The sequence below is a fragment of the Hemiscyllium ocellatum genome, chromosome 26 (assembly GCF_020745735.1).
Source record: "Hemiscyllium ocellatum isolate sHemOce1 chromosome 26, sHemOce1.pat.X.cur, whole genome shotgun sequence".
NCBI lineage: Eukaryota > Metazoa > Chordata > Chondrichthyes > Orectolobiformes > Hemiscylliidae > Hemiscyllium > Hemiscyllium ocellatum.
This window is the reverse complement of record NC_083426.1, coordinates 48,386,902-48,458,990: the sequence shown is the minus strand read 5'-3', so window position 1 is coordinate 48,458,990 and position 72,089 is coordinate 48,386,902.

Below are 72,089 nucleotides of genomic sequence, written 5' to 3'. Positions count from 1 at the left end.
TAAACTGGGACTGCCATAGTGTTAAAAGTTTAGATTGAGAAGAATGTGTTAAATGTCTATAAGAAAATTTTCTGATTCAGTATGTGGATATACCTACGAGAGAAATAAGGCAGGGCAGGTGACTGAAGTGTCAGTGGGGGAGCAATTTGGGGCCACCGATCATAGTTCTATTAGTTTTAAAATAGTGATGGAAAAGAATAGACCGGATCTAAACGCTGAAGTTCCAACTGGAGGAAAGCCAATTTTGACGGTATTAGGCAAGAACTTTCAAAAGCTGATTGGAGTCAGATGTTTGCAGGTAAAGGGACAGCTGGAAAATGGGAAACCTTCAAAAATGAGATAACCAAAGTCCAGAGACAGTATGTTCCTGTTAGAGGAAAGGCAAGACTGGTAGGTGTAGGGAATGCTGGATGACTAAAGAAATTGAGTTTTTGGCCAAGGAAAAGGAGGAAGCATATGTCAGGTATAGATAGTACAAATCAAGTGAATCCTTAGAACAGTAAAAAGGCAGTAGGAATATACTTGAGGAAAATCAGGAGGTCAAAAAGGGAACATGAGACAGCTTTAGCAAACAGGGTTAAGGAGTATCCAAAGACATTTCATAAATACGTGAAGGACAAAGGGTAACTTGGGAGAGAATAGAGCCCCTCAAAGGTCAGCAAGGCAGCTTATGCGTGGAACCACAGGACATGGGGGAAGATACTAAACAAGTATTTTGCAACAGTGTTTACCGTGAAGTAGGATATGGAAGATATAAAATGTGGGGAAATAGCTGGTGACGTCTTGGAAAATGTCCATATTACAGAGAAGGTGGTGCTGGATGTCTTAAAACACATAAAGGTGAATAAATCCCCAAGACCTGATCAGCTATACCCTAGAACTCTGTGGGAAGCTTAAAAAGTGATTGCTGAGATACTTGTGTCATTGATAGTCACAGGTGAGGTGCCACAAGACTGGAGATTGGTTAACTAGTGGTGCCACTATTTAAGAAGGATGGTAAGGAAACGCTAGGGAGCTACAGACTGGTGAGCCTAACATCAGCGGTGGCTAAGTTGGAGGGAATCCTGAGGGACAGGATTTACTTGAATTTGGAAAGGCAAGGACTGATTAGGGATAGTCAACATAGTTTTGTACAAGGGAAATCATGTCTCACAAACTTGATTGAGTTTTTCAATGTAGTAATAAAAAGGACTGTGGAGGGCAAAGCGGTGGATGTGATCCATATGGACTTCAGTAAGGCGTTCGTATAGTAGTCTGGTTAGCAAGATTAGAACTCAGAATACAGAAAGAACTCGTCATTTGGATACAACTGGCTCGAAGGTAGGAGACCCAGGGTAGTGGTGGATGGTTGATTTTCTGACTGAAGGCATGTGACCAGTGGTGAGCCACAAGGATTGATGTTGGGTCCACTGCTTTTCATCATTTATATAAATGATTTGCAAATAAACATAGGAGATATAGTTAGTAAGATGGAGATGACGCCAAAATTGGAGGTGTTGTGGACAGCAAAGAAGATTACCTCAGAGTACAACAGGCTCTTGATCAGATAGGCCAATGGGCTGAGGAGTGACAGATAGAATTTAATTTAGATAAATGTGAAGTGTTGCATTTTGGAAAGGCAAGTGAGAACAGGACTTACACACTTAATGGTAAGAGTCTGGAGAGTGTTGCTGAACAAAGACACCTTGGAGTGCAGATTCATAGTTCCTTGAAAGTGGAGTCACAAGTAGATAGTATTATGAAAAAGGTGTTTGGTATGCTTTCCTTTATTGGTCAGAATATTGATTATAGGAGTTGGGAGGTCATGTTGCAGCTGTACAGGACATTGGTTCTTCCCCTTTTGGAATACTGTATGCAAATCTGGTCTCTCTCTATTTTGGAAAGATGTTGTAAAACTTGAATGGGTTCAGAAAAGATTTACAAGGATGTTGCCAGGGTTGGAGGATTTGTGTACAGGAAGAGGCTGAATAAGCTCAGGCTGTTTTCCCTGGAGCGTCGGCAATGGAGGGGTGAATTTATAGAGTTTCATAAAATCTATAAAAAGGGGGCATGGATAGGATAAATACACAAAGGTCTTTTCCCTGGGGTGTGGAGTCCAGGACTAGAAGGCATAGATTTAGGATGAGAGGAGAAAATTTTAAAAGGGACCTGAGGGACAGCTTTTTCACATTGTATAGAATGAGCTGCCAAAAAAGTGGTAGAGACAGTTACAATTACAATATTTAAAAGGCATCAGGATTGGTCCATGAACAGGAAAGGTTTATAGGGATATGAGCCAAATGTTGGCAAATGGGACTAGATTAGGTTAGGTCATCTGGTTGGCATGGATCAGTTGGACCGATGGGTCTGTTTCCATGCTGTATATCTCTATGACTCTATGACAAAGATGACTTCCTTACCCTGTCTCTAGTTACCCTCTTGCTCTTAATGCAATTATAGAATCTCTTAGGATTTGCAAATAAGGTTAAGGATAATTCAATTTCATATCCCCTTCTTGCCTTCCTGATTTCTCTCTTAAGATTGCTCCTACATTCTTTATATTGATAAGGAGATTCAATTGAATTGGGCTACCATGATGCCAAGAGTTCGGAGTAGTCTGGCAGTCATTTCCGAGATGTCTTTGATGTAGGGGAGAGTGGCTAGGGTTTCTGGACACACTTTGTCTGCTTGTTTGCGTTTGTTGCTGAGAAATCAGCAGATGATGTTCATTAGGTATCCGTTCTTTTTTAAATGTGCTATATATGTGATTTTCCTCTGTTCTTCATAGTTCTTCTGTGTAGGGGTGTGTGGTGGCTTATTGAAATAATGTTGTAATGCAGCTTTGAGTGTGCATGTTGGGCTGAATGCTTCTGTAGTTCAGTATTTGGTCTGTATGTGTTGTTTTCCTGTTGATGCTGGTTTGAAGTTCCCAATTGACTGTTCGCGCTCCTGTGACATTTAGGAATGGCAGTTTATTGTTGTTGTTTTCCGCTTCTTTAATGAATTTTATGCCAGTAAGGATATTATTGGTGGTCTTGAAGGTTTCCCCTAATTTGTTTCATTTAGCAAACCCAAAGTTTGGGTTTGATGGTTCACAGAGCTGTTTGTTTGAGTCTCTGCATTACTGCCTCTGCTAAGAACCCTGATATTGGAGATCCCATGGATGTTCTGTTGGTTTTGTTATTGACAGTGAAGTGGGTGGTAAGGCATGGGTCCACTAGCTTCATGACGTTGTCCTTGCTGATGAAGTTGGTGGTGTTTGGTGTATGTGTCTTTGGTTCTTCTAATAGTGTAGTCAGTTCTGGATGTAGGTTTGCTCGCTGAGCTGGAAGGTTTATTTTCAGACATTTCATCACCATACTAGGTAACATCTTCAGTGAGTCTCCAGTATAGTCAGTGTTTCCTTGGCCAGGTTGATGTCGATGGATTTGAACAGGGCTGCTATGTCAAAGGAGAGCATTATTTCATCCTGTTCTATCTTAGTGTCTTTGGTGTTCAAGAATTCATTCCTGAAAATTCATAAACCAGGAGCCCCTCTCAGACCCATTATCTCACTACCTGGAACACCAACATACAGATTAGCCAAGGCGCTACATCAAAGACTAAAACACTTAGTAGAAGACTCACACCACTCCATCCAAGAATTCCTGAACACTATCAAAGACACCAAGATAGAACAAACACAAACCCACCAACACACTGAAACATCAGCTCATGAAATTGAAAGACCCGATACAGACAAGCAAAACTATTGTCATTTACAAAATACCTTGCAAGAACTAAAACAAAATACATTGGATAAACAGGCAGAAAACTAGTCACCAGGTTACATGAACATCAACTAGCCACAAAATAACATGACCCACTCTCTCTAGTATCCTTACATACAGATGAGGAAGAACACCACTTCGACTAGGTCAGCTCATCCATCCTAGGACAAGCCAAACAAAGACACCCACAAGAATTTCCAGAAGCATGGCATTCCAACCAGAACTCTATCAACAAACACATCGACTAAGACCCCATTTACCACCCTCTGAGAAAAAGAACAGGAAATGACATCACCAACCCAAGGAACCCAAACATATAACTAAAAAGTGGTCACTAACATCATGGAGGCTCCATGATGATGTTACCTAATATGGTGACGAAACATCTGAAAATGAACCTTCCAGCTCAGCATGCAAACTTACATCCAGAATGTTTGATCCATATTTGAACCATGTCTATAGTGAGGTTGGGGGCTGAGCAGTCCTTCTTATAGTCACACATTCTGGTACTGACCAGAGAGCATGTACTTATAATGAGATAGGTTCAATTACCAAACTCAGAATGAAGGCACTCCTAAGTAGTTGTAATGACAAAATGATGTAATGTTATACCCCAGTGTGGAAGGAGCAAGACTAGATTTAACTCGAGCACTTCAAAATTTAAATAAAAGGAACTAAGTCATCATGAAAGCTGACCTAACTGATCTGGCATTGCATTGACCTGAATCAATAGAGACACAGAGGCAGACATTTAGGGGATATATCAGAATACTCTGCACAAGCACAATCCCAGCAAATTCTAAAGGGAGGACCCATCATCGATAGTTAACAAAAATGTTAATGGATACCATCAAATGTAAGGAAATAAACATATGAGTGACAGGTGAGATCATGCTGAACTGAATCTTCAACTGCACTTTCCTCCCTTATCACAATAATCCTTGATTCCCTTACTGGTTGAATATCTACCTAAGCCTTCAATATGATGACACAGCTTCGACAGGCCCTCTACAGCAGGTAAATCCCAGATTCACTACACTTTGAGAGATTTTCTTCCTCTTCTATTCTAACTGTGCAACCCCTACTCTAAGATTATGCTCCCCGATTCTTGGCACTCAGAAAAGGGAAAACCATCTTTCGACATTTGTCCGATAAAGCCCCATAAAAATAGTATGTTTCAAAAAAGATTGCCTCCTTTTCTTCTAAAAGCGAGTGAGCACAAGTATAACCTTACTCAATATTTTCTCATCAGAAAATCCCTCCATAACTGGGATTAACTGAGTGATCACTGTCTAGATTACAGGCAATGCCGATATATCTTTCATTAGTTAAGGAGACCAAAGTTGTTTAGTGCTGACCTATAGTTGAACTAGTGCCTTGTATATTAAAAAGATTTACTTATTTACATATTCCCATTGAAATAAAGGCCAACATTTTCCATTTACTGTTCCTATTAGTTGTGGAACTTTTCTGATAGATTTGTGATTCATGCAGGAGGACCCCCAAATAGACTCAGATATTTACAGCAGAGAATGAGGCCATTTGGCCTATCATGTCCATGCTGGTCAACAGAAGTCTGACTACACTAATCCCATTTCCCAACTTTAAGTCGACAGCAATACAAGTGAATATTTAAATGCTGTGCAAATTTAATAAAAAATGTTTTTGACTCAACTACTCATTCAAGCAGTGCATTCCAGCCTTCCCTTGTCCGAGTGAAAGAATTTCTCAATTTTACTCTTCAATTTTTACCTCTCACTTGAATCTATCCACCCTGATCACTGATCTTTCTACTAATGGAAGAAGTGCCTTCCTATACAGTTCCAGCATAACATGCTTACTTCATATTCAATGCCTCATGTATAACATATGCCATTTTAAATCACTTTATCGACCTGCTGTCTTCAGGAATCTGTGGATTTGCACCTGAAGGTCTCTCTGATTTTCAATACTTTGTAGGCTCCTACTATTCATAATTTAATCCATTGCCACATTAGAGCTGCCCAAGTATATTTATCTCATCTTTCTATGTTGAATTCCATTTTCCCACTGCTTTGCCCAGTTGATCAGTTTACTGATATCCTCCTGCAGTTTTTCAATATTTACCACCCTATCAATTTGTTACCTGCTTCATTTAAGTCCAAATCATCAACATACGCCACAAACGATAAGGATCCCAGCACTGAATCCAGCAGAAACCTACTGGAAGTAGGTTTCCTGTCTCATAAATGTCCCTCTGCAATCATCCTGTTCCCTCAGCCAATTTGGGATCTCAAATGCTCCTTTGCCTTGAACTATATGGTCTCTTACTTTCTTGATCAGGCTGCCATTAAGGAACCTTAATAAGTCCTGAAGCAGGGCGATATCGGAAACGTCATTTTCTCCATCTCCTGATGCTACCTGGCTTGCTGTGTTCTTCCAGCCTCCAGATTGTCTACCTTGAATTCCAGCATCTGCATTTTTTTTTGTGTCTATTAAGGAACCTTAACAAAAGTCTTGCTAAATTACATGCAGATTCCATCGAATGCATTGCCCTCAAAAAGTTACTTTCTCAAAAATGCGATTATATTTGTCAAAGAACTCTTCCTTAACAAATCTATGCTCACTACCTCGGAATCTCTCCAAATGTAGACATATTCTGTCCCTCAGAAATTTAGTACCTTCCCCACCACTCAGGTTAGACTGACTGGCCTGTAACATCTTACTATATCCTTTCCACATTTAAAGAAAATTGGGATAACGTCTGCCATTCTCCAGTTCTCTAGCATCTCACTTGTGGCCACAGAGGATTCAAAAATGATTGTTAAATTCCTGTGCTGCAGTTTTGTGCAGTCTTCCTCGATTTAAATAATATTCAATCAGCATGCAAAACCTTATTTTCCCACATTGTACTGTATCTGCCAAGTGTTTTGCCTGTTCACTTACTCTGGGGAAATATGTTGAGCTACAAGGCTGTAGATTGTGGTTGAATATAGGTCTGATGAGCCACAATACTTTATGAATGTCCAGCAATGAATTACAGTATCCGTTTTAAACGTATTCCATGTAGCACATTACAATATCAAACATAATGCAGAGGTGATGGGCTAGTGGACTGGTATCACTGGACTGCTAATGTTCTGGGCACCCAGGTTTCAAACTTGCCACAGTAGGTAGTGGAAACCTGGAATTAAAAGTCCAATGATGACCACGAATCCATTGTCAACGGTCATAAAATCTCATCTGGTTCATTAATGTTCTTTAGGGAAAGGAACTGCCACCTTATTTGGTCTGACCTACATGTTACTCCAGACCCTCAGAATGTGGTTGACTCTTAAACTGCCCTCTGGACAATAAGGGATAGATAATAAATGTTGACTTAGCCAGAAACCCATGGATGAATTTAAAATAAAAACTGGAGGGTATCATTTAGGGCCTCATCTCTACAAGGGCTGTATCAATAAATTTCCTTCAAAACTGATGTGATAATGATCAAATAGTCTGTTTTAAAGACAGCTATTGAAGAGTAAATACGGGTACACAAATTTATTATGCAAAGGAAGAAAAACAATGAAAGCTTTATTTATTCTGTATATATAAAAAAGACAGAACAATTTTAACACAGTAAGCAAAGTTTCAATTTGTTTCACATTTCTATCCTTTTTGCAATTCCACATAAATGTTCCTACCTCAACTCTTTAAATTTTTACTTCAATTATTTTTGAAAGTTTACTTTCTTGTTGTGGTTCTGCTCGCCGAGCTGGAAGTTTTTGCTGCAAACGTTTCGTTCCCTGGCTAGGGAACATCATCAGTGCTGTTGGAGCCTCGTGTGAAGCGCTGCTTTGATGTTTCTTCCGGTATTTATATTGGTTTGTTCTTGCCGCTTCCGGGTGTCAGTTTCAGCTGCAGTGATTTGTATGTGGGGTCCAGGTCGATGTGTCTGTTGATGGATGTTCTTGCCGTTTCCGGGTGTCAGTTTCAGCTGTAGTGGTTTGTATATGGTGTCCAGGTCAATGTGTCTGTTGATGGAGTTTGGGGATGAATGCCATGCTTCTAGGAATTCTCTGGCTGTTCTCTGTCTGGCTTGTCCTATGATAGTGGTGTTTTCCCAGTCAAATTCATGTTGCTGGTTGTCTGAGTGTATGGCTACTAGAGATAGCTGGTCGTGTCGTTTTGTGGCTAGCTGATGTTCATGGATGCGGATTGTTAGCTGTCTTCCTGTTTGTCCTATATAATGTTTTGTGCAGTCCTTGCATACCATGCAAGGACTGCACAAAACACTATATAGGACAAACAGGAAGACAGCTAACAATCCGCATCCATGAACATCAGCTAGCCACAAAACGACACGACCAGCTATCTCTAGTAGCCATACACTCAGACAACCAGCAACATGAATTTGACTGGGAAAACACCACTATCATAGGACAAGCCAGACAGAGAACAGCCAGAGAATTCCTAGAAGCATGGCATTCATCCCCAAACTCCATCAACAGACACATTGACCTGGACACCATATACAAACCACTACAGCTGAAACTGACACCCGGAAACGGCAAGAACATCCATCAACAGACACATCGACCTGGACCCCACATACAAATCACTGCAGCTGAAACTGACACCCGGAAGCGGCAAGAACAAACCAATATAAATACCGGAAGAAACATCAAAGCAGCGCTTCACACGAGGCTCCAACAGCACTGATGATGTTCCCTAGCCAGGGAACGAAACGTTTGCAGCAAAAACTTCCAGCTCGGCGAGCAGAACCACAACAACGGATACCCGAGCTACAAATCTTCAACCAGACTTTAAAGTTTACTTTCTTTGGACAGTAGAGACATTCAGTACTTTTCTGAATCATGACATGAACTTTTCACAATTTAAGTCACTGCCCCAAATAATTTTCTGACCTTTTAAAAGTAAAATCATCTTCATCAAATTGACCAGTCTCTATTTTTAAATCTAAAACCCAAATGATACTATTATTTACATTATACACCTTTTCTAACAGGAAACTGTTTCACTCATTTTGAGAAAGTATCACTGACCTCAATATTTTCAGCATTTTCAGCATAGAGTCGACGTGTTTCATCTCTTTCTGCTTCATCTACAATGAATAAGTAAAAAACATTATTGCTATTTTAACAAAGAACAGGGTCTGCTTATAGTCAAATAAAGTAACACAGTAAATGTAGAAACTTCTGAAAATAACCAACAGCATCTGCATAGACAGAATTAGAATTAACTAGCTAAATTATAACTTCACAAGTACTTCAAAGGTGATGGGGTGTGGTTGGGTGTGGCAATGGCTCAGGAACAAGTTTTTTTTTGATGGAGTGGGTCTTGACCGTGCTGTTGAATGCAGTCATAATATTAGTATCATGCTTCAGGGTTTCCTGAATAATCAAAGAGTGTGGTACTGATGAAGACCTGCACATGATAATGCAACAATTTTGATGTAAAGAGATCCTGTCAAAAGTTGAAATATCCATTTCCATTGAGGTTCTAGAAACTTCAGAAAGCAGAGGAATGGAAGGGAGTAAAGGGGGAGGCTGTCCCAGTTACTGGGTTTCTGACTTTTACATGGAGGTTCTGCTGTGGGCTGAGGACCCCCAAACAGGACGTAAAGACCAGCCTCCGAAGCCAAGCAGGCTTGAATGGAAGTGACTGAGGTGTTCAGAGGGGAAGAGAAGTGAATGGCAGCAAACATTTACATGTGAACCCCATTCTGATTTACCAGCATTCTCTTGTACATCTCTTCTAAATTCAAAATAAGTTGCAGGTCCACTCATCTCTCACATAACACACTATCTTGTATTCATAGGACATACCACTTAGTAGCAGGATTAGGCCACTGAGTGCTCTAAGGTAACTCCACCACCAATTTCACTCTGATGTCTGCCCCACAACAGCGACTCCCTTATCGATCAACTTAGCCTTAATTGACTTAAACTTCGACTGCTTTCTGGCGAAAATAATTTCACATTTAATGGTCTTCTTGAATAATAGAATTTTATACATCTCCAATGTAAAAGTGAGACCTCCTCAAGTCTACTCACTCTTATGAGGGGAGATATTGGGCAGACAATTGGGTATTATAGCTAGACTATTAATCCAGAGACCCAGGTAATATTCCGGGAACCTGGGTTTGAATTCTTCCATGGCAGATGATGTATGAAATTTGAAATTGATAAAAATCTGAAATTAAGAGTTTAATGATGACCATGAAATCACTGTCAATTGTCAGAGAGAAAACCCCATTTCATTCATGAATGCCTTTTAGATGAAAGCGATTGCCATCATCGGATTGCTCTACATAGGACTCCAGACTCTCAGCAATGGAGTTCAATCTTGACTGTCCAATGGGCAATATAGCTAGTGATGCCCACAATCCCATAAACAAAAAAATTCTTTCAGAGACCATCTCTGAGTTCAGGTTTCTGTTCCAGTAAGATTATCTCCCTTTTTTAAAATTCAACAGACACAGACATAATTTGTTCAACCTTTCTTTCATAGGATAAGCCCTACATGCCAGGAATTAATCAAAGTCTTTGAAGTGCTTATAATGTAATTATATCCTTTTTCTCATAAGGAGACCAAAAGTATATATAGTAATCTAGATGTAGTCTCATTGTTGCAATGAGATTTCCAAACTCTTGCATTCCTCTCCCCATGGAAACAAAAACTACATTCCATCTATCCTCCTAATCCCTTGTTACATCTGCATATATAACCTCGTGATTCATGTAAGAGCATATCCAGTACCCTCTGTACCTCTTGAGCCCTGCAATCTTTCCCTGTTTAAATTGCATGCTGTTCATCTATTCTTCCTGGGAAAATGGACAAGTTGTAATTTTTCCACATTATATACCATATATCAAATCTTTACCTACCCATTAACCTATTGTCATGGACAAAAGGAGAATGGGGTTACATTTAAGCTATGATTCTGTAATGAAGACCATGTGATTTGTATATCTTTTTCATTTATTTTAAATTTGGATGTTTTACTTATGAATTAGTCACACACGGGCTGTCCTATCCATCTAAAGAATTTAATAAGTAGCTTGTAAGTATTTCTGCAGTCACGATGATTTCTTTTAAAACGGTTTGATGGAGTTAGCTTTCAGAATTAATGAAAATGCAAAAATTCCCTTCTTTGCCATGTGCAGGACAAATGTCACAAATCATGCAAAGTAGATCTGGACTGTTTGACCTGATATACATCAGCATTTTAGAGATAACACCATGTCAAGGATCCCAGAGTATGAGAACATCCTAAAAGTGGCAAATACTTCTGGCTATGGCAAGTGCAAGAATTGGAGCTGAAAATGTGTTGCTGAAAAAGCGCAGCAGGTCAGGCAGCATCCAGGGAACAGGAGATTCGACGTTTCGGGCATAAGCCCTTCTTCAGGAATGAGGAAAGTGTGTCCAGCAGGCTAAGATAAAAGGTAGGGAGGAGGGACTTGGAGGAGGGGCGATGGAGATGTGATAGGTGGAAGGAGGTCAAGGTGAGGGTGATAGGCCAGAGTGGGGTGGGGGCTTTGCAGGTTAGGAAGACGGTGCTGAGTTCGAGGGATTTGACTGAGACAAGGTGGGCGGAGGGGAAATGAGGAAACTGGAGAAATCTGAGTTCATCCCTTATGGTTGGAGGATTCCTAGGAGGAAGATGAGGCTCTCTTCCTCCAACCGTCGTGTTGTTATGGTCCCACACCAGTTTTGCGCCCACACCTCCTCCCTTACTTCTCTCCAAGGCCCCAAAGGATCCTTCCAAATCCGCCACAAATTCACCTGCACCTCCACACACATCATCTATTACATCCGGTGCACCCGATGTGGCCTCCTCTATATTGGGGAGACAGGCCGCCTACTTGCGGAACGTTTCAGAGAACACCTCTGGGACACCCGGACCAACCAACCCAACCACCCCATGGCTCAACACTTTAACTCCCCCTCCCACTCCACCAAGGACGTGCAGGTCCTTGGACTCCTCCATCACCAGACCATAATAACATTTTCAGCTCTGATCTCCAGCATCTGCAGACCTCACTTTCTCCTTCAAGTGCGAGAATTAGTCTAGCATCAGAGGTGAGGATCACCATAGGGACATGGTAGATAGTTAATGAGGCAAACTTGGAACTACAGCAAAGGAAAATCCACTAGGCCTCACAGAGAGAATTCTTTCATGAATCGCAACAAAATCTATAATTTGTCAATATCTGGTGAGATTTAGCATGGAAGGTCCATGGCAGACAGCCAACTCAGCCTGGAGTCTGACATTCTTTATCAAGGTTGAGCAGCAAATGACCCAGTCTCCCAAAACGTTACTTTAAAGCAATTCAATCAATTCTGATCTTAGTCATGTGAATAAAACAAATGTTTCAGGTGTTAATAACCAATCACTGTAGACTAATTGGAAAGTTGTTGAGTTAACCTTGTAGTTTTACATTAAAATTTCCACTGCAAGATGACAAGTAGTTATAAAAACATTAGTACTCATTTTAGCACAATGGATCTTCATGTTTTTCATTGGAGAGAACTATCTGGAAGTAAATGGCCCATCTTCAGTCCTCTTGTGCCAGCTTTAGCTGGAATAGTTATTGAATGGAGGGTATTAAGAAGCTTCAAGAATTACAGTCATGTGATCAGCCTCAGCTGTTTTATGCGTGCAGCAAGTTTGTCCATTTTTGGAAGACAATGATTTTAAATACAAAAATATAGAATACAGTTTCTTTGGGATTTAATTTCATGCATTCTAACCATGACACTATTTAGCTACTTACACAGATCCTCTATTCTCTTGACAACTTGCTTTCTTGTCTTTCTGCTATCATCAGAAAATGTAACGATATTTGGTCCCCACATCTAATTCATTGGCAGAGATCCTAAGTAATGAAAACTCCAGTGTCTGATTCCTGTAACATTCTACTAGCTACATTTTCCCAACTAGAAAATCAAGAATTATTACAGTGCAGAAGGAGGCCATTTGGTCCATTGTGGCTGCACCATGTCTATTGTCTTGTGTCAATCTCCTACATTTCAACCATGATCTTATTGAATGGTTGAGCAGGCCCGACAGGCCAGATGGCCTACCCATGCTCGTTTTTCCTATATTCATTGGATACTGGCATGGTGGCTCAATAGTGAGCATTTCTCCCCAACAGCACCAGAGACCCAGGTTCAATTCCAGCTGTGGGTGACTGTGTAGAGTTTGCACATTCTTCCTGCGTCGGCACGAGTTTCCGCCAGGGGCTCTGGTTTCATCTCACAGTCCAAAGATGTGCCAGTTGGATTGATTTGCCTTGCCAAATTGCCCAATTGTATCCATCAATGTGCAGGTTAGGTGGCTTCGTATTAAGGTTACTGGGGTCTGGGTGGGAGTGCTTCGGGGGATGGTGCAGACTCGATGGGCCAAATGACTTCTTTAAACACTTTAGGAATCTATATCTTTGTGGATCATTGTTATTCAAAAAAAAATCTGATGCCTTCTTGAATGGCCCCTCAGGTGAACCTATAGTCCATAGCGTAACAGCTAACTGTGTGACAAAATTTATGCCCTCTTGTTCTTATATCTTGTACAAGCAGAAACAGCTTCACCCCATTGACTCTGTCCTATCCACTCCACTCATAATTTTGAAAACCCCAGCCTTCTGCCCTCCAGAAAGAACACTCCTAATTTCTTGAAACTATCCTCATAGCTGAAGTTTCTCATACTTGGAACCATCTCAGCAAATCACTTCTGCACTCTCTCCAATGCATTTGCAATATTCCAGCTGAGGTCAAGTTCAACATTACTTCCTTGCTCTTGTATTCTGTGCCTGTATTGAGAAAACAGAGAACACTATATGCTGTATTTACTGCTCTATCCATATGTCCTCTCATCTTTGGTAATTAGTGCACATTCCCATCCAGCTCTCTCTGCTCCTACATCCTCTTTAGAATTGTATTTCCTATTTTATATTGTCTTTCAGTCTCCTCTGACCAAAGTGCATCACTTTACACTTTTCTGTGTTGAACTTCATCTGCTACTGATACACCCAATTCGCCAAATTATCAATGTATTTTTGGAATTCCACACTATCTTCCTCACAGTTCACAATTCTTCCAAAGTTTAGTGTCAACTACAAACTTAGAAACAGTTTCCTGAACATCAAGCTTAATTTGCGATTTTTGAGACGATTCATAGCTCAGGTTGAGGTTCTGTTTGTAAGTTTGCTCGCTAAGCAGGCAAGTTTGTTTTCAGACGTTTCGTCACCATACTAGGTAACATCATCAGTGAGCCTGGTGAAGCACTGGTGTTATGACCTGCTTTCTATTTATTTGTCTTGGTTTCTTAAGGTGGGTGATATCATTTCTGGTTCTTTCACTCAGAGGACAGTAAATGGGGTCCAAATTGATGTGGGTATTGATGGAGTTCCAGATAGAATGCTACGCCTCTTGGAATTCCCATGCGAGTCTCTGTTTAGCTTGTCCTACGATTGAAGTGTTGACCCAGTCAGAGTGGTGACCTTTTAACCTGTATGTAATGATACTAGTGACAGTGGGTCAGGAATAAAAGCATATCTAGACTAAGATTAGGGCTAATCAAGGACAGTAGTGGGAAGTTGTGAGTGGAATTCGAGAAGGGCGGCACGGTGGCACAGTGGTTAGCACTGCTGCCTCACAGCGCCAGGGACCTGGGTTCAATTCCCGCCTCAGGCGACTGACTGTGTGGAGTTTGCACGTTCTCCCCGTGTCTGCGTGGGTTTCCTCCGGGTGCTCCGGTTTCCTCCCACAGTCCAAAGATGTGCGGGTCAGGTGAATTGGCTATGCTAAATTGCCCGTAGTGTTAGGTAAGGGGTATATGTAGGGGTATGGGTGGGTTGCGCTTCGGCGGGTCGGTGTGGACTTGTTGGGCCGAAGGGCCTGTTTCCACACTGTAAGTAATCTAATCTAATCTAAGATGGGGAAGCGATAAATGAATATTTTTCCGCAGTATTCACACTGGAAAAAGACAATATTGTAGAGATCAATACTGAGATACAGGCTACTAGATTTGACAGAATTGAGGTTCACAAGGAGGAGGTGTTAACAATTCTGGCAAGTGTGAAAATAGATTAGCCCCCCTGTGCTATTTGGGATTTATCCTGGGATTCTCTGGGAGACGAGGGTGGACATTACAGGAGATTTCTCTTGACTTTGAGCTTTATGTTGCCATTGTCTGCAGGAATGGTGCCAGAAGACTGGAGGATAGCAAATGTTGTCCCCTTTTTCAAGGAAGGGAGTAAAGTTAACACTAGTAATTACAGACCAGTGAGCCTTACTTTGGTTTTGGGTAAAGTGTTGGAAAAGGTTATAAGAGATAGGACTTTTAATCATGTAGAAAGGAATACGTTGATTAGGGATAGTCAACACGGTTTTGTGAAGAGTGCCTCGCAAACCTTATTGAGTTCTTTGAAATGACCACCAAACAGGTGGATGGCGGTAAAGCGGTTGATGTGGTGTATGTGGATTTCAATAAGGCATTTTTTAAGGTTCCCCACAGTAGGCTATTGCACAAAATATGAAGGCATGGGATTGAGGTTGATTTAATAGTTTCGATCAAAAATTGGCTGGATGAAAGAAGACAGTGGGAAATGTTCACCCTGGAGTTCCGTTACTAGTGGTGTACCGCAAGGATCTGTTTTGGGGCCACTGCTTTTCGTCATTTTTATAAATGACCTAGATGACAGCACAAAAGAATGGGTTACTAAATTTGCAGATGACACTAAGATTAGTGGACTTGTGGATAGTGCTGAAGGATGTTGCAGGTGACAGAGGGACATAGATAAGCTGCAGAGCTGAGCTGAGAAGTGGAAAATGGAGTTTAATGCAGAAAGATGTAAGGTGATTCATTTTGGAAGGAGCAACAGGAATAAAGAGTATTGGGCTAATGGTAAGATTCTTGACTGTGTAGATGAGCAGAGAGATCTCAGTGTCTATATACATAGATCCCTGAAAGTTGCCAACCAGATTAATAGGGTTATTAAGAAGGCACATAATGTTTTTAGCTTTTATTGGTAGAGGGATTGAGGTTTGGAGCCACGAGGCCATGCTGCAGCTAGTATTGTGTACAGTTCTGGTCACCACATTATAGGAAGAATGTGGAAGCTTTGCAAAGGGCTCAGAGGAGATTTACTAGGATGTATCCTGATATGGAGAGAAAGTCTAATGAGGAAAGGCTCAGGGACTTGTGGCTGGTTTTTATTAGAGAGAAGGTTGAGAGGTGACTATGTTGAGACATATAAGATAATTAGAGGGCTAGATAGGGCAGACAGTGAGAGCCTTTTACCTCAGATGGGGATGGCTAGCACGAAGGGACATAGCTTTAAATTGAGGGGCGATAGAGATAGGACAGATGTCAAAGATAGTTTCTTTCCTCATAGTAGGGGCATGGAATGCACTGTCTGCAACCGTAATAGACTTGCCAACTTTAAGGTCATTTAAATGGTCATAGTGGAATAGTGTAGGATGGATGGGCTTCAGATTGATTCCACACGTCGGCACAACATCGAGGGCTGAAGGGCCTGTATAATGCTGTAACGTTTTATGTTCTATGTCTTTTGGTAGCTGGTTGGCGTAAGTTATCCTGGTGTCTAGTTTTCTGCCTGTTTGTCAGATATAGTGTTTGTTACAGTTCTTGCATGGTATTTTGTAAATGACATACATTTTGCTGGTTGTTTGCATAGGGTCCTTTAGGTTCATTAGCCACTGTTTAAGTGGTAGGTTTGTGGACTACCATGATGCCAAGGGGTCTGAGTAGGTAACTGTACATTATCTTACATCAGACCAGGAGCCCCCCTCAGACCCATAGTCTCACTATCTGGAACACCGGTATACAAACTAGCCAAGGAACTCCACCGAAAACTGAAATACCTAGTAGAAGACTCATGCCATTCCATTCACTCCACCCAAGAATTCCTGACCACCAAAGACATCAAGATAGAAGAGGATGAAATAATAGTCTACTTTCACATGACAGTCCTGTTCACGTTAATTTAACATCAACCTGGCCAAAGAAATACTGACTGCACTACTCAGGAACCAAGAACACAAACACCAGACAGTACCAACTTCACCAGCAAAGACAACATCCTCAAGCTAGTAGACCTGTGCCTCACTACCCACTTCACATTCAATAACAAGACCTACAAAGAAATCAATGGAACACCCATGGGATCACCAATATCAGGGTTCTTAGCAGAAGCAGAAATGCAGAGACTCTAACAAACAGCCCTCCCAACCAACGAACACAAACTTTGGGTCTACCATGTAGATGATACCATCGTCATCACAAAACGGAACAATCAACAATATTCCTACTTACATAAAATTCACAAAGAGGAGGAAAACGACAACAGATTCCCATTCCTCAATGTCACAGCCAAACGAACAGTTAATGCAGAACTTCAAACCAGTGTCTGAGGAAAACAACACACACAGACCAAACACTTAACTACAGAAGCAACCATCCCAACACCCACAAATGGAACTGCAACAAGTCATTATTTAAATGAGCCACAACACATCGTAGCACCCAGGAACTTTAAATAGCAGAAGAAAAATACTTATACAGCGTATTCAGATAGAACTGGTACCCAATAAACACAGTCTGCCATGTTGCGCCGACCTGTGAACTATTCTCAGCTCATTCCCCTACGCTATCCCAAAATCATCCATGTGTTTATCTAAGGATTGTTTAGATCTCCCTAATGTGGCTGAGTTGACTACATTAGCAGGTCGGGCATTCCATGCCCTTATCACTCTCCGCGTAAAGAACTTTCCTCTGACATCTGTCTTAAATCTATTTGTAGTTATGCCCTCTCGTACAAGCTGACATCATCATTCTTGGAAAAAGTATTTCTAATCCTCTGATCATCTTGTATGTCTCTATCAAATCCCCCCTTAGCCTTCTTCTTTCCAAGTTTAAGTCTCTCAGCCTTTCCTCATAAAACCTTCCCTCTAGACCAGGCAACATCCTGGTAAATCTTCTCTGCACCTTTTCCAATGCCTCCACATCCTTCCTGTAATGGGGTGGGGCGACCAGAACTGTACACAATATTCCAAGTTGGCCGCACCAGCGTTTTGTATAGTTGCATCATGATGTTGTGGTTCCGGAAGTCAATTCCTCTACCAATGAAACCTAACACACCGTATGCCTTCTGAACAGCACTATCCACCTGGGTGGCAACTTTCAGAGATCTATGTACATGTACTCCAAGATCCCTCTGCACATTCACACTACCAAGAATCTTTCCATTGACCCAGTACTCTGCCTTCATGTTATTCTTCCAAAAGTGCATCACCTCATCTTTTGCTGCATTGAACTCCATTTGCCATCTCTCAGCCCAATTCTGCAGTTTATCCAAGTCCCCTAGCAATCTGTAACATTCTTCCAAACTGTCCACTACTCTACCGACTTTAGTGTCATCTGCAAATTTACTAATCCACCTACCTATGCCTGCGTCTAAGTCATTTATACAAATGACAAACTGTGCAGAAGCATTGAAGTTAGGAACAAGATCTTCACAAACTCAGTGAAGCACAGGGCTCAGTGTAGGCTTAAAGAACTCTAGAAAACCAAAACTCTGTACTGTAACAGCACCATTCAGTGTGGTTAAAAGACAGCATTAGCAGTAGCATTGAGATCCAAGTGGCAGTGTTGTTAACAAATTAACATTACACATTTAATTACATTATTATCTGCCTGTGGTATAAACTACAGGTGGATGCACTTTACTTATTTGCAAATGTCCTTACCAATATGGCATTCAGAATTATTCACAGCAGGTGTGTGTGTACACAGACACTATTTTGGACTCTTAAGAGTATTCAAGGTACCCAAAATAAAATTGGCACCATGATCTGAATTACATATCATAAATGTACTCTAAAACACTACCTCCATATGACCATACAATAAAATTAAATACTATGTATGGTGGAAACCTGAAATTAAATAACAAACTGAAAAAAACTCATTAGATCTAGCACCTTCTGAAGACAGAAATAGAATTAACATTGTATTGAGTTCTGAAAAAGCTATATTTGACTTAGAAGTTAACTCTGCCTTTCTTTCTACAGGTGCTTACAGACCTGCTGAGTTCTTGCCAGCAATTTTTCATAACTTATTTCTTATAACAGTAGTTACAGTAAAATACTTACATGCTCTCATTTTTTCAGTTGATCTAGAACATGTTTCTTTCACAAGAGAGCATAGATCTCTTGTAGCATTATGTCTAGGAATACAAATTATATTTTGAATTTAATTAAAATATGCCTTTAGCTGTACTATCTCCATGAAAATACATTGCTTACAATCTCAATTTTTTATTAATATTGATTACACAAAAACATTAGGGAAGGCTGCACTACTGTAATTATAATAATAAGCTATAAAATAAAAGTTTTCATAATAAAGAATCATAGTTGATTTTAAACCTGAACTGACAGGATCAAATTAACTGTTCATTTTCCACCTTATCTAACTTTAGCCTCCATTGATGACAATAAAAAATTAAAGGTCACAAGTTGTAATGCACTATATTAGATAAGAATATTTATTCATTTTGTGGGGCGGGGGAGGGGAACACGGTGGCTCAGTGGTTAGCACTACAACCTCACAGCACTAGGGACCTGGGTTCAATTCCAGCACTTGTTGGCCTGTTTCCACACTGTAGGGAATCTACTTCAATTACTTCAGTTCTTTTATAGGCAAGCTAAAATCAACCTTTGCCTCCTGCCTCATGATTCTTTTTTTTCAACTTTCTTCTCTTTAATGAAAACCGCCTCAAGTCCCTCAGCCTTTCCTCATTAGACCTTCCCTCCATACCAGGTAATGTCTGAACTCTTTGCAAAGCTTCCACATCCTTCCTATAATGCAGTCGCACCAGAGTTTTGTACAACTGCAACATGACCTCGTGGTTCTAAATCTCAACCCATCTACCAATAAAAGCTAAAAACATCATGTGCCTTCTTAACAACGCTATCAACCTGGGTGGCAACTTTCAGGAATCTATGTATATGGACACTGTGATCTCTCTGCTCATCTCCACTGTCAAGAATCTTACCATTAGCTCAATACTCTTTATTCCTGTTGCGCCTTCCAAAGTGAATCACCTCACATCTTTCCACATTAAACTCCATTTGCCACCTCTCAGCCCAGCTCTGCAGCTTATCTATGTCCCTCTGTAACTGCAATATTCTTCGGCACCGTTCACAACTCCACCGACCTTAGTGTCACCCGCAAATTCATTAACCCATCCTTCTATGTCCGTATCCAGGTCATTTATAAAAATGACAAACAGCTGTGGCCCCAAAACAGATCCTTGCAGTACACCACTAGTAACTGAACTCCAGGATGAACATTTCCCATCAACAATCACCCTCTGTCTTCTTTCAGCTAGCCAATTTCTGATCCAAACTGTTAAATCACTCTCAATTCCATGCGTCCGTATTTTGTGCAATAACTTACCGTGGGGAACCTTATCAAATGCCTTACTGAAATCCATTTACACCACATCAACCACTTTACCCTCATCCATCTGTTTGGTCACCTTCTCAAAGAACTCAATAAGGTTTGTGAGGCACCCTTCACAAAACCGTGTTGACTATCCCTAATCAATTTATTCCTTTCTAGATGATTATAAATCCTATCTCTTATAATCTTTTTCAATACTTTACCCAAAACCAAAGTAAGGCTCACTGGTCTATAATTACCACTGTTGTCTCTACTCCCCTTCTTGAACATGAGGACATTTGTTATCCTCCAGTCTCTGGCATGATTCCTGTAGACAACGAAAACATAAAGATCAAAGCCAAGGGCAATCTCCTCTGTAATCTCCTCCCTGGCTTCCCAGAGAATCTTAGGATAAATTCCATCTGGTCCAGGGGACTAATCTATTTTCACGCTTTTCAGAATTGCTAACACCTCCTCCTTGGGAACCTCATTCCCGTCCAGTCCAGTAGCCTATATCTCAGTATTCTCCTTGACAACATTGTCTTTTTTCAGTGTGAATACAGACGATAAATATTCACTTAGCACTTCCCCTATCTTCTTAGGCTCCACAACCTCCCGGTACTATCCTTGATTGCCCTTAATCTTATTCTATTCACTCTTTTATTCCTGATATACCTACAGAAAGCATTAGGATTTTCCTTGATTCTATCTGCCAATGACTTCTCATGTTCTCTTCTGTCTCTTCTTGGCTCTCTCTTTAGGTCCTTCCTGCTAGCTTGTAACTCACAAGCTCCATAACTGAGCCTTCACATCTCATCCTAATAGAAGCCTTTTTCTTCCTCTTGACTAGTGATTTAACTTCTTTAGTAAATTACGGCTCTCTCACTCAACCACTTCCTCCCTGCCTGACAGGTACATATTTATCAAGGACACACAGTAGCTGTTCCTTGAATAAGCTCCGCATTTCAATTATGTCTATCCACTGCAATTTCCTTCCCCATCCTATGTATCCTCAATCTTACCTAATTGCATCATAATTGTCATTTCTCCAGCTGTAACATTTGACCTAGATGACTTAGTCAAAGTATGGTCAAATGAAACCTGGGGTTATTAACTAATACGAAATGAATTCATATAAAGTTCAACTATACAATGTGCAGTCACCTTGTATCCAAGTGCTCAAAAGAGGTTCCAAATGGCATCAAAAGTGATCAAGGGGCTTGCTCACTGAGAGAAAAAAAACTAGTTCCAGTGATCAATTGAAAACCGACTTAACTTTCAGAGTCTGAATTTGCAAAAGCCCAGTGATACAAGGTATACAGGCAGTGCGTATATAGAGACAGTGCTCAAATCATTGTAGTGATTTTTCCTTTATTCATTCACAGGATGTGAGCACCTCTACCCGGGCCAGCAATTACTGCCCATCCAAAAAATCAACCACATTGCCCTGGTTCTGGACTCAGATGTAGATTAGATCAATTAGGATGGCAGGTTTCCTTATGTAAATGACATTAGTGAATTGAGCTAAGAAAGTTGGGGGGTTGGGCAAGCATCTCGATGAACAGGACATTTGCCAAGTTTAAGCAAATTTTACAAACTCAGGTAGGTCATTAATGTATGTAGAGGCAATACTATAAGATCCATTTTATATCTTAACATTATTAGGTGAATTTAACCCTGGTTTCCATCCTTACCATCCTACACGTTACCTTTATTTTGCACTGTCACTTTTTATGACTGAGTTTGTTCTTTTAATGCAACACCATTTGAGGGGCATGTTCATTGTCTTTTTTTGGTGCAATAAGCTGCATGAATTAGTTCAATGAAATTGCAAGGGAAATTCACGAGTGTTGAAACGTATACTTGATTTTAATTTGCTCAAGAATATTTACATTAACTTATACATTTGCAATATTCCATGTCACAAAAAAAGATTTCTTGATCTGAACCATAAATATTTTACTTCCTTTTATTGTTCATTAGCATTGGATTCACCCTGTACCCATACACCAGATACTTGCAATTTCCCTGGTCAACCAGATAGACCAACTTCCTGCTCCCACCATCTTTCTCCCCCAAGTTGCAGCAACCCATCCCTGGATTACAGCATCTACACTTTGCCCTTCCTGCCTCCAACCAATACAGTTTGCAGCACCTACTCTCATCTCTGTTCCCACCTCCCTTTGTTCCCTCTCCACCCAATCCAGCAATATCATTCACGCTCAACTGTGTTATACTTCAAACTTTGATAGTTCGTCGGCCCAGGATTTGGTGAGGTCATATCTAAGTCTGGGATTAGAAGGTCTCGAAGTTTTAGAACAGGATATGTAGATCTAAAAATGAGTGATCCGTCAGCCACTCAGGCCCATGAAGGTTATCTTTGACATGTTTAAGGGGTAAGTGAAGATAGGGGTCCTGATAAGCCTAAGGGTCCTGATCTAAGTCAGGAGTAAGAGGGGGAATATAACAGAGTGGACATACAGTAGTAACCAAGTAGGACCAAAGCTTCTTCACAGAGGAGCAAGAGAATTAATATTACTCTTTAGGAGTCAAGGTCAAATGTAATTTACAGATAAAGGGTGTTTACATGATGGAACAATTGAACCAAGGCACACTGACAATTCACCTCCATTTTGAAATCATATATTCAATCTCTAACAGAAAATTGTGTACAATTTGAGTTGGCTTGGCACACTTCAAATTAGGAGATCACGCTGTCATGCTGCACCGGATAAAAATCAAGTCCCACTGTTCTGGGAGTTGTCAAATAAAGTTAATGATATTATTTAAAAAAACACAAAATTCCACAATCTAGCTGTCTTTTAAACTCAGGTTGAAGTACAGACAAAGATTCCATACTTAACAAGTACTATTTATTATAAGTAAATAAAATTTAATTACAGGAAAACAATTATGAACAGTCCACCTAGAATTCTGCTAATTAAAACTCAAATTCCCCTCCACAGACACACACAGACGTCAGCAAAACTCCATCCCAGTAATGAAGAAAGGTTCTAAGAGAGGGATAAACCAACTATGGCTCACCACGGAAGTTAAAAAGAATGTTAAGTTGAAAGAAAAAGCACACAAGGAGGCCAAAGTCAGTGATAGCCCCAAAGACTGGGATAAATTTAGAATTTTGCAAAAGAGGACTAAAACGAAAAGAGAAAATAAATTGAGGGCAAACTAGCAAGGAAGATAAAAACTGACAATAGGAGATTCTTGAAAACATAAAAGACAGAAGTCAAAACATAGGTCCCTTAGAAAAAGAATCTAGGGAGATGGCTATGGGGATAGCTTGCTTCACTTTTAACAATGGAAGGTACTTACTTCAAAAATCCCGTTAATACTAAAGAATATGGGGAAGGAATTAAATAGCATCATTAAAGAAGTAGTATTAGATAAACTAATGGTGTTAAAGGCCCTGAATACCTGCATCCCAGGATCACAAAAGATAACTAGAGATATTGGATGCATTGGATATAATTTTTCACAAGTCCTTGGATCCCCTGGTGAAGTACCAGAGGACTGGAAACTGTCCACTTCACACCCCTATTCAAAAAGGAAGGGAGGCAGAAAATGGTCGATAAGACTACAGGCTGATAAGCCTATCATTTATTGTTGTGAAAGTATTGAATCAAATATTAAGGCAGTAACAGCAGGACATTTGGAAAATCATAATCTAATCAAGCAGAGTCAGCCTGGTTTCATGAAGAGAAAAATATGCCTAACTAATTTATTAGACAAAGTCAGAAGTCACACGACACCAGGTTATAGTCCAACAGGTTTATCTGAAAACACCTGACAATAGGTACCTTGTGCTTTCAAATAAACCTGTTGGACAATAACCTGGTGTTGTACGACTTTTGACTTTGTCCACCCCAGTCCAACACCAGTACCTCCATATCATAATTTGAGATTTTCAAGGACATCTCAACCAGAGTGGATAGAAGGGAACTAATAGATGTGTTGTAATTGAACTTCCAGAAGGCATTAGACAACTCACCAAAGCTTAAGTCATGCAATAAGAGCCCACGGTGTTGGAGGTACTATTCTGGCATAGATAGAGAACTGGCTAACAGGCAGGAAACAGCAATAAGGATAAAGGGCTTTTTTTCAGGTTGCAACATCTTGCATTTATCTGAATTAAACTCCATCTGCCATTCTTTGGCTCACTAGTCCAACTGATTAAGATTCCATTGTACTCTTAGATAACCTACTTCACTGTCCATATTATAACACCGATTTTGGTGTCATCTGCCAACTTAACCATGCCTCCTATATTCTCAGTCAAATCATTTACATCAAATGACAAACAATAGTGAATCCAACACTGATCCTTGCGGCATATCACTGGTTATAGACCTCTAGTCTGAACAAGTCTACCCACCACCCTTTGTCTCCCACTACAAAGCCAATTTTATATCCAATTGGCAAACTCTCCCTGGATTCCATGTGATCTAACCTCATTAACCAATCTACCATGTGGAACCTTGTCAAAGGGCTTGCTAAAGTCCATGCAGACAATGTCTACTGTTCTGCCTTCATCTATCTTCTTGGTCATCTCTTCAAAAGACTCAATCGAGTTTGTGAGACATGACTTCCTATGCAGAAAGCCAGGCTGACTATCCCTAATCAGTCCTTGTCTTTCCAAATGCATGTAGATCCTGTCTCTCACAATCTCCTCAGGCAACTTACCTGCCCCTGATGTCAGACTTACCGGTCAGTAGTTCCTTGGCCTTCCTTTGCAGCGTTTCTTAATTAATGACACATTAGCCATCCTTTAGTCTTCCAGCACCTCATTCGTGTGTGTCGATGATACAAGTATCGCTGCTAGGGGCCCCTTTTCTTCACTAGCTTCCCACAATGTCCTGAGATACACTTAATCTGGTCCCAGGGGTTTATCTACGTTCATGAGCTCTAAGGCCTCTAGCATCTTTTCTGATGTTGACTCTTAATTCCATGAATTTCTTTGCTTCCATTGTCTTTCTCCACAATAAATACTGACGTGAAATATTCTTTTAGGATCTCACTCATCTCCTGTGGTTCCACATGTAGATGGTCTAGTTGATCTTAAGGGGCCCTATTCTCTACCTAGCTACTCTTTTGGCCTTAATATACTTGTAGAATCTCTTTGTATTTTCCTTAACCTTATCTGCCAAACCTTTCTCACATTCCTTTTTGGTCCTCCTGATTTCCTACTTAAGTGTACCCCTACACTCCCTTACACATTTCGAAGCATTCATTTGATCCAGCTGTTTATATGTGACATATGCCTCCTTCTTTTGAGTATAGCTGCAATATTCCCGACTCCTGCCAGCCCTGCCCTTCACAATAATAAAAACATGCTGTCCCTAAACTTTCATTACCAGCGAACAGCTCCCCCAGTCAACTTTTGAAAGTTCCTGTCAATACCATCAAAGTTAACCCTGCCCCAATTTAGAACTTTAATTTGTGGACCAGGCCTATCCTTTTGCATAACTATTTTGTAACTAATAGAATTATGGTCACTGGTCCCAAAGTGCTCCCCTTCTAACATCTCAGTCACTTGCCCTGCCTTACTTCCCAAGAGATGTTGAGTTTTGCCCCTTCTCTAGCATGGCCATCTACATATTGATTGAGACATTTAACAAATTCCTTCCCATCTAAGCCCTTAACACAGTGGCAGTCCCAGTCAATATTCAGAAAGTTAAAATCCCATACTATTACAGTCCTATTATTCTTATAGCTATTTGCTAGCTCCCTTCATATTTGCTCTTTAATTTCCCACTGACTACTGGGGAACCTATAGTGCAATCCCATCAAAGTTATCACTTCCACCTCATTTCTCAGTTCTGTCTATATCGCTTCACAGCATGATCTCTCGGGAATATGCTAAGAATTTCTCATCAAAAACACCACTCTCACTCCTCTTTTGCTTCCATTTCAATCCTTCCTGTAGCATCTGTATCCTGGAACACTGAGCTGCCAGTCCTATCCCTCTCTTAGCCTTGTTTCTGTATTAGCTATAATATCACAGTCCCATGTTTCCATCCATGCCCTGAGTTCATCTGCCTTCCCCATCAGTCCTCTTGCATTGAAATAAATATATTTTATTTCATCAGTCTTCCCTCATTCCCTGCCGTGCTCTTGCCTACCTTGTCTATTTAACTTGCTCTCTTTAACTTCTGCACCAGACTCAATCTTCTTTTTTGTCTCGTGACTGATCAGGTTCCCAATGCCCTGCCAGACGAGGTTAGAATAGCTCTAGAATAACCCTTTAGAATAGCTCTAGCAAATCTCTCCATGAGGATATTGAACACAATCCATTTCTCTTGTAGAGGTCAGTTCAGCACCAAACAGGTCCCAATGACTCAAAAATCTGAATACCTGATCACTTCACCAGCTCCTCAGCCTTGCATTTATCTGTCCTTTTTTATTCCTACTGACTAGCATGTGGCTCCAGGAGTAGTCCAGAGATTACTACCCTTTTGAACCTCTGTCTAACTCCCTATAGTTAGTCTGCTGGACATCCTTCCTTTTCTACCTATCTCATTGGTAGCAATGTATTCAATGACCTCCAGCTGCTCAAGCACCCATTGAGAATTTGCTGCACCCACTCAGAGGCCTCCTTAACCTGGCACACAAGTGAGGTGGCAGAAGACTGGAGGGTAAATAATGTGGTACCATTATTTAAGAAAGCAGGTAAGGAAAAGCCAAGGAACTATAGGCTGGTCAGCCTGATGTCAGTGGTGGATTAAGTTAATGGAGGGGATTCTGAGGAACAGGCTCTACATGTACTTGAAAAGGCAAGGACTGATCAGGGTTAGTCAACGTGGCTTTGTACGTGGGAAGTAGTGTCTCACTAACTTCACTGAGGTTTTTTAAAGTGACAAAGATGTTTCAGGAAGGGAGAGTGGTGGATTTTATCTATATGGACTTTAGCAAGGCATTCAACATGGTTCGACATGGTAGACTGGCTAGCAAGATCAGATCACATGGAATCCATGGAGCGCTAGCCATTTGGATATAAAATTGGCTTGAAGATAGGAGACAGGGCAGTGGTGGAGGGCTGCTTTTTGGACCGGAGGCCTGTGACCTGTGATATGCTATAAGGATCACTACTGGATCTCCTGCTCTGTGTAATTTATATAAATGACTTGGATGTGCACATAGGATACCAAAATTGGTGCTGTAGTAAACAGGAAAGAACATTTTCTAAGAGTACAACAGGATCTTAATTAGATGTCACTGGTAGCACCCATTCCTGATGAAGAGCTTTTGCCCGAAACATCAATTTTCCTGCTTCTTGAATGCTGCCTGACTGGCTGTGCTTTTCCAGCACCACTCTAATGTAGACTCTGATTTCCAACATCTGCAGTCCTCACTTTTGCCTAGTTGATTTGAACCTTACTGCAAATCCTCTTGCAAGGATGCCTAAATTGAAGAAGCTCTTCTCCTCTCTCCACAAGAATCTCAGTGAGTCTCTCTCTCACTGCAACTCCTCAGTCATCTCCTCTACCCTGAAGCTCTTCAAACACGTACTGAAACAGACCCACTACCACAGCCACATCTGCTTCCTCAGTGCTTGCCGCCGCAGCCAACTGATCCCACATGGACTCCAGACTACGTTCAAACCAGCACAGTTTGGATCAGAGCAGGATAACCAGTACAGACTACAGATTCAAAACCACCAGCAACGGTTCTCCTTCAGGATCCTCTGCTCCACACTTGCAGTAATGCGCCAGCACCTAGATTATATTACTTACAATGTGGAAACAGGCCCTTTGGCCCAACAAGTCCACACCGACCCTCTGAAGAGCAACCCACCCAGACCCATTCCCATAAATTTACCCCTTCATCTAACACTACAGGCAATTTAGCATAGCCAATTCACCTAACCTGCACATTTTTGGACTGTGGGAGGAAACTGGCACACCCGGAGGAAACTCACGCAGACACGGGGAGAATGTGCAAACTCCACACAGTTGCCTGAGGTGGGAATTGAACCTGGGTCTTGTGTGCTGTGGGGCAGCAGTGCTAACCACTGTGCCACCGTGTCGCCCACCCACACCCCCAGAAAGGGACCAGAACAAAAGAGTATGCCTCCTTAGACCACTCGGCCATCCTGACAAGCGCCTAACCTCTCTACAATCAGCCATGTCTCAGCTGAGGGCCATACTCTCTCAGAACTGCAAAGGACCCCTTTTATACTATATCCTAAGGATAATTCATACTCTCAACAAACAGTATTTCAACACCATCAGTCCTGAAGGGCTTTTGCCCGAAATGTCTATTTTCCTGCTCTTCGGATGCTGCCTGACCAGCTGTGCTTTCCCAGCACCACTCTAGTATAGACTCTTAATTAGATGGGCCAATGGGCCAAGGAGTGGCAGATGCAGTTTAAGTTTGATAAATGTGAGATGTTGCATTTTGGTAAGGCCAATCAGGGCAGGACCTAGAACATAGAACTGTGCAACACAGGAACAGGCCATTTGGCCTGTTGTGCCAAACATGATGCCAAATTAAATTAATTAATTTTGCCTGCCTTTGGTCCATGTCCCTCCATTCCTTATATCTTCATGTGTTTATCTAAAAGTCCTTAATCATCCCTATTGTATCTGCCTCCAGCATCACCCTTAGTAGTTTGTTCTAGAGTCCTACCACTCTCACTGTAAAAAAACTTTCCCCCTAGTTTCAGACATTCCAACTCTAGGAAAAGGATTCTGACTGTCACCCTATCTTCGCATCTCATAATTTTTACAGAATTCTATCAAGTTACCCTTTAGCCTCTGGCACTCCAGAAAAAAACAACCTGGGTTTTTCTAGCCTATCTTCATTGCTGAAACCCTCTCCTCTGCACCCTCTCCAAAGCCTCCACATCCTTCCTATACTGTGGCAACCAGAATTGAATGCAATACTCTAAGTGTTGCTTGAGCAAAGTCTTATAAAGCTGCAACCGGACAACTGATTCTTGTATCCAATTCTCCGCCCAATAAAGGCAAGCATGCCATACGCCTTCTTTACCACCCTATTTACTTGCAGGGCCACTCAAGGAGTTATTGACTTGAACCTCAAGATCCTTCTTGCTGTTCAGGGTTCTGCCATTAACTGTATACTTTTCCTTAAAATTCGATCTCCCGAAGTGCAGCAACTTACACTTACCTGGATTAAAATCCATTTGCTATTTCACCGCCCAAGTTTGCAACTGTCTATATCCCGCTGAATTCTTTGACAACCTTCTCCACTATCCACAACTCAACCGATATCTATATCTTCTGCACTACTGACCCACCCATCTACATTTTCATCCAAGTAATTTATATATAGCACAAACAGTAGAGGTCCCAGTACAGTCATGGACCACCAGCCTGAAAAATACCCTTCCACCACTACCCTCTGCCTTCTATGGGTAAGCCAATTCTGAATCCATGTGACCAAATCACCGTGGATCCCATGCATCTTAACCTTCTGGACGAGCCTACTATGAGTGACCTTTTCAAAAGCCTTCCTAAAATCTATGTAGACAACATCCACTCCTTTACCCTCATGAATTAGCTTTGTCAGCTCCTCAAAAAATTCAAACAAGTTCGTAAGACATGACCTGCCCTGCACAAAGCCATGTTGACTATGCCTAATTAGGCCATCCCTTCCCAAATGCCCGTAAATCCTATCCCTAAGAATTCTCTCCGAACCGCTGATCTGAAACTTACTGGTCCATAGTTTTCTGGATTATCCTAATTGCCTTCCTTGAACAAAGGAACAACATTAGCTTCTTGCCAGTCCTCCAGGACTTCTCCAGTGGCTAGCAAGGATGCAAAGATCTTGGTCAAAGCCCCACCAATTTCCGCTCTTGCCTCTCTCAATAACCTGGGGTACATTCCATTGAGCGCTGGGAACTTATCCATCTTAACCTCTTCAAGAGACCCAATATCACTTCTTTCTTGATCTTAAAAAGCCCGAGCATTTTAGCATGCTCCACACATCTCACTGTCCTCCATATTCTTCTCCAGTGTGAATATTGATGCAAATCATTAATTTAGGATCTCATCCACATCTTCTGACTCCAAGCACAGGTACACTCCTTTATCCTTGAATGGTCCTACTTTCTCCCTAGTTAACCTCTTGTTTTTAACATTTGTATAGAATGCCTTGGGATTCTCTTTAATCCTACTTGCCAAAGTCCTTTCATAGCTCCTGCTTGCTCTCCTAATTCCCTACTTGAGTTCTTTCCTGCTTTCTTCATATTCCTCACGAACCGCGTCTGATTTTAGCTTCCCAAACTTTGCATATGCTTCTTTTCTTTTGACTAAATTCACAACCTCCCTCCAAGAGTCCCTTACCTTCCCACTCTTGTCCTTCCTCCTAACTGGAACATGGCGGTCCTGAACTCTCATCAGCAGATCTTTAAACAATTCCCAAATGTCAAATGTGGGCTTGCCTGATAACAGTTCCTCCCAAGTAACACTTTCTAGCTCCTGTCCAATACTGACGTAATTTGCCCTCCCCCAATTTTTTTTAGATTAGATTAGATTACTTACAGTGTGGAAACAGGCCCAACAAGTCCACACCGACCCACCGAAGCGCAACCCACCCAGACCCATTCCCCTACATTTACCCCTTCACCTAACACTACGGGCAATTTAGCATGGCCAATTCACCTAACCTGCACATTTTTGGACTGTGGGAGGAAACCGGAACACCTGGAGGAAACCCACACAGGGAGAATGTGCAAACTCCACACAGTCAGTCGCCTGAGGCAGGAATTGAACCCTTCCCACAACATCCTGCCTTACCTTTCTTCATAGCCATCTTAAAACTCAACGAGTTTTAAAGTGACTTATATACTTAATGGTAGGGTCCTGGGGACAGTTGCCGAATAAAGAGACTTTGGGTTGCAGGTTCATAGTTCCTTAAAAGTGGAGCACAGGTAGACAGGACAGCGAGGAAGGTGTTTGGTCTAATTGCCTGTTTTGATCAGTTCACTAAGTTGGGATGTCAATGTTGCGGCTGTACAGGACATTGGTGAGGCCACTTTTGGAATACTGCGTTTAATTTTGGTTGCCCTGCTACAGGAAAGGTACTGTTAAGCTTAAAGCGATACAGAAAAGATTCACAAAGATGTTGCTAGGGTTGGAGGGTTTGAGCTGTTGAGAGAGGTTGATTAGGCTGGGGCTATATTCCCTAGAGTGGTAGAGATTGATTGGTGACCTAATACAGGTTTATAAAATCATGAGGGGTATGGATAGGGTGAATATAAAATTCCTCACGGGAATGCAAAACTAGAGGGCATAGACTTAAGTGAGAGTGGAAAAATTTGAAAGGGACCTGAGAGGCATGTTTTTCACATCGAGGGTGGTGCATGTATGGAATAAGTTGTCAGAGGAAGTGGCAGAGACTGGTAGAATTACAACATTTAAAAAGCATCTGAATGGATACATGAATAGGAAGCATTTAAAGGAATATGGGCCAAATGGTGGAAAATGGGACTCGACTTACTTAGGATATCTGACCAGCATGGTCAAGTTGGACCAAAGGTTCTGTTTCTGCGCTGTACAACTCTATGACTCTATGACCAGAGAGGCAACACATCATCCTGAAGTCTCTCTCACAGCCATAGCAACACTTGTCTGTGCCCTGACTAGAATGTCCTCTATCAAAATTGCTCACTTAGATTTTGCTATACCTTGTTTTACAGTTGTGGGCCAAAACAAGGCTGCTGCTGCTATTTTCCCCTGAGAGACTATCTAACCCCCATATAGTATCCAAGACAGCATACTTGTTTGAGAGGGTGATAGAATTCTTTGATTGAGATCTGAAAGCTTCTCACTACCTTGTTCACAGCCCCAAGATTTTTTTCACTTTTCACTTCTTGAGTCAAGCTTGTTGGAGCTGCAGGAAGGATGTATTCCATCACACTCTGAATTGTGCCTTGCAGATGTTGTCAGGCTTTGGAACATCAAGAATGAATTACTCACTGCGGTTTGCGAAGCCTCTGACTTGCTCTTGCAGTTGATTTGTGGAGCAATTCCAGTTGAGTTTCTGACCATTGGTAACTCCCAGGATATTGCTAGTGGGGGATTCAATGATAGTAACACCATTGAATTTCAAAGGTCGGTGAAGTTAGATTGTCTCAGAGATAGTTATTACAATTGCCAGGTATTCGTGTGGCACGAACGTTAGTTGCAATTTTTCAGCCTAAGCTTGGTCACAATCCACACATTGCTGCAGTTGAACATGGACTGTTTCAGTATTAGATGAGTTGCAAATGGTGCTGAACATTATGCAATCATTCTCACTTCTGACCTTATGATAGCAGAAAAGTCATTGATCAAGCAGCTAAACTTGGTTAGGTCCAGGCATTACCCTGAGGAAGTCTTGCAGAGCTGTCCTGAGCTGACAAGACTGACCTCCAAAATCCACAACCATCTTCCTATGTGCCAGGTATGACTCCAATCAAATGGCAAGATTTCCCCTTGATTCCCTTTGATTCCAATTGTTCTCAGACTCCTTGATGTTCTACTTGGTCAAATACAGCATTAATGTCAAGTGCTGTCATTCTCACCTCATCATTGGGATTTGGCTCTTTTGTCTACATTTGAACCAAGGTTTTAATGAGGTCAGGAGCTTGTGGCCCTGGCCAAATCCAACCTGAGCATCAGTGACCAGGTTGTTCTTAAGCATGTGCTGCTTCCTAACTCTGTTGATGATAACCTGATGTGGCAGTAATTGGCCAGATTCGAACATTCTTGCTTTTTGTTTACAGGACATACCTGGGCAATTTTCCACATCGTCACATAGATGCAGTGCTGTAGCTGTACTGAAATAGCTTGATTAGGAAGGCACTACAAGTTCTGGAACACAAGTCTTCTGTACTATTGCTGGAGTGTTGTCAGAGTCAATTGACTTTGCAGTATCCAGTGTCTCTAATCATTTCTTTATATTACAGTGAATTGACTTGACTGAAGACTGGCATCTGTGATGCTGGTAACTACTCAAGGAGGTATAGATAGATCATCCACTCAGCATGCCTGGCTGAAAATTGTTGCAAATGCTTCAGTTCTATCTTTTGCACAGATTATTCTCCCATCATTGAAGATGATAATATACGTTGAGTGTCCTCTCTTCCAGTGTTGTTTAATTGTCCACCACCATGCATGAATGCTTGCGGCAAGACCACAGAAATTAGACCTGTTTGCTTTGGGAAGATTTAGCTCTGTCTGTTACATGCTGCTGATGCTGTTGGGACACAAGCAGTCTTGTCTGGTAGCTTCACCAGGTCAACACCTCACTTTTAGGTGTGCTGGGTACTGCTCTTGGCATGTCCTCTTGCACTCTTCATTGAACCAAGGTTTAGCTACCTAAAAATCAATCACATAGATGTTGGCAGGCAGACAGCCTTTGTCATCAATAACTTGTCAGTAGTCTACAGACCAGTCAGCTACTTGTTGCTAACCAAAGCTCCATTTGTACATAACCCTTCGTACCAACCTATCTGCAAACAACACTTCAATCATTGCTTGAATGAACTGTGATGTAACCATCCTTAAAATGCTAAAAAGAAAGCAGGTTTCCTGTTTCAAAAAACTGCTGGATCCTACACCATTTAAAAAAAATAAATTCAACCTTGTTTCTAATCAACCTGTCCAGAAATGGCATTACATACCTCTATTACAGGTGGAACCTGAACCAGGTCTCCCAGTCCAGGGGTGAGGACATCACCACTGCACCACAAGAAAAGTGCCATAAAAGTGGTTCCCAAAATTTACCCACCTTTTCTCACATGGGAAGGGGCAGCAGGAACCATCTAATCAGGTAGCAAATGAACTAGAACTTTCTTGGTTTTTAAGAACAGCTCTTTGTATTTTTAAGATGGATTGAAATGGGGAGGAAAATAGTTCCTCTGCGTAGTTCCTCTGTGTTGACTCATTGAAATAATGTTCTGATGCGGCGTCATTTGTGGATGTTGGGATGATTGCTTCTGTAGTGCAATATTTGGTTGTTTTCCTGTAGACGCTGGTTTGAAGTTCCCCATTGGTTGTTCGCTCTATTGTGACATCTGGGAATGGCGGTTTGTTATTGCTTTCCTCCTCTTTGGTGAATTTTATGCCAGTAAGGGTATTATTGATGGTCTAGAAGGTTTCCTCTAATTTGTTTAAATGACTGCCAGACTACTCAGACCCCTTGGCATCATGATAGCCCACAAACCCACCAAAACACTGAAGCAGCATCTAATGAACTTGAAAGACTCTATACAAACAACAAGCAAAACTAATGTAATTTACAAAATATCATGCAAGAACTGTAACAAACACTACATTGGGCAAACAGCTAGAAACTAGCCACCAGGATACATTAACATCAACTAGCCACAAAACGACATGATCCTCTCTCACTAGTATCCTTACATACGAATGAGGAAGGACACACTTCGACTGGGACAACACATCCATCCTAGGACAAGCCAAACAAAGACACCCACAAGAATTCCTAAAAGCATAGCATTCCAACTGGACCTTTATCAACAAACACATCGAGTTAGACCCCATCTACCACCCCTGAGAAAAAGAACAGGAAGTGACTTCACCACAGAAAATAAATCACCATAGGAAATGACTTCACCAATCCAAAGAACCCAATCATATAAATAGAAAGCAGGACTTGTCAGTTGTGCTTCACCTGAGGCCCAGTGAATATTTTACCAGTAGGGTGACGAAACGTCTGGAAATAAACCTTCCAGCTCAGCGAGCAAACCTATATCCAGAACCTCAACCTGAGCTACAAATCTTCTCAAAGCTCCAGTTAAATATTAGTAAAACCGAAGGCATCATACCACAAACTCCATACCCTTTCTATTCAATGCTGTCCTCTTCTCCATTCAATTTTCAGTCTAACTACAGTAGTTGCTATTTGACTCCAAAGAAAGTTTTTAATCAGTAAGTCTTTTGATTTTAATCCGTGGCATTATCCTGCCTCTCTTCCTTTAATCAGCTACCTACTACTAAAACCCTCATCCATGTTTTTGTCACTTCAACCTCTGGTCTTGCACCATCTGTGAAATTAAACTCACCCAAAGTTTGCTGTTATGTTTTAGAAAGGGCAAGTAAGATACAAGTTATATGAAGTGCAGGAACCCTGATTTGGAATAGGCGATGGATAAATTACAGTACAGAATTGTGCACTCAGCATAGGCCTGCAAATATATTGAGAATCACCACTAACTACAGAAAACACTCTTGTGTAAGTACAATTTAATATTGCAAATACACTTGCGCTGCACAATCTTTTCAGAGCAATAAAAAAAATATGGTTGGCGCAATTTACTCAAGTAGTGATATTCATCCATATTTAAGTCACAGAGTCATACAGCACTGCAACAGACCTTTCAGTCCAACGAGTCCACGCCGAACATAATCCCAAACTAAACTATTCCCATCTGCATGCGCCTGGCCTATATCCCTCCAAACCTTTCCTATTCATGTACTTACCCTAATGTCTTTTAAACATTGCAATTGCACCCAATCCACCACTTCCTCAGGAAGTTCATTCCACACATGAAGGACCCATTGTGTAAAATGTTTGCCCCTCATGTCTTTTTTAAATCTCTCTCTTCTCACCTTAACATGTGCCCCCTAATCTTGAAATACCACATCTTAGGGAAAAGACAACAGTTAACTCTATCTATATCTCTCATTATTTTATAAACTTCTATCAGGTTGCCTCTCATATGCTCCAGTGAAAAATGTCCCAGCCTATCCAGCCTGTCTTTATAATTCAAACCTTCCATTCTTGGCAACATCCTAGAAAATCTCTTCTGAACGCTCTCCAGCTTAGTATATCCTTCCTATAACTGGGCGAGCACAACTGGACACAGTATTTCAGAAGAGGCCTCACTAGACAATTTCAACATGACTTCCCAATTCCTATGCTCAAAGGACTGAGCAATGAAGACAAGCGTACTAGATGCCTTTTTAACCACCCTGTCTATGTTACAGAAACTTCAATGAATTATGCACCTGAACCCCTAAATTCCTATGTTCCACAAATATTACCAAAGGCCCTACCATTAATTGTATAAGCCCCACCCTGGTTTGTTGTACCAAAATTCAATATCTCGTATATATCCAGATTGAACTCCATTAGGAAAATATACGCACAATGTCAACTTCATGAGATAAATTATTTCTTTGTCATACATTCGAGAATTTTGTGATTTGATTTCAGAATGTAGATTTCAGTAAATCATTATTTAAAGTGAAATGATAGCTGAATTCAAAGTTTGGAACAGAGATTGTTGTGATTGAGTACATACTCATGCTGTTGAGCGCAGACTCATATAAAAATTTTCTTTCGGGGAATACCAAACAAGCTCGAGATTTGTTATCTGACTAAATATGCTCACTTTAATTCCAGGATACCAGTGAAATGCTGTCCATGCTTTGGACATTTTAACAAGCTTATATGTTAAAACACTTTACCCAAATGCTCTTGTTGGTGAGATGTACAAAGGGACACAGAATTCGGTTTGCAGTTCAACCCAATTTCATTAACAAAATATTCCATTCAGCATTTCGCAAATCCCCACAATATGTATTCTCTACCTAAGTCTACCTGACTGATAAAATGATCACAATGATCCAAGTGCTTGAGTTGGGCTGGCAGATTCTGTCCCCTCAGTCATAGGGCTGGCTCTCATCCATGGAGGTGGGTCTTGTGGGCCAAGGTTGATTTTCTCCTGGGTCTTCTTCGGTTACCGCACAGTCTTCTGCATAAATCTTGCTGTGAGTCTTTCACTGAAGGATCGCATATGCCCCTTCACCCCAAATGTTCTGTGGCCTTTGGCTAATAGGGTTCTGAGCAGGATTCAAAGCATTCAATGGGGCTGCGCCAATACCCTTCATTGTTGCAAATCAAGGAGGTATAAAGTTCACATTTGCAGGGACTGGCTAGAAGTCAAAGTGCCTGAAAGTCTAATAAATACTTCTCCAATACACAAACCTTGTACATGTTATAACTAGTTCCCTCTGAATCTTTGTGACCTCTTTGCCCTTGGTTTCCATTGTTCTCTGTAGCTAATAGCTGCTGGTTTCTGTTCAATTTAGTTTGGCCAATTTTCTGTGAGGCACAGTTTAGAATGTCTAATTTTGAGCCCATTTCACTTGACCACAGAAGAGATTACCTTGGAAATAGAGACTTCTCAAAAAGGGCAACAAACCTATTCTTTCAAAAGGAAACACTAATTACATTTAGTTCCAAAATCCAAAAACAGGATAATCAAACTACTCAATCATTGAGGAAAGGTGTTGGTTCTCAAGTTTGAGATCACATAAATCCATACCAGCCTCTGAGAAGAAATCTATGGTAAAGACCGACAACAAACCTTTTAATGTTTAGCAGAAACCATGTATCTCCCAGGTTACAACATCTCTAAGACAAAGACTGAGGCTTGCAATATTAGTTGAAAGATGTAATGCTTACATCACATTATCTTAAGCAGAATACCAAACCCTACCAAAACTACAGGCAATAGATCTGCAGTTAATTGCAATTAACAGCGAAGTGAAGTTAAAGATGTTCAATAGATAAGCATGATGAGATTTGTGCTGCATAAAAGCAAGCAACCTTAAATAGAGGCATCAAAAGACCCAATTCTACAAGAGCTCTGGAAGGCCAAAATCAGAGTATTGGCCAGATTCAGTATAGGTCTTCAGCAGTTATTGATGGCATGTTGAGTATATTCAAGATGAGCTAGAAAATCCAGACATGATATCTGTAAAGGAAAATCACCACAACCAAACATTCTGCAACAATTATAATATAATCACAGATAGTATTAAAAGAATAGTAGAATAAACAGTTGTGATGAATTCCTTAAGTTGTATCTATTTTGGTACTGAGCAAACTCAATCAATACTGGAATATTTACAAAACAGACAGATCAATGAGTTGCTCAGTGGTAACATTCAATTCTGCCTAGCAACAGGGAAGGACCTTTCTGCATTGCTTTCAATAGGTGGCTCAGGACATTTTAGGAATCAAAGAAGATGAGTTCAAAGGTTACAATCAGTGAGGGTGGATGAGAGAGACCGAAGCATGTTAGGATGCTGCAGCTAACTGTATCACTACAAAAGCAGCTAACTAGAACGGAGGACACAGTAAGCAGCCAAGAACTGTGCTGTTAGAACTTAAAAAGCAGTTCTCAAGAGTTAATAAGCAGTAAAATGTTGAAGGCAGAACTCAGTAAACCCAAAGAAGCTCAGAAAATGAGAGGTTGCTGTGTTGGGCAAATGATGGGGTTCTGGAAAAAGCCTGCAACCATTGATACTTGATTAACACCATTAATGAGAGAAATTGAGTGCTACAAAGCTTATTGCAGCTGACTCTCAATACAGCTTAAGGAAAAAAAAATCAAGTGGTGGTTCAGCTTGATGAAGTTATCCATCGTTGAAAGCCTGGAGTTATGTTGTATGTAGGTACTGAAATGCAGTTTCAAAGTCTGAGGAGCATATACAAAGGAAAGGAGAATTATCAGCTAGAACAGAAGTAACAGACTGGTGAGGAAGGAATATGGTTAGCTCAGCAAAAGTGAAAATTGTGACACTTTGAAGATTAAGATTCTTAAGAATACAATTTGATGGTCCACAATTTCATGAACACCTTTGGGGAAATTTCACAGTAATTTGTGACATCTGGCTTGATCACATTTGCTAATCACATGCACCATTGGGTGTTCCATCAAAGTCTTTTACACATATTTACCATATTAATTATGGGTGTTGGAAATAGTGTATTATGAATTGAGGGCAGAATCTTACAGAGGTATTAACAAGATGGGCCGTGGTGAAGTTTGTGGCAAGTACTTGAGAAGTGTAGTGAGATCCAACTTGACGTTGGGAGAATCTCACTCCATACTTTAAGCTTTTCACAAATGGCATAGAAAGTACCTTGCTACACCATGGACTGTTGTCAATTACAGGAATTACTATTTGTTAAGTGCCCAGCTATTTCTATTCAGTTGCCTATTTTAGCAAACATGCCAAGCAAGCTCATGTTATATTTTACAAGTATAGCAAGCCAAATCAAATTAACCTCACTTTAATGAAATTCACAACACAGGGAAATTGAAACATTAAACTCTCAAATTTTCTCAACTGTTTCTCTCAAGACTTTACTAATAACAGATCTTGGATACAAAGTTTATAATGGAACAAAAATTATTTATTTATTATTAAGAACATAGCTTTAACAAAACATAGATAAACTGCAAGGTAATCAAATTAATATCTACATTTTAAAAGAAATCTTCTTTGATCATAAACCTCCCACTCATAAAACAGGCACAGTTAAGAGATAATAATTTTTAAAAATAAAAGAATTGTAATTTGCCGGTTAGATGACCATTTCAAGATGAAGAGCTGAAAATGTGTTGCTGGAAAAGCGCAGCAGGTCAGGCAGCATCCAAGGAACAGGAAATTCGACGTTTCCTGGATGAAGGGCTGATGCCCGAAACGTCAAATTTCCTGTTCCTTGGATGCTGCTTGACCTGCTGCGCTTTTCCAGCAACACATTTTCAGCTCTGATCTCCAGCATCTGCAGACCTCACTTTCTCCTCCATTTCAAGATGAATACTACCAGGCCTTATGAAATCCTTGGATACTGGGCGAGTAGAATTGTGAATCTTGATTGAATTCCAAAGTCATCAGTCACCTTGGAAACAACAGGATGAGTTATATCCCAGACTATTGTGGGGAATGAGGGGAAAAAAAATCAGACAGGCCCTAACCCACGTTTTTAATTCCTCTCTGGCCACAGGGGAGGTGCCAAAGGACTGAATGACAGCTAATATTGTTCCACTTTTCAAGAATGATGGTGGAGATACAGCAGTAAACTACAGACCAGTAAGTATTAAATCAATGGGAGAAAAACTATTAGAGAGAATTCTGAAGAAGAAAATTAATCTCCATTTAGAGAAACAAGCTTTGATCAGTGGTAGTCAGCACAGTTTGTCAGAGGGGGTCGTGCCTGACAAGTCTGCTGAATTTTTCAAGGAGGTAACCAAGTGTGGAGAAGAGGGTAGTGCAATTGACATAATTTATATGGCTTTCAATTAAGTCCCGCTTTGGAGACTGATAAAGAATGCAAAAGCATGTGGGATTCAGGATACCTTGGCAAATTGGATCCAAACTTGGCTAATGGGCAAAAGGCTGTTTATGTAATTGGAGGTCAGTGTCCAGATGATGTGCTACAGGGATTAGAGCTAGGTCCCTTGTTGTTTGCAACATATATGAACAATGGAGATGAGAATGTTGAGGGACTTTGTGCTGGTCACTCAGCCAGTGCAGTAACTTCCCCAAGTTGCTGTACATGCTGAGGCTGAAATTGTATGAATGATGGAAAACTGGCCCTCATTATCAAGGTGGTGCACGTCTCAGTGAGCTCAGCCTTCACTGCCACCTCTGACTCTTACATTCAAGAACCTCTTTTGCTCCTTATATTTCCGTTAAGGTCATTGCCATTGAATGTCCCGCTCCCAGCCACTGGTGTCATGTCGGTCACTTTACCTTACTTCCTAAGAAGCCAAAGGCACATGAAGATAGATCAGGTCCTATGGCTACCCCAGGAGGAGCAGCAGGCTGCCAAGGAGGATGAGGATTACCACACTCAGGCAGAGATCATAGCTCAGGATACTGAAGATGCAGTTGTGCTTAATAGGTCTGGGGAAGTCTTCCAGTACAGTCCACAGTGTGCTGCATTATCCTGGCACACTGTGCTCTACAGAAATGGAGCAGATGACAAGGAAATGCTGAATGATTAAGAAGTGGGAGAACAGGAGCAGTCTTCCAAAGAGGAGCACAAAGACAATGGGGAGGAGGAAACTACCATTATTCATAGCAGAGCTTGGCTATGTCAGATGCCACAAGCTAGACAGAAGCTAATGATACCCACTTCCAATAGATGAGAACTGAGTGCAGCAGACAAGCATATGCCATTGACATAGTGTTAGTATTTGAGTTCGATTGTGGGGCATTTGTTTTGTTCGAATTTCCTTCTTTAATTTGTAAGTAACAACTAATGCATGGAATTGTCTAATTGCTTTCCTGCATGTGATGTTCCCCAAAGAATGACAAAATACAGGCCACTAATCGGCAGTAACTTAGAAAGAATGTTCAGATGAGATATCACTATGAAGAGGTAAACTGAGTGGCTTTTGGTAGATATCCTCCAGATGGAGTTCCTAGATTGGAATGTAGAGGAATGGAGATGGAATTGAATGTGATGAAGGGCTTATGCCCGAAACGTCGCTTCTCCTGCTCCTCAGATGATGCCTGAGCTGCTGTGCTTTTCCAGCACCACACTCTCGATAGAGAATGCTTGATATATATTAGGTTGGTAATACAAAGGAGCACAGGCAGAATACAGAAATTTCAGAGAGATAGAATGAGAAAGGAAATAAAAAGGAAAAATTTAAAAAAGTACTCGCAGAGATTAGCAGCTGACATAGAAAAAGGAGGAATGCATATTGTATAGATTAGGTTCCCTACAGTGTGGAAATAGGCCCTTCGGCCCAACAAATCCACACCAAACCTCTGAAGAGTAATCCACCCAGACCCATTTCCCTCCGACTAATGCACCTAACACTATGGGAAATTCAGCATGGTAAAAACAATGACTGCAGATGCTGGAAACCAAATTCTGGATTAGTGGTGCTGGAAAAACACAGCAGTTCAGGCAGCATCCAAGGAGCAGTAAAAATCAACATTCAGACAAAAACCCTTCACCAGGAACCCAATTCACCTGACTTACACATAGAGATGGGAGGAGGAAACCAGAGCACCCTGAGGAAACCCACGCAGATAGTCACTAGAGGCTGGAATTGAACCTGGGGCGCTGGTGCTATGAGGCAATACTGCTAACCACTGAGCCACCATGCCACCCACTAAAATGTGTCCCTGGATGGGACTATAAGAAAACGTACACATGCAAGCAAAACCTTTGGTTGAGGTAACGGGTACTTTACATATGCCCTTACCAATGATAATTGAGGTTGCCAAAATAGCAGCGAAAGATAAGGCAGCTGGATGAGATACTGGATGAGTTAACAATTAATAAAAAGGAAGTCTTTTGAAGGCTAGCTATAATCCAAGCATATTGAGGAAAATCAGGGTGCAAGTTGTGGAGCTGCTGGCCATAATCTTCCAATTATTTTTCCAATTCTCCATTGATGTTAAATTGGAGTCATCAGATCATAGAGTCCTACAGCATGGAAACAGGACCTTTGGCCCAAACTGGTCCATGCCAACCAAAATGTCCATCTACGCTAACCCTATTTCCCTGCACTTGGCCCATATCCTTCTTAATCTTTCTTATGTATTTATGCAAATACTTTTAAATGTTGTTAATGTACCAGCTCAACAACTTCTACTGACAACTCATTCCACATGAGTATTACCCTCTATGTAAAAACATTGCCCATCACGTTCCCTTTAACTCTTTCCCCTCTAACCTTGAACAGGTCTCCTCTAGTCCTCGATTCCTCAACCTTGGGAAAAAGACCGAGTGCATTCATCCAATTAATGGCTCTCATAATCTTATACACTTCTAAAAGATTTCCCTTCGTCTCCAATGCTCCAAAGAAAAATATCATAGCTTGTCCAACCTCCCTCTGTAACTCAGACCCTTTTGTCCTGGCAACATCCTTGTAAATTTCTTCTGCACTCTTACCGGTTTAATAATATCCTTTCTATAGCAAGGTGACCAAAACTGAACAATACTCCAAGTGAGGCCTCACCAAAGTCCTGTACAACTGCAACATAACTTCCCAACTTCTATACTCAATGCCATGACTGATGAAGGGTAGTGTGTCAAAGGCCTTTGTCACTGCCTGTCTACCTGTGACTCCACTTTCAAAGAATCGTGCACCTGAACTCCAAGATCCCTCTGTTCCACTACACTCCATTTGGTCCTACCATTCACTATGAAACTCCTTCCTGGATTTGACTTTCCAAAATGCAAGACCTCACACTTATCCATATTAAATTCCATATGCCATTTCTCAGCCCACTTCCCCAGCTGATCAAGGTCCTGTTACAATTTCTGATAACCTTCCTCAATGTCCATGATATCGCCTATTTTAGCGTCATCTACAAGCTTACTAATCATGCCTTATACATTCTCATCCAAATCATTGATATACCTAACAAACAGCAATTGGACCAGCACCGATCCGAGTCACAGGCCTCGAGTCCGACAAGCATCCTTCCATTATTACATTTGCCAGCTCCCCCAGATTCCACGTGATCTAACCTTCCAGAGCAGCCTGCCACATGGAACCTTAGCAAAGGCCTTACTGAAATCCATATCGACTCTATGAAGGGCAAGGTTGGCAGGAATAGGGAACCCGTGATGACAAGAGATTTTGAGGCCTCATCAACTTTCCTGGTCACTTCATCAAATAACGAGAACAAATCTGTGAGGCATAATCTCCCATGCACAAAGCAGTGCTGACTGTTCCTAATCAAACCCAGTCTTTCAAAATGTATGTGCATCTTATCTCAGAATTTTCTCAAGTAGCCTATCCACCACAGATGTTAAGCTTACTGGTCTATAATTTCCAGGATTTTCTTAGCAATCCTTCTTAAATAAGGGCACAACATTCACTAACCTCCAGTCTTCCAGGACCTCATCAGTGGTTAACAATGATGCAAAAATATCAGCCAGGGCCCCCGCAATTTCTTCTGTAGCCTCTTGCAGTGTCCCTGAATATATCTGGTCAGGACCAGCACATTTATTCATCTTCATGGATTCTAATACAACCAATACTTATTATGGACTGTCCCCAAGATATCACCATTAACCTCCCCAAGTTCCCAAGTCTTCATGTCTTTCTCCATGGTAAATACAGAGGAGAAATATTCATTGAAGGCCTCACCTATCTCCTGCGGTTCTCCACATATATATCCACTTTGACCTTTGAGGGATCCTATTCTCTCTCTAGCTATTCTTTTTCCTTTAATATATTTAAAGTTATCTCTTTGGATTCACTCTAATCTTCTCACCAAGGCGATCTTGTGCCTCCTTTTGCCCTTCTGATTTCCTCTCCATAACTATTTTAAAAGAGACCTATAGTCACTGGTGCCAAAGTGCTCCCCCACTGTCACCTCAGTCACCTGTCCTGGCCTTTTTCCCAAGAGTAAATAGAGTTTTGTCCCTTCCAGAGTAGGGCCCTCTATATTGTACTGCTTTCCTGAATGACACTATGGCAGTCCCAGTCCTTTAGGAAAATTAAAATTCCCTATAATGACAACCCTATTGCTCCTGCAAGTCTCCCAAACACCCTGCATATTTGTTCCTCTGATTCCCATTTACTAGTTGGGGGCCTAGAGTACAACCCCAATAAGGTCACCATCCCCATCTTATTTCTTAGCTCCACCCACAAAGCCTCACAGGATGATTCTTCAGTTATTTCATCTCTGATTACTGCTGCGATACTCACCTTAATCAAAAATGCAACTCCCCTGTTTCCACCACCTCTGTCCTGCCTAAAGCACCTATATCCGAGCACATTAAGTTGCCAGTCCTGTCCCTCCCTTAGCCATGTTTCTGTAACGGCTATAATATCCCAGTCCCACTACCTATCCACGCCCTGAGTTCATCTGTGTTACTTATCCACCCATTTGCAATGAAACAGATGCAATTTAATCCAACAGGTAGGCCTTGCTCCCCGTCGTGTTCCAACCTGACCATATCTTCACTTTACTATTTCTAATTACTGTAGCTCCTTCCAGCTCCATACTTGCATCCCTCCCGTTGAGGATCCCACCCCCTTGTCATCTAATTTAAACACTCCCTTGTAGCACTAGCAAACTTGGCCACCAAGATATTGGCCCCCTTCCAGTTCAGATGCAACCTGACCCTCTTAAACAGGCCACCTCTGCCCTAGAAAAGGTCTCAATGATCTAAAAATCTGAATCCCTGCCCCCTGCACCAATTGTTTTGTCATGCATTCATGTGCCATATCCTCCTGTTCTTTTTTAAGAAAGACCTCATCCCTATTCTAACTATGTAATTTGTGCCAATGTGCACAATGACTTCCGCTGCTCACCCTCCCCCTTAAGACCGTTCTGCAGCCACAGAACATGGTATCAGGAGATTGAAGAATTTAATACATTATACACTTTTTCAGAAAGAGTTGGGAAAGCTGACAGCTTCAAGCTACAGCAATAACTACAGCTTAGGATTGGTGATGGGAAAACATTTGAATGTAACAAAATTAAGTTGTTTGGACAAATGTGATGTAGTTAAGGATTTTCTGAAAAACTATTTTTAATCAACTTACTAGTGCTTAGAATGAAGTAACAGAGGGTTCATGAAGATACAGTTGTTGATGTAATATTAATAGACTTCCAAAAAGCAAGTAGCTGTATCATGGTAGAAGGAATCTTGCAAAGCCTGAAGAATGTCTTATTCAGTATAAAAAGTGACACGTTTTAATAACAGGTATGAGGGGAGCAATTAAAAAGGCATAATTCTGGACAGGTAGAGATTGACATGAGTGTCAGTCATTGGAGGCCATATCGAAAATGTGAAACCAAACTAACTCATCTCAGGAGAAGGATGGACTGCATTAGGGTAATATCACTTCTGGACTAAACTATACAAATGTTCAAGCAAAGCAGAAAATTCTAGTATATTATGATCACATTTTCCCGAAGGTTTTTTTTTGACAAGATCCCAAAATATTCCCAAAGCCCCAAAAATTTAAAGTTCCACCTTTTGTACAATCTTTCCAGCCATACATTCATCTGGATTAGTGTCCTCCATCCAAAATGATATATCCATTAGAAAGAGGGGTGGCCACAGGGTACTTTGCACTACCTGCCTTCTTCTATTCTGCCTTCTCAACTTTGATGTGACAGCTGCAAGCTCTGGTCTTAATAATCTCATCTTGATTTTGGCATCAAGGGACAGGTTGCTCATAATTGTTGATCCAAGATATTTAAAGCTGGTGACAAACTTCTCAGTGAGATTGTCAATGCTTGTGGGAGTTTGAATATCTACATCCTGGACCTTCTGGACACTGATTGTCAGTGCAAAGTCCTTGCAGACCTGGGAGGTCGCTACCAAATTACTCCACTAACTGAGATGTATTGCAACCCAAATGGGAGCTCATAAAATGTCTTGTATACAAGTTTTCTTCAGGGTCTGCTCTTGCTGGTCATCATTGATCAATTGGTGTTCAAGAAACAATGAAACTATCAAACAGGTAATCTGTCAGTCCACCCTAGTCTTCACTTCCACTTAAGACTGGATCTTCACAAAAGTTAAGAATGCAGTCTAAAATGTTTGAAGCAAAACATATACATGGCAACAGATTAGTTCTGGATTCCTCTTGAAGAGCTGGCATAGGCATGATATGACAAATGCTTTTCTTCTTAGTTACAGAAACTTCAGAGAGGATGACGGCAGAAGAGTTTTGGAGATTGGCAGCCTACTAAATGTTTCTGAATATTCCTGAACTGAGTTCAAATCAACAGGAATGATAATACAGGAAATCACCAATTTCATTGGTTAGAATGATGCCATTAATGGGAACTGTCTACAAAGTGCTGTCATCTGGTGTCACTGTTGGGGGTCTGTGTACAAATTGTTGTCAACTGTTAGAAAGAGGGGTGGCTACAGGGGGCTCCTGCACTACCTGCCTTCCTCTATTCAGCCTGGCAGTCACTCATGCCCTTTCTGCCTATTCAGCCTTCACTTGAGTGTGACCACTTCATAGATATCACGCTCTATGACATACTCATTACTGCTGATGCTCTACGGGATTCACCCCAGCTTTGAAATGTATTTTTTAAAATAGGTTCTTTTTAAACTAGTGAGTAAGAGTTAATTTAGGTGACATATAAGTAACATAAAATAAGCATAACATTTTAAAAAGGGGGAGTAACTAATGGACTTAAAGGAAATCATGGCAGCAGAGCTCACACTGGTCGTATGCTCCTCCTGAATGATGTAGCAAATCATGGAAGCTTTGGCTGTCCCTAATGATCACGTGAGCAGGGTGTGTATCCAACTACAGCTACTGGTTAATCAAATTTCAAAGCTGAAGCTGTGGGTGAATTCTCTGTGGAGTGTCCGCAGTAAAGAGTATGTCATGGGTATCATATTCTGAGAGGTAGTCACACTGCAAATGAAGGCTGGATAGGCAGAAAGGACCTGGGCGACCACCACAGAACAGAGGAATGCTGGTAGTGCAGCAGTCCCCTGTGGCTACCCTCCTTTCTAACAGGTATGTCATTTTAGAAGGAGGATCATTAAACATGGCTTCAGTTTTATGGCATCTACAAGATATTTTCTTCCTGCAATAAACTATATACAGTGCAATAACCTGGGTTTGCATGTGCATTCTCCTGGACTCTTTGTACATAAACCAAACAAATATAAATTCTGATAGTATCACTACAATTGCCATACATAATTAATGTTATTTAACCCAAAATTAAATATTTTTGTATACTTCTGCCTGAGAGTTATTTGAAGTGTTACTCACATTTTAGTCGCTTCTTCATTTTTACTGATCTCTTCTTCTAACTTCATACTGAGGCTCTCATTTTCAAACTGTTTGATGTATTAATTACTTGATTATTATTTAGCAATGTTTATTTGAATATAACCACTTTAAATTATAATTCTAGTGTTCAGATTTTTTTTTAAAGTTACGTTTTACTAAAAGACGGCAAGAAATCAAAGATTACATCTTGCACTCATCAGGACTAAGATGCAAGAAAAAGACTTCAATAAAGGGGCAACAATTTATACGCAAGAAAAAAGGATTCGAGTGTTTGCCATTCTTGATGTAGAGATGCAGTGTAAACAATAAACTATCGATCTTAGTTCTCAGACAATGGAAGTAGACTCTGATTGAACAGGGTGAAGCAGAGATTGGCAGAATTCCATTACTTCCTTTTACTCAAATGAAAAAGATGCAATGTATTGACAAATTCCTTTTGCATGGATTCAGGGTACTGTCTGTTCACATTTGTAGCTTCCGATATGTGCAAATGCATTGGCAACAAGTCCAACTAATAATCTTAAATTTGTATTAATACCACAGGACTTTGGTTAATATACAGAAAAGGAGCTCCTGCAAAACTGGCATCCTTTTTATTGCAAAAATCGATCACGGAGATTGCCAACCTCTGCTACATTAACTTGGCAAAATCCTAACTACAGTAATCAGATTCTACCTCTCTGATCTAAGAACTGACAGTGACAATTAATTGCTCCTGCTACACTTCCACACCAACCAATGGTGGCCCAAACAAACAATCAGTACACTCTTCTCATGCTATATAAATTCCTGTTTTTTTTTAAGTTTGTTTCTTGCATCCTACTTCTGATGAGTGCAAGATGAAGTTTCGACTTCCATCTCTTTTTAATAATATTTAATTTCTACCTTACCAAGCAATAATTTAAAAGGTTAAATGTACCTTTTCATATAGAAAACCTGTACACTTACTGCAGTGTTCGTAACTAGGTCAGCCAGGTGGACTTCATAGAAAATGAGTTCCCTGATTGGAGCTGTTGAACTGGTCAAATCAGGAAGCTAACAGCTGGCTCTGAGGGAGCTAGGTCAGTGTCAAGGTCTCTCTACATGTAAATAAAGGGTGACTTGGTGATGGGCTACTGGCCTGTGTAGAGTTGCCTCAGTGGCAACAAGAGAAAAGTACATTCCTGATCCACCTGAAGATGGAGCAGCGCTCCGAAAGCTTGTGCTTCCAAATACACCTGTTGGACTGTAACTTGGTGTTGAGTGATATTCAATTTTGTACATTCCTGAAGAAATTCATTCATAACAGTCATCTTTCAGTTGGGGTAAGCATTTCTGGCATCATGCTATTATTTGGGAAACTTAACTCTGAATCCTGTGGTAGAAAACTAGGCCCAGTATGTGGAAAAATTGCATTATTTTCTCCAGGCAAATGAAAGACAAAATGTAATTCTGCTGACACTGTGAACCTGCAGCTTTTTCAGTTAGTAGGAGCCTAACTTTCTCTGAGGTGCTAGATACAAATATCTTTCAAGAGTTGACAAATTTAGTTAAGGAACATTACAACCCCAAGCCTCCTCTAATTCTGAGACACTGTCGGTTTTACTCGGCAGTTTGAGAACCGGACATCCATATTGGGATTTTTGACTAGGTTAGATGACTTGCAGAGCATGTGGCTTTGGTTTAACCCTTAATGAGGTGCTGAAAGACCATTTGGTAAGTGGCAATAATGATGAAAGTATGCAAAGGTGCCTACTAATTGAAGCCCTACTGGGCTTCAACAGACACTGCAATTACCATTACCATTGGAAAGTATAGCATGTGGAGGAGAGGAGTTGTGAGGTATTCTAATGGAAGTGGACACCCTTGCCAGTTCACTGTGCCTGGGGAACACCACTTGCACGAAGCCAAATGCATTGCTTCAGTCGGGACATATCCTGAACAGAGGGATTCTACGTCAGCCCACAGCAAAACTTCAAAACAAAGCCACACCACAGCCAAACGTGCCAGCAAGCTATTGTAGTGTTGCCGGTATACAGACTGGAAACAGCAAAGGGTCCCACTGGACCTAAATTGAGTAAGAGAACTCCAGAAGAGTGCATATCCTGGAAAGTCCATCTTCATCTGGTCTGGAACCATTAAATTGCTTAGTGACATCCAAATCAGAACCAATCAAAATAAACATCAGGCTTAATGGTCACCCAGTACTCAAGGAGGTCGAAACCGGTGCAGCCATCACAGTACCAGTCTTCATCAAAATTCGCTCTGGACTTCAACACTTAAAAGTTTGTGCAAGACCTTGGCAAGACTGAGAATCTGTACCAGAAAGCTTTTACAGATTAGAAGTACAACTTACAACTAGCTGCTTGCTGATTCAATTACCACTGATTGTTGTTACAGGCACAGGCCCAAACTTGATGGGGCAATATTGGTTAAGAAAGATTCACCTAAATTGGTTCAACCTTTTTTGACTAGAAAACAGCTTCCTGAGTGAAGTCCTAATTAAATACCTGAACTTTATTTTAGGAAGATCAAGGGACTATTAAAGGAGTCAAGGCCATCTTGCATGTTGACCATGAAGCATTTCCATGATTCTGCAAGGCCTGCCCAGTGTCATTTGTCTTATTGGCAAAAGTAAAGGCAGAAATCAGAAGACTGGAAAGTGAAGGAAACATCAAACCAGTCCAGTTTGAAGAACTGGCATCACCAGCTGTACTGATTGTGAAGCCCAAAGGGACAGTTTGCCTTTGTAGGGAGTTTAGATAAACTGCAAACCACTTATCGCAGCTGGATAAATACCCAATCCCTCTCTTAGAGGATTTATACACAGAGCCTGCATATAAGGAGTTACAGGGTATTCCAATGGAAGTGGACACCCTTTCTGATTTAGAATTCTATTGCTATTCCTTCAATGTACATACACCAGATGTGCTTCTGCAGTTCAAGGTAGCAGCTCACCACCACTATCACCTCTGAAGGGCAATTAGGCCTAGGCAACAAATTCTGGTGTTGCCAGCAATGCTCACACTCCATGAAGGAATAACAATTCTAATAAACTTTACAGAAGCATACTCAAACAAAAACTATACGACATAAGACAGCCAATTACCTTGATCATCAGTAAAGTGATGGAAGGTGTCATCAATAGAGTTATCAAGCAGCACTTGATGAGTTCAAACATGGACAAAAGAGCTAAATTCCAGAGGTGTGGTGAGGGTGACTGCCCTTGACATCAAGGCCACATTTGACTGAATGAGATATCAAGGAGTTCTAACAGAATGGGAGCCAAAGCGAATCAGGAGGAAAATTTTCCAGTAGCCGGAGTCATACATGACACAAAGGATTGTTGTGGTTAGAGGTCAGTCTTCTCAATTCTAGGACATCTCTGCAGCCATTCCTCAGGATCCTGTCCATGGCCCAATCATCCTCAACTACTGCATCAACAACTTTCCCTGCATTACACAGTCAGAAGAGTGGGTGGTCACCGATGGCTGTACAACATTAAACACAGTCATAACTCTTCAAATACTGAAGCAGTCCATGCCCAACTGCAACATGATCTGGACAACATCCAGGTTTGGGCTGACAACTGGCAAGTAACATTTGTGTCACGTAACTGTCAAGCAATGACCATTTCAAACAAGAAAGATTTCCATTATATCACAATCATTGAATCCCACTGTCAAAATCCTGAGGATTACTATTTACCAGATACTGAACTTGATTGGTTGTTTCAATACAATGGCCACAAAAGTAGATCAGAGACTAGGAATCTTGCAGCAAGTAGGTCACCACCTGACTCCCCAAAGCCTATTCCATCTACAAGGCACAAGTCAGCATTTTAAAAAGGAGAAAAGAGGTGGCAGAGGAGAGACATTTAAGGGAGGATTTTCAGAACTAATGGTCTAGTCAATTTATTTTTGGTCATTAATTGGCAGTACATGGATGCTGTTGTGAAGGACAGTATTAATAACTCATCATAAATCCCCCTTGAGAAGATGATGACCATGTTTTAACTGCTTGGTCACATACCAGTTCATTTCAGAAGGTGGGGGATGGGGCAGATAGCTTTCATCAACAGAGCCTGCAGTGTCCCATATCATACTGTGTTTCATAGAACATTTCATGCTGCATAACTTGAATGTGCAAAAACATTTGTCCCTTACTATTACTAGAGGACAAATGCTCAAGATTGAGCATGCTGAGCAAATTAAAGCTTAGTCGTCAAAGCTGATCAGCACTTAGTTGAAAAAAAACTTTAACTGAGGAATTTTTGTTGCCAAATATTAATATTTATTTCTTTATTTTCTTCATGAGATGTGGTTGTCACTGCCAAGGCCAGTCAATGTTGCCCATTCATAACTGTCTTTGAACTAAGTGGCTTCCTCAGCCATCTCAGAGAGCTGTTAAACCCTGTGGCTAAGTTGCAGAACAGAGGCAAGGAATTATGTCAACAGAAGTAACTCACTGACTCCCCGAAGCATGTTCACTAGTTACAGGACCCAAATCATGATGTGATGGAATACCTTCCATTGCTTGGATGACTGCAACTCTAACAACATAAAATGCTCAATACCATCCAGGACAACGCAGCTCAATTGATGAGAATAATTCTAAATATTCACCCCCTCCACTACCAGCAGAGAGTGGCAACAGTGTTTATGATCCATAAGATAGGGGCAGCAGGGAGGCTCAGTAGTTAGCACTGTGCCTCACAGTGCCAGGGACTCAAGTTCAATTCCACTGTCAGACAAATGTCTGTGTTGAGGTTGAACGTTCTCACTGTGTCTGCATGGGTTTCCTCTGGGTGCTCCGGTTTCAGTCCACAGTTAGGTGCATTATCCATGCTAAATTGTCCATAGTATCCAGGAATATCCAGGCTAGGTGGATTAGCCATGGGAAATGCAGGTTTACAGATAGGATGGGGATGGGTATGGGTGGGATGTTTCTTGGAGTGTCAGTGTGGACTCAATGGGCTGAATAGCCTGCTTGCACACTATAGGGCTTCTCTGAAAAGATACATTATAGCAACTCACCAATGCTCCTTCAACAGCATTTTCCAAGCCAGCAACTTCTTTAACAAGATGCATTAAGACATCAGGTGTATGTGAACAACACCATCTGCAAGCTGACTAAGTCACACAGCATCCTGGCATAGAAATATTTCACCATTCCTGCTTCATTGTTGAATCAATACTTTGGAACGCTCTCCCTAACAGAATTAAGGGCTCTGTTCGCCGAGCTGGGAGTTTTTCTTGCAAACGTTTCGTCCCCTTTCTAGGTGACATCTTCAGTGCTTGGGAGCCTCCTGTGAAGCGCTTCTGTGCTGATTCCTCCGGCATTTATACTGGTTTGAATCTGCCGCTTCTGGTTGTCAGTAGCTGTCCGCTGCAGTGGCCGATATATAGGGTCTAGGTCGATGTGTCTGTTGATCGAATTCGTGGATGAGTGCCATGCTTCTAGGAATTCCCTGGCTGTTCTCTGTTTGGCCTGTCCTATAATAGTGGTGTTGTCCCAATCGAATTCATGTTGTTTGTCATCTGAGTGTATGGCTACTAGGGATAGCTGGTCGTGTCGTTTCGTGGCCAGTTGGTGTTCATGGATGCGGGTTGTTAGCTGTCTTCCTGTTTGTCCTATGTAGTGTTTTGTGCAATCCTTGCATGGGATTTTGTAAACCACGTTGGTTTTGCTCATGCTGGGTATCGGGTCCTTTGTCCTGGTGAGTTGTTGTCTGAGAGTGGCTGTTGGTTTATGTGCTGTTATGAGTCCTAGTGGTCGCAGCAGTCTGGCTGTCAGTTCAGTGATGCTCCTGATGTGTGGGAGTGTGGCCAGTCCTTTGGGTTGTGGCATTTCCTCATTTCATTGTCTTTCTCTGAGGCATCTGTTAATGAAATTGCGTGGGTATCCGTTTTTGTTGAATACCTTGTATAGGTGTTCTTCTTCCTCTTTTTATAGTTCAGGTGTGCTGCAGTGTGTTGTGGCCCTTTTGAATAATGTCCTGATGCAACTTCATTTGTGTGTGTTGGGGTGGTTGCTTTCATAGTTCAGGACTTGGTCTGTGTGTGTGGCTTTTCTGTATACCTTCGTGGTGAATTCTCCGTTCCGTGTTCTTTGTACCATCACGTCCAGGAATGGGAGCTGGTTGTCCTTTTCTTCCTCTCTCGTGAATCGGATTCCTGTGAGTGTGGCGTTGATGATCCGGTGTGTGTTCCCTATTTCTGAGTTTTTAATGATTACAAAGGTGTCGTCCACCATGTCCACCCAAAGGGGACATGAAAAGTCCTTAGTTGGTAGGATTAGGGAAAACCCTAAGGCTTTCTATAGGTATGTCAGGAATAAAAGGATGACTAGGGTAGGTATCGGTCCAGTCAAGGATAGTAGTGGGAAGTTGTGCATGGAGCCGGAGGAGATTGGAGAGACACTAAATCAATACTTTTCGTCAGTATTCACTCAGGAACTGGACATTGTTGCTGATGTGAATATTGAGTCACAAGTGATTAGAATAGATGGCTTTGAGGTATGTAGGGAAGAGGTCCGGGGAATACTGGAAAGGGTGAAAATAGATAAGTCCCCTGGGCCTGATGGCATTTATCCTAGGATCCTCTGGGAAGCTAGGGAGGAGATAGCGAAGCCATTGGCCTTGATTTTTATGTCGTCGTTGTCTACAGGAATAGTGCCAGAAGACTGGAGGATAGCGAATGTGGTCCCCTTGTTCAAGAAGGGGAATAGGGTCAGCCCTAGTAACTATAGGCCAGTGAGTCTCACTTCTGTTGTGGGCAAAGTCTTGGAGAGAATTGTAAGGGTTAGGATTTATGAACATCTGGACAAGAATAATGTGATCAAGGATAGTCAGCATGGTTTTGTGAAGGGCAGGTCGTGCCTCACAAACCTTATTGAGTTCTTTGAGAAGGTGACCAAGGAAGTGGACGAGGGTAAAGCAGTAGATGTGGTGTATATGGATTTTAGCAAGGTGTTCGATAAGGTACCCCATGGTAGGCTACTGCAGAAATTACGGAGGTATGGCATTGAGGGTACATTAGAGGTTTGGATTAAGAATTGGCTGGCTAGAAGGAGACAGAGGCTAATAGTTGATGGTATAGGTTCATCTTGGAGTGCAGTTACTAGCAGTGTTCCACAAGGATCTGATTTGGGACCATTGCTGTTTGTCATTTTTATAAATGACCTGGAGGAGGGGCTTGAAGGCTGGGTGAGCAAGTATGCGGATGATACGAAAGTCGGTGGAGTGGTGGACAGCGAAGAAGGATGTGGCAGGTTACAGCGGGATATAGATAAGTTGCAGAGCTGGGCAGAAAGGTGGCAAATGGAGTTCAATGTAGCTAAGTGTGAAGTCATTCACTTTGGTAGGATTAACAAGAAGATGGATTACTGGGCTAATGGTAGGCTACTCGGTAGTGTGGATAAGCAGAGGGATCTTGGTGCCCATGTACACAGATCTCTGTAAGTTGCCACCCAGGTAGATAGTGCTGTGAAGAAGGCATATGGCATACTGGGCTTTATTGGTAGAGGAATTGAGTTCCGGAGTCCTGAGGTCATGTTGCAGTTGTATAAGACTCTGGTGCGGCCTCATCTGGAGTATTGTGTGCAGTTTTGGTCGCCATACTATAGGAAGGATGTGGAGGCATTGGAACGGGTGCAGAGGAGGTTTACCAGGATGTTGCCTGGCATGGTAGGAAGATCGTATGAGGAAAGGCTGAGGTACTTGGGGCTGTTCTCATTGGAGAAAAGAAGGTTTAGGTGAGATTTGATAGAGGTGTACAAGATGATTAGGGGTTTAGATAGGGTTGACAGTGAGAACCTTTTTCCGCGTATGGAGTCAGCTGTTACTAGGGGACACAGCTTTAAATTAAGGGGGGTGGGGGGGGATTGGTATAGGACAGATGTTAGGGGTAGATTCTTTATTCAGCGGGTTGTGAGTTCATGGAATGTACTGCCAGTATCAGTGGTGGACTCTCCCGCTTTATGGTCACTCAAGCGGGCATTGGATAAGCATATGGAGGTTATTGGGCTAGTGTAGGTTAGGTACGCTTCGGTCGGCGCAACATCGAGGGCCGAAGGGCCTGTACTGCGCTGTATTTTTCTATGTTCTATGTATCTGACCCATAGTTTGGGTTGTAGTTGCGGTAAAACTGTTTTTTCTAACCTTTGCATAACTGCTTCTGCTATCAGTCCGGAGATCGGTGAGCCCATGGGTGTTCCGTTAATTTGTTCATATATCTGGTTGTTGAATGTGAAGTGTGTTGTGAGGCACAGGTCTAGTAGTTTAAGTATGCCGTCTTTGATAATAGGTTCAGCGTCCTGTTGTCTGTTATGTATGTCCAGCAGGTTGGATATTGTTTCTCTGCCTAGGGTTTTGTCAATAGAAGTGAACAGTGCCGTTACATCGAATGAGACCATGGTTTCTTCCTTGTCTATGTGTATATTTCTAATGATGTCCAAAAATTCTTGTGTTGACTGTATAGAGTGTCTGGATCCGCTAACCAGGTGTTTCAGTTTCTGTTGTAGCTCTCTAGCCAGTTTGTGTGTTGGTGTTCCTGGTAGTGATACTATGGGTCTGGTTTGTGTACTTTAGATAGTCCATAGAATCTGGGGGTGTTGTTGCTTTCTGGTTTCATTCTTTGTAGGTCAGACCTGGTTATCGGTCCATTTTTTTGTAGGTTTCCCAGTGTGTTGTTTATCCTATTGGTGAGCTGTGGAGTGGGGTCAAAATCCCTCTTTTGGTAGGTGTTGGTATCTGCAAGTAGTTGTTCAGCTTTGTAGATGTAGTCTGACTTCGCCAGTATAACAGTCATTCTGCCTTTGTCTGCTGGTAGTATGATGATGGTCTTATCGTTTCTTAGTGATTTTAGTGCTTCTTTCTCCTTAGTGTTGAGGGTGTGTGTTTGTCTTTTCCTTGTTATCATAGGTACGATACTTTGTCTCACTGTTTGTTGTGTCTCTTCTGTTAATCCATTGTTCCTGAGTGTGCATTCTAGTGCTGATAGGAAGTCTGCTATCTTCCAAACTACCAATGGACCCGGACCATAGAACAAGCTATCACCATAGTACAGAATAGGACCACACACCGCAAAAAAACGGATTAACAGAAGAGACACAACAAACAGTGAGACAAAGTATCGTACCTATGATAACAAGGAAAAGACAAACACACACCCTCAGCACTAAGGAGAAAGAAGCACTAAAATCACTAAGAAACGATAAGACCATAATCATACTACCAGCAGACAAAGGCAGAATGACTGTTATACTGGCGAAGTCAGACTACATCTACAAAGCTGAACAACTACTTGCAGATACCAACACCTACCAAAAGAGGGATTTTGACCCCACTCCACAGCTCACCAATAGGATAAACAACACACTGGGAAACCTACAAAAAAATGGACAGATAACCAGGTCTGACCTACAAAGAATGAAACCAGAAAGCAACAACACTCCCAGATTCTATGGACTACCTAAAGTACACAAACCAGATATCCCACTCAGACCCATAGTATCACTACCAGGAACACCAACACACAAACTGGCTAAAGAGCTACAACAGAAACTGAAACACCTGGTTAGCGGATCCAGACACTCTCTACAGTCAACACAAGAATTTTTGGAGATCATTAGAAATATATACATAGACAAGGAAGAAACCATGGTCTCATTCGATGTAACGGCACTGTTCACTTCTATTGACAAAACCCTAGGCAGAGAAACAATATCCAACCTGCTGGACATACATAACAGGCAATAGGACGCTGAACCTATTAACAAAGATGGCATACTTAAACTACTAGACCTGAGCCTCACAACACACTTCACATTCAACAACCAGATATATGAACAAATTAACGGAACACCCATGGGCTCACCGATCTCCGGACTGATAGCAGAAGCAGTTATGCAAAGGTTAGAAAAAACAGTTTTACCGCAACTACAACACAAACTATGGGTCAGATACGTGGACGACACCTTTGTAATCATTAAAAACTCAGAAATAGAGAACACACACCGGATCATCAACGCCACACTCACAGGAATCAGATTCACAAGAGAGGAAGAAAAGGACAACCAGCTCCCATTCCTGGACGTGATGGTACAAAGAACACGGAACGGAGAATTCACCACGAAGGTATACAGAAAAGCCACACACACAGACCAAGTCCTGAACTATGAAAGCAACCACCCCAACACACACAAATGAAGTTGCATCAGGACATTATTCAAAAGGGCCACAACACACTGCAGCACACCTGAACTATAAAAAGAGGAAGAAGAACACCTATACAAGGTATTCAACAAAAACGGATACCCACGCAATTTCATTAACAGATGCCTCAGAGAAAGACAATGAAATGAGGAAATGCCACAACCCAAAGGACTGGCCACACTCCCACACATCAGGAGCATCACTGAACTGACAGCCAGACTGCTGCGACCACTAGGACTCATAACAGCACACAAACCAACAGCCACTCTCAGACAACAACTCACCAGGACAAAGGACCCGATACCCAGCATGAGCAAAACCAACGTGGTTTACAAAATCCCATGCAAGGATTGCACAAAACACTACATAGGACAAACAGGAAGACAGCTAACAACCCGCATCCATGAACACCAACTGGCCACGAAACGACACGACCAGCTATCCCTAGTAGCCATACACTCAGATGACAAACAACATGAATTCGATTGGGACAACACCACTATTATAGGACAGGCCAAACAGAGAACAGCCAGGGAATTCCTAGAAGCATGGCACTCATCCACGAACTCGATCAACAGACAAATCGACCTAGACCCTATATATCGGCCACTGCAGCAGACAGCTACTGACAACCGGAAACGGCTGATTCAAACCAGTATAAATGCCGGAGGAATCAGCGCAGAAGCGCTTCACGGGAGGCTCCCAAGCACTAAGATTTTAACCTAGAAAGGGGACGAAACGTTTGCAAGAAAAACTCCCAGCTTGGCGAACAGAACTACAACAACGAGCACCCGAGCTACAAATCTTCTCACAAACTTAGAATTAAGGGCATACCTACACCACAAACACTGCAGTAAATCAGTGAAGTGGCATTACAACCACCTTCCCAAGGACAATTACAGATTGACAATAAATACCATGCCTCCCAGCAATGCCAATAGCCCATGAACAAATTAAAAAGGCAGTGACACACAGTTGGGGAACTGGATACGGAGAAATAAATACAGGATATTGAGTTCAAAGTCAAATGAAGATTACATATGAATATAAATCAGTGTTGCATTTTCAGGACAGGAAAGAAAATTGGAATACAGTGGCAGAGAATAAAGAAGTTTTTTTTTTTAAAAATCAGGCAGAAGGGAGAAGCAGAAGAGCCACACAGTCAGTCATAAAAGAATAACATTGGCAGTAGACAGAACTCACCACCACCAACATAATTACACTCCTCTTTGGAGGGAAACAAATCAAGCTTGCTTGTATAATAAGCTGCTTAATACTTCGGACTTGCCTGCTGTTCTTGTATTGCTTTACGTTGAACTTCAATAGTTTGCTTATTTTCTTGTAATTTCTTATCTTTTTGCCAAAGTTCATTATCCATTGCTAATTTCCATTTCTTGATTTTCTCAGCTTCATGGAACAGTTTTGTGTACAGCTGACTTATATGTTCAGTGTTCTATTAAAAATTCATATAAGCATGTTAACAAACCGTGGGTGCCCTTATAAAAGCTACAGATATCATTCACTATCTCAGTATTTAAACCAAATGTACCCAAATAGAAATCAAACCAAATTTCAGGAATCCACCGTTATTGCTAATATCAACGTTAACCAAGAATTTGAAGTTCAATAGATCTTCAGAAACTTACTTAATAAATTGTTACAAAGTTTACCTTGTATTATGAATGCACTGTTACTTCAACACATAGCTGCATCATTTTATTCAGTGAATATTCCGTAATATTCAGTGGCAAGACAATTAATGAAGAACAAAATATAATGCTTATTCTCTTAGGAGTATTAAATCATAATTGTTGACTGCTATGCTTCCCAAACTTCTTACCAGTGTGATATCATTTTCATGCCTCAGACTTCATCTGATCTTGGGTGAACGTCTACGTTGTTGAGCAAAGATTGGGCAGACCTTCAGGTTTTGAGCACTCTAATTTTGAGTATAGTCAATAGCATACCATTCATTTTTAAGCAAGACCAAAATTTAGTTATTTCACAACTGTTGCTGTAAGATACAAAGTAATATAGTGTGATTAGTTTAAAAAAAACAGAGAAACAAAGAATTCATTTTCAGACATTTCATCACCATGCTATGTAACATCTTCAGTGAGCCTCCAGACATAGCATTGCTGATATTTCCTGTTTTCTATTTATATGTTTGGGAATTTTTGGGTCGGTGATGTCATTTCCTGTTGTGGTGTCATATCCTGTTCTTTTTCTCAGGGGTGGTAAATGCGGTCCAAGTCAATGTGTTTGTTGATAAGTTCCGGTTGGAATGCCAAGCTTCTAGGAATTCTCATGTTTGAATCTGTTTGGCTTGTCCTAGGATGGATGTGTTGTCCCAGTCAAAGTCGTGTCCTTCCTTATCTGTATGTAAGGATACTAATAAGAGAGGATCATGTCATTTTGTGGCTAGTTGATGTTAATGTATCCTGGTGGCTAGTTTTCTAGCTGTTTGTCCAATGTAGTGTTTGTTACAGTTCTTGCACGGTATTTTGTAAATGACGTTAGTTTTGCTTGTCTGTATAGGTTCTTTTAAGTTCATTAGCTGCTGTTTTAGTGTGTTGCTGGGTTTGTGGGCTACCATGATGCCAAGGGGTCTGAGTAGCCTGGCAGTCATTTCTGAGATGTCTTTGATATAGGGAAGAGTGGCTAGGGTTTCTGGACGTGTTTTGTCTGCTTGTTTGGGTTTGTTGCTGAGAAATCGGTGGACTGTATTCATTGGGTACCCATTTTTTGAATACACTGTATAGATGATTTTCCTCTGATCTGTGTAGTTCCTGTATGCAGCGTGTGGTGGCTCGTTGAAATAATGTTCTGATGCAGCATCGTTTGTGGATGTTGGGATGATTGCTTCTGTAGTTCAATATTTGGTCCGTATGTGGTGTTTTGAAGTTCTTCATTGGCTGTTCACTCTGTGACATGTAGGAATGGCAGTTTGTTCTTGTTTTCCTCCTCTTTAGTGAATTTTATGCCAGTAAGGGTATTATTGATGGTCTTGAAGGTTTCCTCTAATTTGTTTCGTTTAGTGATGACAAAGATCTCATCCACATAGCAGACCCAAAGTTTGGGTTGGATGGTTAGCAGAACTTTTGGTTCGAGTTTTTGCATTACTGCCTCTGCTAAAAACCCTGATAGCTTAGAGATCCCATGGGTGTTCCGTTGGTTTGTCTGTAGGTTTTGTTGTTGAAGATGATGTTGACCATCCAACACAAACTTTGGGTCCATTACGTGGATGACACCTTTGTCATCACTAAACGAAACGAATTAGAGGAAACCTTCAAGACCATCAATAATATCCCTACTGGCATAAAATTCAATAAAGAGGAGGAAAACAACAAACTGCCATTCCTAGGTGTCACAGTAGAGCGAACAGCCAATGGAGAGCTTCAAACCAGCATCTACAGGAAAACAACTTATACGGACCAAATATTGAACTATAGAAGCAATCATCCCACCATCCACATACCTTGCTGCATCAGAACATCATTTCAATGAGCTACCACACACTGCAGCACAGGGAAACTATGCAGAGCAGAGGAAAGTCACCTATACAGTGTATCCAAAAAAATGGGTACCCAATGAATGCAGTCCACCGATTTCTCAGCAACAAACCCAAACAAGCAGACAAAACATGTCCAGAAACCCTAGCCACTCTCCCCTACATCAAAGACATCTTGGAAATGACTACCAGACTACACAAACCCCTTGGCATCATGGTAGCCCACAAACCTACCAACACACTAAAACAGCAGCTAATGAACTTAAAAGACCCGATACAGACAACAAGCAAAACTTACGTCATTTATAAGATACATACAAGAACTGTAACATACACTACATTGGACAAACAGGCAGAAAAATAGCCCCCAGGGTACATAAACATCAACTAGCCACAAAACGACATGACCCTCCCTCACTTAGTATCCTTACATACAGATAAGGAAGGACTCCATTTTGACTCGGTCAACACATCCATCCTGGGACAAGTCAAACAGAGACATGCATGAGATTTCCTAGAAGCATGGCATTCCAACAACAAACACATTGACTTGGACTCCATTTACCACCCCCTGAGGAAAAAAACAGGAAATGACATCGCCAATCCAAAAGAAACTCAAACATATAAATAGAAAGCAGGAAACATCAGCAGTGCTACATCCAGAGGCATATTGAAGATGTTACCTACTATGCTGATGAAACGTTTGAAAATGAACCTTCCAGCTCAGCAAGCAAACCTTCATCCAGAACCTCAAACTGAGCTACAAATTTTCTCAAACCTCGCTGACAGAAACAGAGATTAGGAGTAGATAGAGATAAAAGTTACAAATATATAAGGCAGCAATCCATTATCATTGCAGGCATGTTATTATAACATACAGTATTGCCATTAAACTATTGTGACAACATTTGATCAAATATCATCTTTTGTACTTTGACCATGAAAGTTTATGAAGTATCTATTTATCATAGAAGCTGTGCATATTCACCTGAATGTTTTTAAGGATTGAGAAAAAAAACTTAATGGACAGTTTGTATTCCTTGATCGAGAAATGAACCAATTAATATATTTAAAATGATTAAGAGATTTGATATGAGATACGGAGGAACAATCACGCTGGTGGCAGAATCTAGAATAACAGGGCATTAGAATTAGCACCTAGACCAACCACTTAGAAATAAAATCAGCAAGTACACAAAAGCTCGGATAGTGCTTCCCAAATTTCTTTCTGGTGTGATATCATTTTCATGCCTCTGACTTCATCTGACCTTGGGTCAAAATCTGTGGGGATCCAAGTTGTTGAGCAGGGATTGAGCAGACCTTCAGCTTTTGACCAGAGTGGGCTTCAGTTGTTGCAGCAAAAGGTGAAAGATGTTGAATATGTCCCCCAACTCCACCCATCTTCCCCTCCTTTCATCAAACTCTACTCCATCCTCTTGTTCCTCCATCAATCCCTCCCCTATCTCTTCTCCCTTGACCAACTCCTCCTCCCTCTCCTTCATCAACCACCTCCCTGGATCCTTCCTTTCTCCAATCCCAGAACTGATGAGGATTTACCAGAAACAAAGTGTTAACTCTGCATTCTCCCCATAGATGCTGCCAGATCTGCCGAGTTTGTCCAGCATTTTTTCCTTGTTTCAGATATCCTGTCTCTGCAATTATTTGTTTTATTTTAGAAAGACTTTTATTATGTTTGGATATTAAAGGATATGTGACAAGTGCAATGATTCTAGAGATCTCTGTAAAATACTGAGAACATTCAAGCACTTTTGCGATCTCGCTATTTAGACGCTAACTTTAAAAATGATGGGCACTGTTTATACGACACTGAAATTTTTGCACGATGTACTGGTGATGATGGGTGATAAAATTACATGCAAAGATTTACCTCAAGCTATATAGTCATGTTCTACTATACTTCCCTGATTACTTAATTTTGTCAAATTTGTTTCTGCCTGACGGGAGTACAACAGTAAACTTTTGCATGCTAAGCAAGAAAGTAAGTGTACATATCTTCTCACTACTGGGTTGTGAGCATTCTTTGTGAAATCTAATCAAGTTAAGTTCATTTCCATAATACGATTTTTTTTGTGACAGCGTTTCTACTGTGCTTTTTTTTAATACCTGAATTTAGGCATACTGAATTTTATACTATGTTCTGTGTAAGATAGTAATTTACAGGCCCGCAAATGATAATGGATCAACCTGCCTTAAAAATTTATAACTTTTATCTCTACCTATGCCTAATCTTTGTTTCTGTATTTTAAATATTCATACTATTTTACTTTGTAACTTACAGCATTTGTTGTGAAATAAACTAAATTTTGGTCTTGCTTAAAATGAAAGCTTTGCTATTGGTTAAATTCAAGTGTGGAATGCTCAAAAGCTAAAAGGAGTCTACACAAGCTATATTATTTCATGGTTACGTGATTGAATCAAGACTGTTACATCGTCCTAAGCTGAGTAGCCCTATTAAAACCCAAACAGAACAGGTTATTCATTAGGACACATGATAGCACTGCTCTTCCTTCACTTCAGAGTAGATGCATTAATTTGCCAGATTGTGTTAGCATGGGCAGAGGATTAGGATTTGGGATAAGGGGCATTTTCAGATGGCAAACTCTAACCAGTAGAAACCAGAAGGTTTAGTGTTGGAACACAATAATTTACCATAATGGCTAATGATTTGGATGAGAAATGTGAATGTAACACAGTCAAATTTGCAGATGACAAAAATAGGAGAGAAGTCAAGTGATGAGGTTGATACATAGTCTGCAGAGGGATATAGACAGATTGAGCGAGTGGGCAAAGATTTGGTAGATGGAATATAATGAGAAAATGTGAGGCTTGCAGGAAGAATAGATAAGCTGAATATTATTCAAAAGGATAAAACGGCAGAAAGCCGCAGCATAAAGGGATTTGGAATTTCTTGCATACAAATCACAGAAAGCCAACATAGAAGTTTAGCACATAATATGAAAGCAAATGGAATTAGAAGGGAATCAAAGGGATCTAACCAAATGGATTAGAATATAAAAATAGGGAGATATTGCTAAAACTACACAAGGCACTAGTTAGACCACACTTGGAAACCCCTTATCAAAGGAAAGATATGACAGCATCAAAAGAAGTTACTGTTTTATGAAATATGGAAAAACTGTTTTCTGAGGAAAGTTTGATTAGTTTGGGCCTGTATTCCTTGAATTTAGAAGAGTGAGAGAAGGCCTTCTGAAAACATACAAGATTCTTTGGGACTTGAGGATAGATATAGATATATTGCTACCCTTGTGGAACAATCTAGGACCAAAGTACATAATCTCAGAATAAAAGATCACCCATTTAAGACACAGATGGGAAGGCATTTCATCGCTCATAGGATACCGCATTTGTGAAATCCTTTACCATAGATGTCTGTAGAAGCTATGTAATTAAGTATATTCAAGGCTGAAACACACAGGTTTTAATTAGCAATGATATGAGAGGTAATAGCGAAAAGGCAGAAAAGTGGAATTGAGAATTATTAGATCAGCCATGATCTCATTGAATAGCAGAGCTGACTCGAGGGGCCAAATGGCATCCTCACCATTCCACCTCCCACATTTGTAGATACTTCTTTCTAATTTTTTCTTCTCAGGTCACATCCTTAATTATTCACCAGTTACTAAGCCAAAGCCTAAGCAATTGAGGGAGCTAGGGCTTTTCTCATTGGAGCTGAGAAGGATGACAGGTGACTTGGTAGAGGTGTACAAGATGATGATAGAGTGGAAAGCTAGAGACTTTTTCTGAGGGTGAAATGTCTATCAAGGGGGCATCATTTTAAGGTAACGGGAAGAAAGTTTAGAGGAGATGTCAGAGGTAGGTTCTTTACACAGAGTGGTGGGTGCATGGAATGCACTTCCAACAGTGGTAGTAGAGTCAGATATATTAGGGACCTTTAAGTGACTCTTGGATAGGCTCATGGAAGTTAGAACAATGAAGAGTATGTAGGTTAGTTAGATCTTAAGTATGAGATAAAAGACCGGCACAACATTGAGGGCGGAAGGGCCTGTACTGTGCTGTATTGTTCTACATTCTATGTTATCTATACCCCTTATTTTATAAACCTCTATAGTTTCACCTTTCAACATTCCATGCTCCAGTGAAAAACATCACAGCCTATCCAGCCTCTTCCTATATAACTCAAACCCTCCATTCTCAGCAACATCAGATAAATCTCTTCTAAAGCCTCTCCAGCTTAATAATATCCTTCCTGTAACAGAAAGATAGAATTGCAGATAGTACTCCAGAAGAGACCTCACCAATGTCCTGTACAATCTCAACTGCTATACTCAAAGGTCTGAGCAATGAATGCAAACATGCTAAACGTCTTCTTAACCACTAACTATATGTGATACAAATTTCAAAGAATTATGTACCTGATACCCTAGGTGTCTTTGTGCAACAACACTACAGAGGCCCTACTTTTAATTGTGTAAGTCTTGCCTTTGCAATACCTCGCATTTATCAAAATTAAACACTATCTACAACTCCTCAGCCCACTGACCCAATTGATCAAGATCTCTTTGCAACATTAGATAACCTTCTTTACTGTCCACTATACCAACAATCTTGGTGTCATCTACAAACTTACTAATCATGCTTTCTGTATACTCATCTAAATCATTTGTGTAAATGACAAACAAGCACCGATCCCCATGGAACACTGCTGGTCAGAGGCCTCCAGTCTAAAAAACAACCCTCCGCCATTACTCTCCGTCACCTGCCATGAAGCCAATTTTGTATCCAATTGGCAAGTTCAATCCCTATGATCCACTTTATTAATTTGTCTACCATGCATAGGCTTTACTAAAGTCCAAGTAAACAACATATACTGCTCTGCCCTCAATCTTCTTGCATACACAATCTGCATACACAACCATCTCCAACACATTGTTGGTGACATACAAATTATGTTGTACGGCCAGTACCAATCTCAAGGGTTCTTTTCAAACATGGAGTACTTCCTTTAGTGGATGTTAATCAATCTTCTTGGTTACTTCCTCAAAAACCTCAATCAAGTTTGTGACAAATGATTTACCTCACACAAAATTATGCTGACTATCCCAAGTCATTCCTTGCCTCCCCAAATGGATATAAATCCCTGTCTTTCAGAATCACTTCCAACAACTTACGATTAAAGTCAGGCTCACAGGTCTACAGTTCCCAGGCTCTCCTTCCATCTCTTCTAAAACAAATGCACAAAATTCTTCTGCTCTCCATTCATTTGGCACCTCATTTGTATTTATAGATAACACAAATATTTCTGCAAGGAGCCCTACAATTTCCTCTCTAACTTCCCACAAAGTATTGGAATACACTAGATCTGGTCCCAGAGATTTATCAAGCTTTATATTTTTTAAGACTTTTAGTACAGCCTCTGTCATGTGAACTGTTTTAAAAACAATTATGATAACAATCCCCGTAACCCTGAACCACACGTTATCTGTCTAGTCAACTGAGCTAATTGGATTGCTTTGCCTTCAGTTATCTAGGTGCTAAACTCTGAAATATCTTTCCTAATCATCTCTGCCTCACTTTCCTTCTTAAGACACCTCTTAAAACCTGCTTGTTAAGCCAAGCTTTTAGCCATGTGCCTTTACATCACCTTATGCAGCATGATGTTATACTTGGTTGTACAGCATTTTAGTGAAGCACCTCAGAACAATTCATTATTTTAAAATACAGTTGTTGATAAATGAAAAGCACACCCACCACTCCTCTTTCTACTTTCATTGTAATAAGAAATGGACAGATTCAAGGGAGGTTGGAGCTCATTTCAGATTTTTAGCTTTTTAATCCAACACTCAAATAAAGCTCATCCTTTTTAACGGTACTAAAATTATATCCAAAATATACTTCTAGTTCATAACCACTATACAGAGTTTGTGTGTGAACTTTTGTTACATCACAGGGTAAACCCTCCTGCTTAATTTAAACCAGCAACACAGAAAAGATTTATCTCCTGCAGTAATCTGTGAAAATTCAAGATGCCAAGGACAATTTAAAGTAAAAATTAATAACTTTATTTCTTTAAAGAGAATAATTAACTAACAACTACTTACAACACCTTCCTCTAACCTATCTTTTACCTGCCCTTCTAGAATGCTAGTTCAATAAAACCCCCAATTAAGATTTACCAAAAATTCAAATTTTCAAAACTCGCCAAATGTCAAATCTTTTCTTATATCTTCCTCAGTCTTCTATTCATCTTCTTAAGGATTTCTGTTTGACAGATTACTGATCAATAAAGATACTTTGAGAGAGCTGTTTTGCCAGGAAGTCTGCAGATGCTGGTGGCTTGGCAGTTCTCCTCCCAACAATTCAATTTTCCCCAGTCTTATGTCCCCAAAGCATCTGATTGTGTCATTGGCTTTTAAGATTGTCAATATACTAAATTCAAACATAATTGGAGTTTTTGGTATTTTTCAGGGAATAATTTAACTAATTGCCTAATTGAAATTTGTTTTGTCATCTCCAGGCAACCAGCTTATTGAATTGCTTAACCACATGTCACATGATATCTTGTTCAGAACACTTGGTGCTGTATCAGGTAGTTCTGCTAGCCTAAAGTAGTTCTGCACTCTTAAAAGATACTTACACCCACATTTTCATAACACCTCACCCTTGAGAAAAAATGATCATAATGAAAAGATGGCTTTTTTTTCTATTCTTTAAACACGTTACCCTAATATGCTGATAACTTTAATCTAAGTTCACTGTAACTTTTTGCCATATAACTGTATATATGTTCAAAGTTTGTGTATATATATAATATATATATAAAACATTAAATAAAGACAAATCTCTTCTAAACTTTATCATTTAAATCTGCAATAACGCACCTGCAATTACATTCTTACAACCCGCAACATGTACGATTTTTAAATTAAAAGTCTGTAATACAAGACTCCAACAAAATAGACTCATGCTCGTGTCTTTAAAGTGTTCTAAGAATGTAAGTGAATTGTTATCCGCATACACAACCATTTCCAACATATTGTTCGTAACATATACATTAAGATATTGTAAGGCCAGTACCAATTCAAGAGTTCTTTTTCGAACATGGAGTATTTCCTTTGGTGGATGCTAATCTTCTTCAAAAAGTAACCAACTGATAGTTCAATCCCATTCTCATCTTCCGGTAGGAATACAGCTCCAACTCAAATGTCACTAGCTTCGATGGTGACTTTAAAAGATATTGAAAAGTTTGGTGCAGCTAAAACAGGATTGCCGGTTAATATGGCTTTCAAATGGTTGAATGCCTCTTAGCATTGTCCTGTCCATCAAAACTTTGTATTCTTCTTCGGCAAATTGGTTAACAGTGCCACTACACTGCTGAAGTTTAGAACAAATGTCTACTAGAATCCGCTGAGTCCGAAGAATCAAAGCACCTCTTTCTTCAAGGTTGGTCATGGACTATGGCTTTGCAATACGTGGAGTCAATTTGGCATTTTTACTAGAAAGTTCACCTGACTCAACTTTTTCTCAATTTGATAGGGACCACAAAACCTGGCTTTGAAGGGGTCTCCTAACACTGGTAACAGTACTAACACATCATTCCCTTGGGAAAACGTCTGAGTCTCAGAGTTTTTAACTGCCACCTGCTTCACTGAACACTATGCCCTCTTTAGATGATATTTAGCTAACTCATCTCTTCGATTTCATCTCTCCCTCACTTCCGATACCTAAGCAAAGTGTAAGATCTCCAACTTTGGTCCTGTTAAATTCTGTTTAATCAACTACAAAGGGCTTCTCACTTCATGCCCAAATACTAACTCGAAGGGAGTGATCTGAGTAGATTTGTTTGGGGCATCTCTAATGGCAAACAATATAAATGGGATACCTTTATCCCAATCACTTGGGTAGTCCTGACAGTATGCTCTCAACATGGTCTTCAAGATTTGATGCCACTTTGACCCTTTATCCAACTAATCTCTCTGGGTAGCCCATACAGTGTGAAGAAAGCGACTCATTCATCTACAACCATTTTTGCCTTGATACTCCATAATGGAATTGCCTCCAGAAATCTGGCAGACACATTCTTTATGGTTAACAAGTACTGGTTCCCACTTTCAGTTCTCAGGAGGGGACCTACACAATCAATTATAACAGACATGAAAGGTTCTTCAAATGTGGGAATAGGAAACAAAGGTGCTGGTTTTATTACCGACTGTGGCTTACCTACCATTTGGCATGTATGACACGTAGGGCATATGTTAACCACATCCTTGTGCATTCCAGGCCAATAAAAACGTTTTTGTACCTTAGCCTGAGTCTTTCGTACTCCTAGGTGACCTCCTACAGGTAGTTCATGTGCTACCCATTACACTTTCTGTCTGTATTCTACCAGCAACACAATCTGGTGCACTTTGACCCATTTCTCCTCTGCACTAACCTGCCATGGTCTCCACTTCCATCTTAGGATTCTACCTTTTAGATAATAATCCTCAGGAATATTCTCTGCTTCCTTTTCAGAGTACTCATTCACATATGTATTTTTTATTGTCTTGTCTTGCTGTTGCAAGGCTCTTAGCCTTTCAGGACTGAACACTTCTGTCTGACCCTCTGCCTGTTCAGGTTTTTCCTGCACCATTATGTCAAACAAGGTATCCACTAACTGAACCTCAACTCTTTCATCTTTCTCTTTACTTCTCGCTTTGTGGCTGTGACTTATGATAGTGGGATCTGGTTACCACACAGTCTGGGAAAAAAACAGGATATTTTTGTTTTAACTCCTCAGTTTCTTGGTCTTCCTTGGGCTTCTCTACAACAGGGGGTATCACTACCACCTTGGACCCTGCCAAATCATTCCCAAGAACAAACTGAATTCCTGGAAATGACACTCTATCACTCCACTCTTGAGTTTCCCCAATCTTGAGTTAGCACTTCAACCTGATCTTACATAGGGGAACGCTAAATTTCTATCTAACTATCCCACAAATTACCACACTCTCAGGTAACAGTTCAGAAAGAGTGCATATTCATTCATCCCTTACTATCAGCAACTGATTAGGTCATGTATCTCTCAAAATTATAACTTCTTGCCCTTCTCCCCGTTCTTTCTGAGTAAACTTCACCCACAGAGACGAATTCTTTGTAGAGATCAGGTATAAACTCCATACCCAGGCCCTGCCTGAGCTGTACACTCTCCTGCAGCTCCTCACGTGTCCGACTTTACCACAGTGGAAACACCTGAGGCCTTTCAATTCCTTTCTATCCTCTTGGGCTTTTTTTTATCCCCCAAGTCCCTCCTCCCTATCTTTTATCTTAGCCTGCTAGACACACTTTCCTCATTCCTGAAGGGCTCATGCCCAAAACGTTAATTCTCCTGCTTCTTGGATGCTGCCTGACCTGCTCATTTTTCCAGCAACACATTTTCAGCTCTGATCTCCAGCATCTGCAGTCCTCACTTTCTCCTCCTATATGCTTCTGGTACCAATTCATAAGCACTTAAAAAAGCCTGTTTAACCTCTTCATAATCTCTTGACCCCTCATCTGACAGTGCGGCAAATATCTCACTAACTCTACCTACCAGTTCAGTCTGAACTAGCATTACCCAAAAATCCTCGGACCACGCCATCTGCCTAAGCAATTATTCAAATGAAATAAAGAAGGCTTTGACATCTTTCTCATCAAAATGTGGCAGAGTTTTGACTCACTTATAAAATTCACTACCTTCCCTTTTCAACTCCATCCTGTTAACTTGACTTTGCTGACCACGTCGCAGCTTTCAAGTTCAAATTCTATCTCTTTTCGCTCAGGTAAGAACCTTCTCTCGTTTTCTTTTTCCTCCCTCTCTCTCATTCTCTCTCTTTCTTTGTTCACTTTCTAACTCCATTTTCCTCAATTGTAATTTAAGTTTTCCTACCTCTACTGCACTTGTCTGTTTCTCTGACATACTTCAGTGTTTGAGTAACTCCCTTACAATTTCAGCTTTACTTTTGTCCTTGGTTAAACCCAAATTTAACTTATTTGCTAATTCTAAATGTATGGCCTTTTTCTTACCTTCTAAACTTTCTTGGCAAATTTGAGAATCATTTTCAAATCCCAGAACTTCTTTTGCAATTTTCAGAGCCATTTCTTTCAATTTTAATTTAATCAATCACAAGTCACAGAAATTAAACAAACTGTCTCACTTACATTTTATTTAAAGATCTAGGACACTAACCTGCAAGTGTTTAAATCTGCTAGGAGTTTTCGTACCCGAAATCTAATCAAATCCATCTAAACCTGTTCAAGTCCCAAATCCAAGCCCCAAATTATTCAAATTGCCGACAAAAGCCACCAACTGTTCAAATCCCAGCAATGAGACCCCAAATTGTTACATCACAGGATAAACCCTCCTGCTTAATTTAAACCAGCAACGCAAGAAAGATTTATCTCATGCAGTAACTGTGAAACTTCGAGAGGCGAAGTACTATTTAAAGTAAAAATTTACAACTTTATTTCTTAAAGTACAACAGAGAATAACTATCAACTATTTACAACTCCTTCCTCTAACCTCTCTTTTGTCTTCTCTTCTATTATACTAGTCTGCTAAAACCCCCGATTAAGATTTATCAAAAATTCAAGTTTTCAAAACCAGCCAG